The sequence below is a fragment of the Nicotiana tabacum genome, chromosome 18, assembly GCF_000715075.1.
Source record: "Nicotiana tabacum cultivar K326 chromosome 18, ASM71507v2, whole genome shotgun sequence".
In the NCBI taxonomy this organism is placed as follows: Eukaryota; Viridiplantae; Streptophyta; class Magnoliopsida; order Solanales; family Solanaceae; genus Nicotiana; species Nicotiana tabacum.
In genome coordinates, this window is record NC_134097.1 from 72,264,390 (window position 1) to 72,336,478 (window position 72,089).

At 37.2% G+C, this 72,089-nt stretch overlaps 2 protein-coding genes across 8 annotated transcripts; both read left to right on the top strand.

The window, feature by feature from the left end:
- Nucleotides 1-15,414: 15,414 nt before the first annotated feature.
- Nucleotides 15,415-25,314, top strand: LOC107777989 (uncharacterized). Of its 7 annotated transcripts, none has more exons than XR_012702122.1 (14): nucleotides 15,415-15,703; nucleotides 15,821-15,916; nucleotides 17,640-17,720; nucleotides 18,124-18,198; nucleotides 18,704-18,784; nucleotides 20,048-20,187; nucleotides 20,565-20,816; nucleotides 21,190-21,364; nucleotides 21,502-21,585; nucleotides 21,744-21,876; nucleotides 22,229-22,422; nucleotides 23,208-23,270; nucleotides 24,574-24,870; nucleotides 24,994-25,314. XR_012702122.1 is itself a non-coding variant. In XM_016598164.2 (13 exons), exons 1-13 carry the CDS (start codon nucleotides 15,578-15,580, stop codon nucleotides 24,760-24,762), a joined length of 1,689 nt encoding a protein of 562 aa, XP_016453650.1. In that variant the 5' UTR covers nucleotides 15,415-15,577; the 3' UTR covers nucleotides 24,763-24,940. The 7 variants fall into 7 exon arrangements, 2 of the variants coding, with proteins under 2 accessions (XP_016453650.1, XP_075093082.1); XR_012702123.1 differs by having other exon boundaries at nucleotides 24,574-24,837; nucleotides 24,994-25,193; XR_012702124.1 differs by having other exon boundaries at nucleotides 15,449-15,703; nucleotides 17,664-17,720.
- An 8,477-nt stretch (nucleotides 25,315-33,791) lies between these two features.
- LOC142172538 (uncharacterized) lies at nucleotides 33,792-34,606 on the top strand. Its single transcript, XM_075236182.1, has 2 exons — nucleotides 33,792-33,986; nucleotides 34,124-34,606. The coding sequence occupies exons 1-2, from the start codon at nucleotides 33,792-33,794 to the stop codon at nucleotides 34,604-34,606; spliced, it is 678 nt and encodes a 225-aa protein (XP_075092283.1).
- The last annotated feature ends 37,483 nt before the right edge of the window (nucleotides 34,607-72,089 follow it).

A 72,089-nucleotide genomic window follows, 5' to 3' on the forward strand; every position in this document is an offset into this window, starting at 1 on the left:
TAGGGAGAGGGTGAATGGTGCTACTTTCGAGGAGGTTGTGGACATTGCTCGTGAGATTGAGTCTGTTCGTCACTAGGAGCGAGAGGAGAGGGAGGCCAAGAGGTGTCTAGGATCTGGTAGCTATAGTGGTGCTCCTTCGAGAGGTCAGTTTCAGCATGCAGAGGCCGTCCATTCAGGCATACTCAGCCAGCTCTCCCAAGTTATCGTGGGGCATCATCGGGTCATGGATCTCACAGTTCTCATCAGGACCAGTCCTCACTTAGTGCCCTTCCAGCTCAGAGTTCATCTCGTGCTCCATCAGTTTAGGGCTCTTCTATGTCGAGTGCATCTGCTAGTTATTCCAGTGCTAAGGGTTCCCTTCAGTCCTCTCCTCTAGTACCTGAGGGTTGCTATAAGTGTGGAGAGATGGGTCATATGTGGAGGTAGTGCCTTCGTTGTCTTGTGAGTTCATCTCAGCAAAGGGGTGAGTCATCGGCTTCAGCGCCAGTTACTTCATCATCACCCACCCAGCCAGCTAGGGGTAGAGGTCACTCAGCTAGGGGTCGCCCTAGAGGGGGAGCTCGCTCAGGTGGCGGTCAGGTCCATTTCTATGCACTTCCAAATAAACCTGATGATATTGCTTCATATGTTGTTATCACAGGTACTGTATCAGTCTGCCACAAAGATGCCTCTATATTATTTGATCCTGGTTCCACCTTTTCTTATGTGTCATCATACTTTGCTCGCTATTTGGGTACATCCCGTGAGCTTCTTGCTTCACCTGTTCATGTATCTACCCCGGCCAATACTATTATTGTAGACCGTGTGTACCGGTCGTGTGTGGTGACTATTGGGGGTCTGGAGAATTGAGTGGATCTTTTATTATTGTGTATGGTGGATTTCGATGTCATTTTGGGCATGGACTGGCTATCTCTGTGTCATATTATTTTGGACCGTCATGCCAAGACAATCATATTGGCTATACCAGGTGTGCCAAGGATTGAGTGGCATGGTGTGAGGGATTTATGCCACCAGATAGGGATGTTGATTTTGGTATTGACCTGGTGACGGACACTCAACCCATTTCTATTCCGCCGTATCGTATGGCACCAACGGAGTTGAAGGAGTTCAATTAGTAGCTTCAGGAACTCTTGGATAAGGGGTTCATTCGGCCTAGTGTGTCACCTTGGGGTGCGTCAGTTCTATTTGTGAAGAAGAAGGATGACACTATAAGGATGTGCGTTGATTATAGGCAATTGAACAAGGTAACAATTAAGAACAAGTATCTTTTACCTCGTATTGATGATTTATTCGACCAGCTTCAGAGAGCGAGAGTGTTCTCCAAGATTGATCTCCATTCAGGTTATCACCAGTTGAAGATCAGGGACTCGGATATTCTTAAGACAACTTTCAGGACCTGATATGGTCATTATGAGTTCTTGGTGAGGTCTTTTGGGCTGACCAATGCCCCAACAGCGTTCATGCATTTGATGAACAACGTGTTCCGGACTTATCTTAACTCGTTTGTCATAGTCTTCGTTGATGATATTTTGGTATATTCGCGTAGTCAGGAGGAGCACGCGGAGCATTTGAGAGTTGCGTTGCAGAGATTGAGGGAGGAGAAACTTTATGCAAAATTCTCGAAGTGTGAGTTTTGGCTTAGTTCAGTGGCTTTCTTGGGGCATGTGGTGTCCAGTGAGGGTATTCAGGTTGATCCGAAGAAGATAGAGGTGGTTCAGAGTTGGCCCAGACCATCCTCAGCCATATAGATTCGCAGCTTTCTTGGCTTGGTAGGTTATTATTGCCGATTTGTTAAGGGATTTTCATCCATCGCATCGCCCTTGACCAAGTTGACTCAGAAGGGTACTTCATTTGTATGGTCAGACAAGTGTGAGGAGAGCTTTCAGAAGCTCTAGACAGCTTTGACCACAACTCCAATGTTAGTTTTGCCATCAGCTTTAGGTTCATATACCGTGTATTGTGATGCTTCGAGAGTTAGTATTGGTTGTGTATTGATGTAGGAGGGTAGAGTTATTGTTTATTCTTCTCGTCAGTTGAAGCCCCATGAGAATAACTACCCCGTTCATGATTTGGAATTGGCTGCCATAGTTTACGCATTGAAGATTTGGAGGCATTACTTGTATGGTGTGTCTTGTGAGGTGTTTACTGATCATCGTAGCCTCCAGCACTTGTTCAAACAGAATGATATCAATTTGAGGTAGCAGAGATGGTTGAAATTGCTAAAGGATTATGATATCACTATATTGTACCATCCGGGAAAGGCTAATGTGGTGGCCGTCTTTGAGCTGAAAGGCGGTGAGTATGGGGAGTTTGGCATATATTCCAGTTGGGGAGAGATCTTTTGCAGTTGATGTTCAGGCCTTGGCCAATCGGTTCGTGAGGTTAGATATTTCGAAGCCCAGTCGGGTATTGGCTTGTGTGGTTTCTCGATCTTCCTTATATGATTGCGTCAGAAAGTGCCAGTATGATGATCCACACTTGCTTGTCCTTAAGGACAGAGTTCAGCATGATGATGCCAAAGATGTGACCATTGGTGATGATGGGGTGTTGAGGATGCAGGGCCGGATATGTGTGCCTAATGTAGATGGGCTTCGGTAGTTGATTCTGGATGAGGCCCATAGCTCGCGATATTCCATTCATCTGGGTGTCGCAAAGATGTATTAGGATTTGAGGCAACATTATTGGTGGAGAAGAATGAAGAAACACATTGTGGGATTTGTAGCTCAGTGTCTTAATTGTCAACAGGTGAAATATAAGCATCAGAGATCGGGTGGCTTGCTTCAGCGGATGGATATTCCAGAGTGGAAGTGGGAGAGGATCACTATGGACATTGTAGTTAGACTTCCATGGACTTTAAAGAAGTTCGATGCTATTTGGGTGATTGTGGATCGACTGACCAAGTCCGCACACTTCATTCCTATGTGTACCAGTTATTCTTCAAAGCGACTGGCAGAGATCTATATCCGGGAGATTGTTCAGTTGCATGGTGTCCCAGTTTCCATCATCTCAGATAGGGCCACTCAGTTTACATCGCAGTTTTGGAGGTCTGTGCAGTGAGAGTTGGGTACTCAGGTTGAGTTGATCACAACTTTTCACCCTCAGACGGACGGGCAATCCGAACGCACTATTCAGATATTGGAGGACATGTTGCGTGCTTGTGTCATTGATTTCGGAGGGTCATGGGATCAGTTTCTACCGCTTGCAGAGTTTACTTATAACATAAGCTACCAGTCGAGTATTCAGATAGCCTTATATGAGGCTTTGTATGGGAGACGGTGTAGATCTCCAGTTGGTTGGTTTGAGCCGGGTGAGGTTAGGCTATTGGGGACAAACTTGGTACAGGATGCTTTAGAAAAGGTGAAGATGATTCAAGAGAGGCTTCGTACAGCGCAGTTGAGGCAAAAGAGTTATGCTGATAGGAAGGTTTGAGATGTGTCCTACATGGTTGGCGAGAAGGTTCTGTTGAAGGTTTCACCCATGAAGGGTGTTATGAGGTTTGGGAATAAGGGTAAATTGAGTCCTCGATTCATTGGGCCTTTCGAGGTGCTTCGGAGGATTGGGGAGGTGGCTTATGAGCTTTCTTTGCCACCTAGCTTGTCGAGTGTGCATCTGGTATTTCACGTTTCTTCTCCGAAAATATATTGGGGATCCGTCTCATGTCCTGAATTTTAGCACGGTTCAGTTGGATGGTGATTTGACCTATGATGTGGAGCCAGCAGCTATTTTGGAGTGTCAGGTTCGAAAGTTGAGATCAAAGGATATAGCTTCAGTGAAAGTGCAATGGAGAGGTTGGCCCGTGGAGAAGGCTACCTGGGAGACTGGGCGAGAGATGCGGAGCAGATATCCTCACCTGTTTGAGGCTTCAGGTATGTTTCTTAACTCGTTCGAGGATGAACGTTTGTTTAAGTTGGGGAGGATGTGACGACCCGGCCAGTCGTCTCATAAGTTACCGCTCCTTTTCCCCCATTTCTGCTTCTTACTACTTTGTCTATCGGTTCTATATGTGATTGGGTTGGTTGGCTCGGGTTCGAAATGGATTTGATAAGGTTTGAGACACTTAGTCTCTTTTAAGGAAGCTTAAGTTGGAAAACGTCAACCGGATGTTGACTTATGTGTTAGAGGGCTTGGATGTGAGTTCTGATGGTTCAGATAGTTTCGGAAGGTGATTTAGGACTTAGGAGCATGATCGGAATATATTTTGGAGGTTCGGAGTAGATTTAGGCTTGCATTGGCGAAGTTGAGATATTGGCGATTTCCGGTTGGTAGGCGAGATTTTGATATAGGGGTCGGAATGGAATTCCGAGAGTTGCAGTAGTTCTATTGTGTCATCTGGGATGTGTGTGCAAAATTTTAGGTCATTCGGACGTGGTTTGGTTGGGTTTTTGATCAAAAGCGGAATTCAGAAGATTTTTGGAAACTTAGGCTTGAATCCAATGTGTTTTGGTTGATTAGATATTGTTTGAGGGTTTTCAAGATTGGTACAAGTTTGAATAAGGTTTTAGAATATGTTTATGCTTTTGGTTGTTATCTTGGGGGCCTCGGGGTGATTTCGGATGGCTGACGGAGAAGTTTAGAATTGTGGTGAGCTGCAAATTTTTCTGCTTCTGGTATTTTCGCACCTACGGATTGAGGACCGCAGGTGCGATACCGCAGACACGATGAAAGGGACCGCAGAAGCGGGAAATGGCTGGAAAGGGAAGGAACCGCAGACGCGGTTGTGGGACAGCACTTGCGAAGGCGCAGGTGCGGAATTTCATCGCAGATGCGATTTTGGCCAGTTAAGTGAAGAACGGCAGAAGCGGTTCATTTACCGCAAATGCGGTACTGCAGAAGCGGGAATTGGGCCGCATGTACGAAATCCCTGGGCCAGAAAGTATAAATTATTTCCTTCGCGATTTTTGAGCTATTCCACCATTTTTAAGTCGGCTTTGGAGCTTTTTGGACGATTTTGAAGAAATATTTCAAGGGAACTTCATTGAGATAAGGATTTTGGACCTAAAACTCGTTTCTATGGAATTATTTCACGGATTAGGCTTGTAATTAATGGATTTTAAGGATCAAAGTTTGGGGAACCTAGGGCTTGGAAACTTAGACCTTTGATTGAGGATTTGAAGGACCATTTGAGGTCGGATTTCAGAACTTTTGATATGTATGAACTCGTAAGGAGATAAGGAATCTATTGATGTAAAAATTATCGAATTCCAAGATGTGGTCCCAGTGGTCGGGTTTTGGTAATTTCGGGATTTATGTTGTAAACTGATTATTTTCGCTTGGGCTTCATTCCCTTAGCATATTTTGACGTCGTGATCCTTATTTTGGTTAGATTCGATGTGAGTGGAGGCCGATTCGAGGGGCAAAGGCATCGCGGGAGATTTGGACCGGATTGAAGTGAGTAATGATTGTAAATGATGTTCTGAGGGTATGAAACCCTGGATTTGCACATCGTTATGCTATATTGAGGTGACACACACGCTAGATGACGAGCGTGGGGTCGTGCACCGTTGGGGATTGTGACTTAGTCCGTCCCGAATGACTATTTTACTGCGTATTTGACTGAAACTTATTTGTGAACATTATATTTTGGGTTGAATGCCATATTTGGGCCTAGTGCCAACTATTTGAACCCTTAGGGGATTTTTATGATTTTTCCTCATTGTTTTAACTTTATATTAAACTTAGTCCTGTTATATTCCATTATTTTCATAACTCAGCCATGTTTTCTCTGTTTTCAACACTTAAATGATCTTTAAATGATATTTTGGCCTGATGATCATTTTTTACTGTTGCCCGAGTGGCTTGTGATGATTTGGACTAAGTAAGGCTGAGGGCCTATGTTGTGAGGAAACATTGACTAGGATTATGAGGTCGAGAGCCTGAGATATGTACGCCACGAGGTGGCTTATTGATATGAGGTCGAGAGCCTAGTGATGATGCCATGAGATGACTTGATATTTTGCTTGGGCCGTAAGGGGCCCCTCCAGGAGTCTGCACACCTCCAGTGAGCGCGGGTACCCATTGTGATGTGAGATATAGCCCGAGGGGTTGGTATTGTTGACATTGTGCCCGATGGGCAATCCTTTATGTGCTTATCTGTCGTATTTGTCTGTCATTTACCTGTTTAATTGTTGAATAGAAATTTCTTGAAGTTTAAACTAAACTTATATGATTTTACATATCTTTACTAAATCATTGTTCTTACCTGTCTTACTGCTTCATTATAGCCTATAATGTGTCTTACGTGATTTCATGCTTTTAGTCTTTATTTATGATTATTACTCACTGAGTTAGAGTACTCACTTTACTCCCTGCACCCCGTGTGCAGATTCAGGCATTACCGATCTTGCTAGTGCGAGTTGAGAGCTCCCGGTAGATTTCGGAGACCACGAGGTAGTTGCTTGGCGTCCGCAGTCCCGTGTTTCTTCCCCTTTATCATTTCTATCTCTTTATCAGACATTTTGTAATAGCTTATAAACTTTTTAGACTTGTATTAGGATTGATAGATGCTCATGACTAGTGACACCCCGATATCGGGCTGTGTGAGGGTTGTATTCCACAAATTATGCTATTATTTGTTACTTTGAGATTCTATTTATTATACTTTAGATTTATTTCTTGTGGTTTAATTGCTAAAAATTGAAATGGGAAGTGTCGGCTGACCTTGTCTTCACGAGAGGCACCATCACGATCGGGTTCGGGTTTAGGGCCGTGACAGGCAGTGACTAAATAAATACATGTATGTGTTGAGTGTTGTATTTTATCTTAATGCTTTCCGTGTTATGTATTTTCATTAGTTGTATCGAATTTAAATTATGTTAAGTTGTTATGTTTGTTTTGCCCAATTTTACTATTAAAATAACAAAGAAACTGAGAAATAAAAATATAATGCACATATAATGCTAAACCATAGATAAAATTGCTATTCTTTACTGATTGTCATATGTACATAAAATCAAAAAAATCAATGTGTCTCGCAGCTTTTATGCTTTAAAGCCACTATCAGGATCATTCTCATCACGACGCCTCTTTATCGAAGGATGAGCTGCAGCATGATCGTTACTAAGGCCGACAAGCTCGGTAGAAGGGACTGTCAGTGCAGCAGTAACCTACAGAATAATGACGTATTTTAGTATATGAAATATATAATAGTAATGTAGGAGTTGACTGCATAAAAATAATTAAAATATCTTACCATGGTCTCAGCGGACTCCTGAATATAATCATCTGTCTCGGGCATGTCAGTGTCGCACCTAGTGGCCTCCGCGACGGGCAAGGATGATGGCTTCAAAAGAAAATATGCTTTAGATATTTATGACTAATCAAAGAGATAAATAAAAAATATAAGTAATAGTAATACAAACTAACCAAATTCTGTGGAAGATCCTCAGCATCCCTCGGTTGTGAGCCATAACTAAGTTGGCGCCCACTATCCACATCTCGTACCGGACGAGCATGAGCAATCGTCGATGCCTATGGAGGGTCAGAAAAATACGCATGCCATTCATATGAGGTAAAGGTCATGCCCGCGATCGACAATGGAGCTGACGGGGTCAATTGCAAAGTCCCTGGAGTAAGCCCCAGGCTAAATGACGAGATATCATTGGGATCAGGGTGGTCACCCGGCTGATCAACTCCAACATCCTCAATAGGTGCCTCGACGCCCCCTTTTTGGGGACCACCTCCTCGCCGACCCCACGACCTCGTGGGACACCCCCACCTCGTGGCACACCCCTGCCACGTCAACCACGTTTAGGCTGCACTGTTGGACCATGATGGTACTGCTTTGGTGCTATATAATCAGCCTTGTGTCCTAAGCGCTCATCATCCCGGGCTTGCTGTAATGTCTGGGCAGCCTAATTTGTAACCTGCCGACAATAGCCATGCAAAGCGGCTGCTCCCTCGTCGGCATGCTGCTGCATCTGCAGTCCCAACTGGTGGAACATATATAGTCCAATAACCTACATAACATGTAAAATATTAATTGTGAAACGGTAATATTAACGTTATAACTAAGTATACCAAATAACATACCAGCGTCTCATGCCTCCCGGCGTATGGAACGAATCGACCCCCAATGGGATGAACGGGATTCCCGACGATAAGTTGAGTAATGATGCAGTACCAGCCTATATACGCATGCTTACCATCCATAAGATAGGTGGAGGGGTGGCGGAATCACGCCACGCTGCTGGTCCTAAGTCTCGATTTGCAACTCTAGCCATGCCTCATATGCCTGGTCAACCCTCGAACGATCATCCCGCTGGTAATGTGTCCTAACCCAAGCGGGCGGTGGAGGTACAAGCTGCGGTTAACCAAACTGGCGAAGGACTCGCGGTGGCATGATGCTCGACAATATCAAGACACATCAACGGGATGAAAGAGCTCCAGATAAGTCGCCCGGTCGAGTAATAATCGGGCAAACCAACTATTAGCTCGTTGTTGTATGGCCTCTAAATGAACTATTACATAAAAACAGGAACCGTGAGTATACGCAACACATATAAATCCATGCCAAGTAAACTTAAGTATAGAATTACCTGTGCGTCCTTTTGCAAATCCAACAAATATTTGCAATAGGGGAGATTATGTCGAGCCTCGTACTCGCGTTCGTATCCCCGCCTATCAACCCACCTCCTAGCCAAAGGGAGAAACGGTGGAGGTGGTGCATCATGAGCTATGGGTGGTAGAGGTGGCTGAAACTGTAGGAACCACTCCCAGGCCCAAACCTAATATATAATTTGGACGTAAAATTTAAGGTATATTTTTATGATGTATGTCATAATGAAGGGAGTATTTGACTATATTTTTACTTGCAACAGCGACATAAATCCTGCAATGTCTCGCTGGGTGACCATGCATGCCCGACACATCTACCGGTACAAGTAACCAAGAACAGTAGCACCCCAGCTGTATTAATGTAAATTATCTAGCTGCTCAAGATGATGAAGAAATCTCAAGCTGACTGGGTTTCCCGAAGTGTTCGGGAACAATACACCTCCAAACATAAACAACAAAACGACATCGTGTACCGGTTAATATGAAGATCCGGTGTATCATGAGTAATATCATCATGCATGGCCTCCAAATGCAGCCGGACGGGCATCAACGCAAGACGACTAGCTCCAATCAATGCACCCTCTTCCTTTGGCCGAAAATCGGTGAGCCGCTGCAACGTCTTCAGGTAATTATCCCCGTATAATCTCTCATGGCTTGCGACAAAGCAACAAGAAGTCCATCAACCGGCAGCCCATACAGAAGCTCCACGTCCTTCAGCGTGATAGTGGGCTCGGCTCGCCAATGGGCAAATGGAATGTGTGCATCTCTGGTCGTCACCGCTCTATGAAAGTCGTGATCAACGACCATTCCAGCTGCAGCCGGCCGATCTCAATGATCCTATAAAAATCCGTATACTGCAGGCATCTGACTATACGGGGATGGAGCTGGTGGTCCTTAAGAAAGTCCCACATATCGTCTACTCTCATATAACGTAAAGTCTGGGCCAATAACTGCCCCTCCCATATGTAGGAAGACCTATGCTCCGCTTGTAGCTGTAGTAGCTCTAGGGAGGCAAGTCCGGGATGCAAAGGCGGAATCTCCATGACGACTACTATAAATTGAACAAAATTAATCACATTATTTTTCTTTTCCATTGCTTAAATATATTGCAATACCTTGGATACTAAATTTTATTCGATATTTTTACTATATTGTTAATTAGGTTGGTATAGTTTTAATAATTTAATTTTATATTTTATATCTTACTTTGATATGTTAGTTTTATTATTTTATATATTAGTTTTATTATTTTATATGTTTGTTTATTATTTTATATGTTTGTTAGTTATTCACCTATTTTTTACTATACAAGATTTAATTATTAAATATTTATATTTTGGTTCCGGGCATAATATTTGAGGCCCAGTAGCACCAATGTATCCTGAATTCTTATGTTCATGATGAGAATTTTTTTTCGATTTTTCACTCAACAGGTCTGTTATTTTATATGTTAGTTTATTATTGTGTATGTTAGTTTTATTATTTAATATGTTAGTTTTATTATTTTATATGTTTGTTTGTTTGTTACTGACTTATTTTTTACTATACTAAAATTAAATAATTAATTTTCATTACTATACAAGATTAAATTATTAAATATTCATATTTTGGTTCCGGACACAATATTTGAGGCCCAGTGGTACTGACGTATCCTGAATTCTTATGTTCTTACGTTTGTTGACTATAATTAGAGATAGTTTGTGTTTGAACTATCAAATTTTTGATGTATTTTTGGGGATTAGAGATACTTAAATGATTAATTTCTATAACTACAAGGATACTACGCTAAAGGGAACTATGTTTTACTACGTTAAAAGGTCAATACATATAAATACGAGCACTACATTAGGCCACAAGATACCACTACAGGGAACTAAAGTAATAATTTATCTAGTTTACTAGTCTTTTAGCAAATAAATAATCTAAGCCGAATAAAAATAATAAATCAATTTAATCACAAAACAATCACGAAATTACATATACCACAGTAAAAAATAACTAATTAACTTTTTTTTAACAACTAATAATAGTTTCTCTATTTTACGATTTTTTTTAGCACACTAATACTATAGTTCGGATAAAAAATAAAAAATTAATTAAATCGCAAAACAATCACAAAATAACATAGAGGACATAAAAAACAACTAAGATAGAAGATGGTCTATATTATATATATATAGCGTCTTTTGTTAAGATGCTATATATATAACATCTTAACAAAAGACGCTAAAGTTTTCCGCTTAAATTAATTCAAATATAGCGGTTTTTTGAAAGACGCTATACTTCTGGCCAAATGACCGTTAAGGTATAGCGCTTTTTAAAAAGACTATATTTTGGTCTCTATATTTTTTTCACATATTTTTATTCTTTAAGTTCAAAAGAACCACATTTTGGTTCCGGACTCCACAAAAGTCTATTCCAATATCATAGTAGCAGCTACACAATTCTTATTTCCCATTTACGTGATACCTTTCATTTCATGAGATTCAAATGGACCAACATTTTAAAATATTTTTTTATCATATTGACATGGAAAGAGCATAATTATTTTTGAATATCTAAATTTATTTATATTGAGTTGTCTGATCTAGTTTAGCTTCAAAGATTAATCAAAATTAACTCTTGTAAAGCGAGAAGTAACAGATAAATTAGAACAGAGAGAATATTAACTATCCTCGCACTAGTTGTGATAACATTTGGGCCATAAAAGTTACTAGTATTTTATTATTTTAACTTCAACTTGAAATACTTTTATTTGCAAATTAATAGGAGTAGTATTTGTTTCCTAGTTTGGTCCATTATTTTTAACTTCAACTTGAAATAGAAAATTTTAAATCAAAAAATTAGTTTGAAAAATAGTTCAAGTGAAATAATAATTTTCACTCAACTTCAACTTCATCTTTCTCGAGTGAAATCATGTCTAGACTCAAAAGCATTTGGTTCAGAAATTTGAAATAGACTTTTTGCAAAGAAAAAAAAAGTTCTTCACAATAAATTCTTTTCGCAAAATTTTCAAGATTTTATTTCTGGTGTTTACTTGAAATTTTTTTTGTAAAAAAGTTTTTAAAAATTACATATTTTGAAAAGTGTTTTGACGCAAAACATAATTTTTTAAAACTTTTTTACAAAATAAATTTCAAGCAAACACCAGAAATAAAATCTTGAAAAGTTTGCAAAAAGAAGTTATTGTGAAGACTAAAGTATATATACATATATATTAATGTATAGGTTATGTATACCGACTAAAAAATTAAATACTACATCTAATTTAACCACTATTTGGGTAAAGCTCCCAATGGCTATTTCTAGGGCAAAGTGCACAGTGCACAGATAGCCGCCCTACGGCCTCTATTTTAAAAGTTATCCAATATTTATAATAGACAATACACTTTTACTTGTCCCGTTTTCTCATTTCCACCCTGATACTCTACGAAGATTATTTTCCAAGAAAATATTTTTTTGAAAAATAAGTAGTAATCTTATTCATTTTTCGGTGTTTTGGTATGCAAATTAAGGAAAAAAACCTATCAAGAGTATTCATAAATAATTTAGATACAATAAACATGAAGTCATAAACTTTCGAGCCAACAATCTTCCGAACTCACAAATTTCATATACTTCTGAACTACTCAACTTTCGAAATCGCGAACTTTCAAACCCGTAAACTTTATAATTTCTAAATCCGTAAATTTTCAAACACATAAACCTCCGAACTCATAACTTTGGAACTTGTAAAATTTCGAACCTGTAAACCGAAAGATGAAAAAACTAAAATTGAAAAATATAAAAAATATATTTTTTCCTTGGAGGGGGGGGGGGGGGTATACGCACAAAAACGAAAAAACAAAAAATTGAAATTACAAAAAAAAAAGTAAAAAAAAAAATGTGTGGGATAGGGGGATGGATGGTGCAGGAAAAAAAATTATTTTTTTTTTTAAAAAAAAAGTAAAAAAAAAGGTGGAGGGAGGTGCAGAAAAACGAGAAAAAAAATTAAACTTTTTTTTTTTGCGGGGGAGGGGGGTTGGGTAGCAGGGTGTGAAGGAAAAATAAAGCCTTTTTGGAGGGACGGGTTGGGTGGGTAGGTGTGGGGGTGTGAGTGGGGTTGGTGAGGGTGAGGAAAGTTGAGAAGGAGTTTTGGAAAATGTTTTCCCTTCTCTTGATAAGGAAAACATTTTTCTCTAATTGGAGAAAATGAGTTGATAAGAAAAATATTTTCCAAAACATTTAAGCCAACCAAACATAAAAAAATTGAAAAACATTTTTCGAAAAATATTTTTCCTCGTATCAAACACACCCTAAAAGGAAAATTCAAAACTTACAGCAGTACAACTTAGAGTTGGAGAATATTGAAGAAGCCTTGATACAAGATCTTTTGCTTCAGAAGGCATTCTTTTATGAAATATCTCTGATGTGGAGTATGAAAAAGAATGATGTATCATAAAAAAAAGAATAATGTGTCATTAAAAATATGATGTGGACTATGATGTGTCGTTCACATCGTGTATTTGAAGAACACACGAGATTGACGGGGTTTAAAGTAATATATTTTAAAAATTACGAATGTCTGGATAAAACTTTGTACAGTATCGTGACCGCAATAATAAAGGGGTAAAATAAAAATGTTTATTAGGCTATTATGCCTATATTTAAAATTTAGTCAATTTCATCAGTAGTGGGCAATCTTTAGACCCGTGGTCTAAAGTTTTAATTGGCACAATCAAACTTCAGACCCGTGGTTTGAATTTCAAACTTCATCATTCCGAATATATTCGACAATTTTGCCATCAAATACTGTGTTTCATTCTTCAATATTTGTTACTACATTATTAATGTCAAATTTTGCTATTTACAATTCGTCATGTGATAACAAATTAAAAGGATAGTGATTGCAGCATCCGTTGATTTAAACTTCTTATATCCATCTTTATTTTCAACTTTAGCTATTTTCTTTAATTTTCTTAATAATTATTGTTTCAAATTTAACTCTTTTCTTCAATTTCATTGATTATTTTTGTTTCTACTTTAGCTCTTACCTTCAGTTTTCCTGAATATAAGGCTAAAATTTAAATATATTGTAAATTGTGATTATTTTAAATAACATCATTAAACTGGAGATCTTTGCGTAAAAATGGTTGGAGTCATTGTCTATTTTTCTAGCCAATATATATAGATTATACTCAAACTATATATGATTATATACATATTATATATGAATTATACATATATTATATATCTTGTGACTATTTTTTGTTTAAGCGATTGGGTGAATGATTATTTTGATTATTTTTTTTTTTAAAATTTGGGTAGCTGGTACCATTTCTACCTATTTTCATTGTCCTTGTTGAATTTCTTTGGAATTTTACCTCCTATAGCAAACTATTACCCCCCATTTATTATAAACCGAAATCAATTTCAAAATATTATTACTTATAGCTACCTTTTTTATTTTATAGTAAAATAGGTATTTATTTATACCTAAATTTGAGACATAAAATACGCCCTTTCTCTCTATATATCACCAAGATTCTCAATCCTCTCTCTTCTCTCTCAAATCTCTCTCCATTTTCCATCAAGGCAGTCGTCATAGCAGCCATTTTTGGTGGCGACGGCCAGATTTTCTAAAGCGAAGAGAATAGATATGTGTTTAGTTACGCACCTATTCGTTATAACAGCTAACTTCCGTGCAAACTTAAGGGAATAGTTCCCATCTAGTCGAAGATCCAAAATTTGTTCAAACTTCATTCAGGTCTGAAAGATGTGGTCTCACCCATACCAAAAGTTTTTGCTCATTTTTAGGTTTATTTATGTCCAATGGACGCCTGCCGGTAATGAGTTCATATAGAAACACCCGAAGAGTCGTCGGAGAAGATTTGAGGGACGATTTTTTGTTCGTCTCCATTTTTAGTTTTAACATAATGTATACGGTATTTGCTTGACCGGAAAAGACCATCTCCGGCGAACTTTCTTCTCTTCTTTCTATTGAGTCATATACAAGGACACAAAATATATTGTATTATGTACAAATGCGCTCAACTACATTATATTTTTATATAAGTACATTATTTTTTGCCTGTATTTATGTATTTTCGAAGGTCTGTATTTTTTTAATACAACCGAATGTCGTTGTTTTTGTGGTTTTTGTTGTTTGAATACAATCAAATTGATTATGGTGAATTGAATACAATGTATAATAGTAAATAATGAATATTTGTGAATTGAATACAATGTATACAATCGAATTGAATAGAACGGTATACACCCTATTTCTTAATTTTTTGTTGTTGTCTGAATTCAATATAGTGAAACTGAATACAATTCAATATTGCACTTTCCGTTATTAAAAACCCAACCACTATTTTTTAGGTAGATTACCTTACCGTATTTATATTTACACTCGCTCGAATACATAAAATACATAATTAAACAACTTTAATCCCTGTTTTTAGGCGGATTACCTCATTATATTCATAAATACAGTCGCGCAAATACATGGAGTATAGAATTAAACAGCTGTGATCCCTATTTTTAGACAGATTACCTCATTGTATTTATAAATACAGTCGCACGAATACATGAAATACAACACAGTAGCAACAAAATTTTGTAGAATTGATTTTGTTGAGTTAAATTAGGAGTGATATACGCTAATTGATCCTCTTTCCGTTATTAAACAGCTAGACTCCCTACTTATAAGGCGAATTTCGCGACTGTATACATGAATACAATAGTGCGAAATACGAATACAAGGAATACAATCACATAACTGTACTCTTCTATTTTTAAGCGAATTCGCTAAGTAATTATATATATATATATATGGTAGCTATAAATAGTTAATAGCCGCTAAATAACATTAGTGAAAATTACTCATTTTTTTTTGTGTGGAGAAGTCCAATTCCAAATACCTGGGCTGACAGTCTCTACGGCCCGGCCTTGTGTTGAATTTTCCACACTTTGGAACTTGATCAATTACCACCAACGTGGGCGTAAGGTACGGTGGCGGGAGATTGCAATTCTCCCTTCCATGGCTGAGAAGTGCAAGTATTCTTGCAAGACTGCTAGTGAAACCCTAGAATGGATTCATGCAATTATCCACTTCATATCGCCTTACCGTTATTTCTTAGATGCTCATGTCGTCAATTTCTTCAAGGTCTTCCCATTCATCTTCTTTTCAGCTTTTCTATAGATGAATTAATATTAAGCTATTTTTTCACTGGCTAGCATTCTCCTTACGCATGTTATAAACTTCTTTTGTGAGTATATGCAGGATAGACTGTGGGAAGCAGTTGATAAAGAGTGGATGCATTGTTTACGGAAGGAGCCTGTTGAAAATCTTCTCCGAATTCCGTCTGGTGTCGTTCAGGTAGTTATCAGAATCTTCCTTATTTCCTTACCTCCAAGCTTTATAAGTTTTCCTGTCAATTTCATGTGTATTTCAACAACAACAACAACAACGTACCCGGTATATTCCAATAAATTATTTAGTGTCTTGTTAATAAAGCATTTCTATTTCCATTTTTTTTGTTAATTGGAGTTGTAGAAAGTTTAGAGCTACTTGGCGGTTTATTAGCTGCTTTGCTTCCAGAAAGAGGAACTGCATATTGTTTGTGCGAAATTACTTGTAGAAGGTCAAACAGTAGCACATATTTTCACCCCAACACTACCTATACTTTCCTATAAGTATTCACTTATTGATGCAATATGAGAATTTAAGAAGAAACTAAAGTTAAGAACTAAGCTAAGCTAAGGAAAAGGAACTCATAGATTTCATTCATAGCCTCTGAAGATGGCAAGTTCGATACATATAGGGGAAATAAGCCCTAGGGGTCAAAGTGAAATAAAAGTAACTTAAATAAAGTAACTACTTATTGGACTGAAACGTAACGTAAAAACTAATAGCTACTAGGCAAATAGCCAACCCAACTCCCATGTACACTTCCGGGAACATAAATACTACTCCCCATAGTTGCTTCATTTCCATATCATATCACTTATCTTGAATGTAACAAGTGAAAACAAATGGTAAATATCCATTGGCTCGACTATTGTGGTCCAAATGGAGGAGCCATATGGTTAGTGGGGATTCATATAGCTGGCCCCAGCTAGTTTGGGATCGACGCATAGTCGTTGCTGTTGAGTATTGGCCGCTTAATACCAAATGTAATTTAGATAAACATATCCATAACAGTTTTGGTGTGGTAACCAACCCAACTCCCATGTACACTTCCAGGGACATAAAATACTACTCCCTACATCTGTTTCATTTCCATATAGTATCACTTATATTGAATGTAACAAGTGACAAAAAATGGTAAATTTCCATTGGCTCGACTACTGCGGTCCAAATGGAGGAGTCATATGGGTAGTGGGGATTCATATAACTGACGCCAGCTAGTTTGGGATTGACGCATAGTCGTCGTTGCTGTTGAGTATTGGCCGCTTAATACCAAATGTAATTTAGATAAACATATCCATAACAGTTTTGGTGTGGTATCTATTCTTTTTGTTGTCCGGATTTGTTAAAGTTTTTGTTTAAGATGTTCTGTAAGTTTGTAAGTCTGAGTTAAGATGCATCTGGCTGCTTCCAATTGTTAATGTTTTCATATATGGTAAGCTCCTGCAATTTTGTAGGCATAACTTTCTTTTTCTTCATTTTGGTCCTTAATGAGACTCTCATATTCACATATTGGTCGTTTAACAAATCCTCCCTTCGGGGGGAGTGAGGGAAGCAGGTATTTTTTCCCACTAAGATATACACCTATAGAATACATTTACTCATTGACTAAGAACGAGAACTTGGAAAAGTTGAACAAGTTGGAAAGACAGATGATGAAAAGGTATAAAAGTAGTGAGTGGGAGACATGGTTAATACCTTCAGTTCTGGAAGGAGAGTATGTAAATATTTCCATCTTTTATATACCAAGATTTTCAGTGCTTCAGTTTAGTGTCACCTATGACCTAGCGGAAAAAAAAAGGATAAAAGAAGAAGAAAAAGAACAACTTTATCATCTACCAACTAACTAGTATCCATAACTGTTACAAAACCTATATTTCTTTGTTAATTGACTTTCTTCTTATGTTTCTAGGGTCACTGGCCCGTTTCACTTAAGGAATTCATCCTTACTCTGAGGTCTCTTTCTCTTCCACGTGAACAGACAGATTTGCAGGTATATTTATTTTTCTTTTCATTCATAGTGGTTGTAGAATTAGCATTATGGCCTTGTCTCCTTATTTAATCCCATTGATATTTCTTATGCTTTTCCCATATTAGAAGTTTTTACGCTACTGGCATTTCTTTCGTTTGTTATGGGTTCTGGATTATGTTATCTACAGACTAAGTATGTTTTGCCCACTGCTGTGCCTAGTTCATTTTGCATAATTCCGTCTGAAGTTGAATGAGATCTTGAAAGGTGCTAGATGGCCTCTGCCATTGAGTAGTTTCAAGCCCTTTCTGGAGATTGTGATACCTTGCCTGCTCTTTTTCTTCGGTTACTTCCTTATTAAACATCCTAGACCATGTTATAAGGCAGTCAGGTATTGAGTTTTACTAATGCTTCTGTTTGCTTGCAGGAATTTTCAGGAATGCACATAGCTTCACTAAGTAATGTTTTAGCTCAAGGCATGAATCATAAGAAAAAACATGAAGTAAGGCATGGAATTATTTGCTTAGTCCTCTTTTACTGACCTCTCTTTGTGCTCAATTTGGCTGACTACAAATCTGTTGAGCATTGTTTATCCTTTTTGCTTTCAAGTTTGAAATTTGTAGAAGTTCAAGTTTGGTAAACCAATTTAGATGACTACTTACTGATATAAGGCCATGAAAGCCGAATCTTTTTTTTTTTACAGCAAGCTCTCTTGCTACCTATGATCTACTCTAAGTTGTGATTGCAAAAACTTTTTTTCTGATGTTGAATTTATGTGCTAAAGGAGCTTCTAAGCATATTCTTTTACGGTTTTGTTTTCTCAATGAAAGAACATAAATAATTTCCAGAAAGTATTACAAAATGGATTGAAAGTTAAAGTTGTTTTCTGATTGCGAACCATTTCCTAATATCGAGCCTATGTTCGAAAGAGCAACTATAGCAGATGCCTTCTATGGGTTTGATTTTCTCAACCGGAACGCTAGAATGATATAATATTGTTTAAGCAGGTAGAGGCCCTTGCTGCCCTGGTCGGTTTAGTTGCAAAGCAAGTTGGAGCACGGACAGTTGTTGATGTTGGTGCTGGACAGGTGTGTCCCCTTCTGCTTTGTTCGATGATGTGGCTTGTTCCTGTGCAATTCACACATATTCTGCTGTTGATACACGTGTGTGTGTGTGTGTGTGTATATATTTACATATTAGGATTATGACTTACAAGTTTACGTGTTATCTTAATTTGTTCTGTAGAATGAGTCAGTACATGGGTAGAACCTACAGGTTAGGACCTTTTTACGAGTTTGTAGCTGATGCTCGTTAAATATATTCTTGCTTCTTTTCTACATTGGGCTAATAGATTAACCACCAGACAACCTTGCGGTGCAATAATTTCAGATGCACTTGAAAAAAGTCTAAAACTTCTTCTAGTAATTCTAAATACATCAACAACTACACCTCAATCCCGAGCAAGTTGGCTCAGCCATACGAATGGTCCCGGGAAAATTTACACGAAAATAGTTTTGTCATTGTTTCTGTTAATCTAATAGTTCATACTGCATTTGAACTCAAGGGTATGGCCTAGCTATCAACGAAGTGAGTGAAAATCACAAAAGATTTAGCTTTAAATCTCAACATAGACAACAAATACTTAAATGATTTCCTCCCATTTGTTTCGTTTGTTATGGGTGCAATAATTTCAGATGCACTTGAAAAAAGTCTAAAACTTCTTCTAGTAATTCTAAATACATCAACAACTACACCTCAATCCCGAGCAAGTTGGCTCAGCCATACGAATGGTCCCGGGAAAATTTACACGAAAATAGTTTTGTCATTGTTTCTGTTAATCTAATAGTTCATACTGCATTTGAACTCAAGGGTATGGCCTAGCTATCAACGAAGTGAGTGAAAATCACAAAAGATTTAGCTTTAAATCTCAACATAGACAACAAATACTTAAATGATTTCCTCCCATTTGTTTCAGGATGGATAGAGTTATCCGAAATTTATACTAGCAAGACTTAATAAGTGTCTAATCGTATAATCGAGAAGCGTGCAAACTGTCCCGAAGAGTACCGTTATTCAGGAAAGAAAAGTTCATGTTGTGTTTTGCCAAAAGCTAATATCCGAACAAGCCAACAATGTTCTTTTGCCTTTAAAAAAGTCCCCCAATTCAGAGCTCTTTCCAGCTTTCAAGATATACAAAAAAGAAAAGCCTTGAATGTTCTTCACATGTTGCTCCATTTAAGCTCATCTCTATCAATTACTTATAAGATAAACTTAAAATTGTACAAATTCTAAACACGGAGAAATAATTATCTGGATTATCTGGTTTTCCTGTTGTCTGTTTCTACGTGTAGGGTTATCTTGCTCAAGTGCTTTCCTTTGAGTACCAGCTTTCTGTAATTGCCATTGATGCTTGTTCACATCATGGTAAGATTACTGATGCACGTGTGGAGCGAATCAGGAAGCACTATGCAGCTAAGATGCGTAAAAATGGGTAGGTAGAGTCTTCCTTATGCTAGCGACATCTTTTTATGAGCTCCTTTAAAATTAATCCTATATAATACAAAAATATGGACTGTGAATACATTGGACTTCCTTTTTGCTGTCTTAGCTTTTCCAAAGCAATTAATGAGCAGTAGCAGATGAAATATTTTATATTAGTTGCATTGCTTGGAGTGTTCAAGAATATCAGATTTATTGTAGAAATTTGGCAGTATTTGTTCTCCTGTTATCCAAAAATGTATGCATCTGCTTCAATGCTCTACATCAATCTGATTCATGGTTACATTTACTTAGCATCAATATTTTGTCATTATTGGATGATTTTCCTCTTTCAGAACGCTTGTATGTAATCCATTTCCATTTTATCAGCTCCGAACTTAGAGAGATTAGCATGCCAAAGACAGTTACATGCCGGGTGCTGTCTTCTGACACATTGAAGACCTTAAGTAACTTCCGAGAAGAGAATGATGATGCAGCGAATCAATATTTGAGCCGAAAAAGTTCGGGCTCTCAGCCCTCTCGGCTTACTGAGAATATACTGCCTTCTCTATCCTATAGTGATTCTTCATTAGTTATTGCTGGACTTCATGCCTGTGGAGACCTCTCGGTGACAATGCTGAGGTGGGTATCATATTGTATAATTGTGCCCCTTTCTAAGTCTCATGTTGTATTCCATTATCTGATTGGTTAGTGGAAATTGACTTGCACTTTTTGCTGCGTTAAATACTATGGACAATAGAGGGACATCACATATCTTTTCTCTTAGTCATTCGAAGGCGTTAAATGGGGTTTTATGTTTTTATTATATTAGGTATTATATTTTGAGAAGCTTTATGTGAACAATTCTTACTAATATCTTGTACTTATCATCCCAGCAAGTTTGTTGTATGCCTCTTAATTTGCTTTATGGTATCATTCTAGATTGTTATAGTAGTCCCTGCCCATTTTGATATTTATGTGATGTGTAATTGGCTCAAGATTTCTTTTCATCCAGGACATTCTTGGAATGTGACAACGCTAAGGCGGTGATTAGCGTTGGTTGCTGTTATAACTTGCTTTCCGAGGAAGCCAGTGACATGGTGGATTCTTGTTGTGGTTTTCCTGTAAGCCAAGGTGTTAAATCTGCTGGAGTAGTGCTAGATAAAAATGCTCGTGATCTAGCTTGTCAGGTAGATGGGTATTATACTATTCTTTGTTGCCTCATCTTGATAGACCTTGTTTCAATTCACAGTTCACTTTCGTTGCATCTTCTAAGCTGTCTACCTTTTCATTATAATTGTATTCTGACCTTGAGTCGCTTTATCAGAGTGCTGATAGATGGAGAGGCTTGGATGAGCACGCAGGACTTCACAACTTTGAGTTGCATGCATTCCGTGCTGCTTTCCAGATGGTACATGCTGTTTATTTGGTCTACTATACCAATTGGTTTCTTTGGGCTTATCTATAAGCCCTTACAGTGAAACATTTTGCCTGTAGTATCGGGTTCTGGTGGTTTTATATGTATACCTAATCAATGCAGTAGCCCACTAACCTGCAGTGATTCTGAAGGTTCTTTTCAGACATTACCCACACATATTGCAAGAAAGCCCTACAATAGGACGTCAAGGGAAAGCCTTACGACGCCAACAGCATCAGAGGATCCTGGAGTCTAATTTGCATTATAGGGGCCCTTCAGAATCTGGTGAGTACTTTTAAGGGATACCATTGATGAAGTTCATTGGGCTTCAAGGTAAAACCATAAAGGGTACATCTCGTATTAATTTCTGAATAACTCATTCATGAGAATTTAGGACTAAACTTATTATGGTACGTGTTTGGTTTCCAGTTGGTAAAAGTTGATTGAATAGGATTTTAAGGATTACTGTTACCCTTATATTTTTTTCCCAGTCTACTTGTTTAAAAGATGTGTTATATATTCTTGACCAGTCTAAGATGTTGTAGGTTTCATTATTTAGTGCAATTGTGCATATGTAATAGCCTAACTGTCAAGGCCACCTATTAAGAAAATAAGCTCTTACGCCCTTTCTATGCAGGGAAGCCATGGGAGAATGTGGCCTTTTTCCATGAGTACTCCTCTATTCAGAATTCGAAAAGTAGGGAGTCTAGCACTGTGGACAGATACTCACTATTTGTAAAATTTTGTGAATCTGGGCTAGGTCGCCTACATCTCCCTTGTTTGGAGGATATTGATTACAGTGCAGTCTGGAGGGAGTCTGAATCATATGCTGTAAGTAGATCTTTTGATGATATTATAATTTTTATTGTTAGTGTCATAGAAGTCCTCTTTGGTGCATTATTATTTGTCTTGTATACTTAAAGATTGTTAGTGGTAAATTAATTCACTTTTGGGAGACCCTGCCGGACTTTCTTCTCATTTTCATGTCTATCTGTCACTCGGTGCTGCTATGTCCTACTCTTGTCATTTGGATGTAATATCAATTCTATCTCTCAGTAAATGCACAAATACTCTAAAAGTTTATTTTGCTTCTATATATGATATTATTCTTGCTTACTCGAGTTGGAAGGGGATTGATCTCTCAGCTGTACTTGCATTTCTGTCTTCTCTTATTTCGGCCAGATCCTTTAAAGTTATGTCCTGCCAAAGGAAAATTTCTTCTATAGCTGACACCTTTCTGTTTTGATCTGTGGTTGATTCAATACTAAAGACATGCAAAAGTTGCAAGGATATTATATCAATGCTAAATAGGATATAAGATTAATGACACTATTCTCTTTTCACTTTGATCTTTCAGTAAGGATATGCCAAGTAGATTTTTAGTATCCTCAGGGATGTCTTTGTTTTTCAATCCACGCTCAACCATTTTTTGGGGGCTGGTAAGCAAAGTGATGTTTTGCCAACTGCATATAGTAAGACGCAATGGATATTAGTTTGTGGGATTGATGGCTTTTCTTGGCATCTATGCAATCTAAGTGATTGGCTTGGTTCAAGAAATTTCCTGATTTCCTAGAGAGTGGTTGCTGTAGCCTGTTGATTTAATCTTCCTCTTTCAGATTGGGGAACATGCATATCTTCTGTACCTTTATAGGACACATTATAAACACAATTCATTACTTGTAAGTTATGACTATTCTATTTTTTTCTTTTTTTTCTTTTTTTTGCTTTAAAATTTTGGTTGGCCAAAATTTCTCAGGTCATTGCATCTTTAAGGGATGAAGACTTGTTTAATTTGCTTAATTTGAAGGTCATTTGTTTGCTCAAACATAGGATATTGCTGCTTGAAGTTCTTAATTGGATAGTTTAAGTGGTCAAGATATTCTAGTCAGTGTCATTTAGATTGATGTGTATTACACCGTGTGATTCTAAAAGGTCTTGCTACTCTCTGTCATTTACCTTTTAAAGACAAACTGTAAAAACAGTACACTACTTGTCTCTGTCTATCCTTTGACTTTAGCTTGGCCAAACTTATTAGTTATTTTAATGAAGAGGTGTTCAAAAGGGCAGCCCGGTGCACAAAGCATCCCGCGTTCATGCAGGGTACGGGGAAGGGCCGCATCTCAAGGGGTGTGATGTAGACAACCTACCCTGATGCAAGCATCAGTGGCTGATTCCACGGCTTGAACCCGTGACCTATAGGTCACACGGAGACAACTTTACCGTTGCTCCAAGGCTCCTCTTCTTAATAAAAAGGTGTTCAACTTGCTTAATTTAAAAGTCATTAAGTTTGCACAAATACAGGATATCGCCTCTTGAAGATCATCATTGGATGATTTAAGTGGTCAAGATACTCCTGCTCAGCAGCCCCTAGGGTTTAGTCAATTGGCAAAATTTGAGGGACTTGTGTCTTAGGTCACATGTTCGAGCCCTGTGCCAAACGAACTAACTCTGGTATTTAAGTAGAGATGGGTAGAAGGGCGGGCCCATTATTCCCTAGTTTCGGAGGCTGCAGTTGTCCCAAAAGGTCGGCTGTAGATGGATTTCTCGGTCATTAAAAAATAAGAAGATATTTCTACTCAGCATCAATTAGATCAGTGCGGTTCTATAGGTCAAAAATATCTTAATTGAGTTTGAAGTTCCACAACTTTGTGGCCTTTGTTATTTACTAGTTGATGTAATTGCTTTATCTTTTGAGTGGAGGTCTAATTGGTTGTGTGTTGCATCATAGTTCATTCAAATTCCTGTGAGTTGCACGCGCCAGTCCTATCTGGCTGACAAAGTTGCATAAATTCAGGTGCCTATGATCTGCTCAATTATCCAGATTATTTGGTTAGCTGATATGTGCAGTCCTTGGCGGTTTTGTTTTCTAACTAGCTTAGAAATGTCTATTCTTAGATTGTTTTTGGGGCCTGGTAAATAACAAAAAGATTCCTTTTTAAAAAAATGTTTTCCTCTTCTGACAAAGTAATCAACTTTCTGCAGGAGTTAATAGGGCCTTATTGGTCTCTTCGTGCTGCCCTGGGTCCTGTCTTGGAAACTCTTGTACTGCTTGACCGATTGTTGCTTCTCCAGGAGTATGGCAATGATCTGGAAGCAAGCCTCTTACCTATTTTTAGTCCTGTATTATCTCCGAGGAATATGGCTATCATAGCTAAGAAAATTAGAAAGTAGAAAATCTTCCTCAATGTGATTCAAATACTGTGACCAAGAGAAAAGTTTTGGGGCCAGGAACAAGCTATTTACAGGGTACTGGTGGAAGGAAGTATTTGCGGTGAAAATGTATTATATTTCTCCACTTTGAGAATCAAAGCGTGGAATATTTGTATTGGCAAGCGTCAGTGGATGACAATATCTAATTGTGGCTTTCTTGGTTTTTGTATTAATATTTTAATTTGTTTGCAGGTATTTGTTTTGCAAGGTGTTGGCTGAGAGATCTCTGTACACACATTTGAGCTCAAGTTAGTCTACTGTTTGTTCTCTCTTCTTTGAGAAGGCAACTAGGCAAGCCTTATGACTGATTTGATGGTTATCAATTGAGCCATTTTGTTTTATACGTGGATCTGACGTTGCTGTGTTTTTCATAATAGGATTTGTTTAATTTCAACCAATTACCTCCTATAATCTTTTATTTTTCCAATAACCGTATCGCTGATGTAGATCTTTATTGGTTTCAAGTTGTGTCCACTCTATATTTTTGTGATTATCTTATGGACCTTGTATTCACTTGTATGTAGTGTAAGAAACTGTCTTCTTTTTACTAGTTGAGTATAATATAAGCCGACCAGACATCATTGTCCTATGAAGTATTCGAGGACAGTAGACTAATGATCCAGTGGTGACTTGAACATTAAGCGAACTTGCACGTTGATTACATTCTCTAATTGTATGCCATTCTTGTTTCCTAAATGGGATGTAAAGTTGTCGCAGATAACTCAATTCTTAGAAGAGTGAAAATACTGTCTACAGGAAGAAATAGAATTGTATCCCAGTTTTTTGTTTCCTATTATATGGCTTATCAAACCTCGTTGGTTTAGTGAAGCACGTTATCTGTAAGTGGAACTCTATTGGATTTTCTCACTTGCCTATGAGTTAGTCCCAACATGCATTGAGTGAGTATACCGGGGTCGATTAGACTGCAGAATATTGTGCCTTTTCGCCTCTTTTCTATTTCAGGTACTGTGACTGAGCGAGTGTATTTCACATGTCCGTGTGTGTCTAATGACGAAGTCATGAATTTTGTTAAGAATGTTTAAAATTTAATATATATGTACAAAAGGTCTCCATATATATAAATTTTCATCTATATGCACAATATATTTATTCGATGAAGGGTATTCACCTTTGGATCATTGTTGATCATGCAGTTCTAATAGTACTATATTAGATGTCATGTTCCCACTTGCTCCTCGTGAAGTGCATCATTAGACTTAAGTAAATGACCATTTTATTAGTTATTGTAGCATAAAAATCTCACCGATTATTTGGTTATAACAAGAATTTGGCAAAACTAGTCTTTTGGTTGGAAGGAGTTTTACTCTATTGTATAACAATAACAAAATGTGTATTTTTGAACTGAGTAGAGCTGAATATACCAATGCTTGTGTGAGATACTCGATGCACAAAGTCTTCTTGACTTGCGTATGTGTAATGATGCTGGAATGATGGAGACAGGCCTAATTGTATTTATCTTTAAACCTAACAATTCTGTCCCATTATCGAATCCTCCCTTACATTTTCTAATATTATTACGAAATTGAACCGCAATCCGGGGTTGGTTAGAATATTTTGCTACTTGTTTCTCACTCAAACAATTTTTTCCTTATTTTGCGTTAAACAAACATCTTTTAGTTTGAAATAAGAAATGGCAAATGAACGGGTTCGATTAAATTTGAATGGGCCAATATGTGTCAAATCATAGTAAAAATTGCACGGGCCGCCCTATTGGGTCGCCCCTATTTAACCTATACCCAATTTTTTAAAGTTTTAATTTGTACCAACTTTTTAAACAACTTCAGCCCTCTTTCTCCTCCTCCTTCTCCTCCTTCGTTTTCTTAAGATATTTTCAGTAGGATAACACAAGTTAGCATTTGGTCTACATTGTTACGACTTATCAATAACAATGAATCCACTAACATAAGCTGGACGATTTCTTTTTATTTTTTTCGCATTTTTGATGTAATCTTTTTTTTTTCTTTGAATCAAATGAATTGATCTGTGGGGTTAAAGTAATAGTTTCACTTTATATCACTTAAACTTTATGATTATTTGATTTATTTCCACTGAAGGCACCTTTTTCTAATGTAATTACTGATCTGCTCCATAAAAACGTTCAGAAAGAAGAAAAAAAACGAAGATCCAATATAGTGATTGTGTGGGTCAAAAAACTATATAAGCTTCTTCAAAAACTCCAGCTTATATAGTGCTTAAGTTTTTACAAATGAACTAAATAACTTCAGCATCTTCTGCTGAAGTATTTGAAAAAGCTTATCCAGGACAAAAAAACTTCAACTTATTTAGTGCTGAAGTTTTTACAAATGAACTGTGCTGAAAAAGCTTTATGACAAAACTAATGAATCCAGTTGCTGAAATTTTTACAAATGAACTAAATAACTTCAGCATAAGATGCTGAAATTTCTGAAAAAGCTTATCCAGGACAAAAAAGCTTCAGCATATTGCCTTTGCTACTTCAAGCCCGTCTACTAGAATGCTGAAGTTTTGCGTCATTGCCTTTGCTACTTCAGCTCCATATGCTGAAGTTATGCAAAAAGCGGGTACACTTGCAATATTTTTTGCAAAACAGACATAAATTAAAACGTGACACAAAAAGCGAGTATAGATACAAATGCCCCCAAATCACAATCTCACCAGCTTCAGAGTTTGCTTAAATCAATATGGGTCAAATAGCGGATCATAACATAATCCATCATTTTGAGTTGCGGAATCAAGTCGAAACGTCCTATCTATGACCTAATCCATTTAAACTTAAATGAAATAGGCACTTAACGAAATGGTTTAATTTTCAATAAGAGTTTGTGTAGAGAGGATAGAATTATAAAAGATCTGTCCATGCTCGCCGTCAAAGCGCGCAATTGTTCAGGAGACTTTTGATTTAGACATGAAGAAAATTGTGGAATATTTGATTGTAGTAGATGGGGCTAACAGGTGTCAACTTTAGGCGTGAACACACGTGAAGGTTTGAATAAATATTTGTCGTTTAGGACAGTTGTGAGCTTATTAGTAGGTGGGACAAAATCATATATATCAGTAAGAATGATATTAAAATTCCACTAGAGGAGAGATATAGTTACTGTTTAGAACAGGATTACTGGAGAGGTTGCTATCACACGAAAAGGAAACAATTCAAAGAACTAGGTATAAGATACAAAAACACTTGCATTTCCAACTCTTTAACGGTTATTGTCAAACATTTAACTCTTATGTGGATGGGTTTACAGCAATTAATTTTCGTTTTCAACATGTAGCTGTACATGAAAATGGCATGAATCTTATCAGGTGTTTGTCAACGAGGTCTATCTAGAATCCTTGTATCAAAATATTAAAATTTGTGGCTAGGGACGGTGGCGAAATTTAAATTAAAGCTGAACCTAAACATGTGATCTAGAATAGTTTTTAACCTGCTTTATCACTAAACTATAATCATACCTTATTTAGAGAATGTAACTTTTCGATAAGGAAAATTCAATTGAACTCGTTTAATTTGTAATAAGGTAGCTCCATCCCTGATTGCAGCTTTAGTGACGAAAAGGTATATGGAGACATTAATCCTAATGAACAGGTATATAGAATTTTATTATGTACGTTCTTATTAACCAAACGAAAAATCGAAATTTGCTTGCTATTAAATACTATAAATTATGAGGTTAGCTAATAAGACCACACGTAATTAATAAAGAGAAAATCTAGCAATTCCTTACATTTGGGAGTTGGGACTACATAGGTTTAGACAATCTCGATAGAGTCGTCTGATCGTATTGGTATATTGTTATTGTCTCAAATTCATCCTTCTTTTGGATATTTATGACTATCATTCTCTCCATGCATGATCCTACCCACATATACGTTTGAGGTTTTGCGTATTTCATAAGGAACTCTATTTCTTTTTTTAAGAAAAGAAACAATCTTTAGACTTTTCCAAGAAAAGTTAAGACGAGGACTTATTCAACACTATTCTAACAAAACATTTTACCAAATCAACCGACGGATCTTTGACCCCAAAAAAGAAGTTGGCAATTGAAGCTAATGAGCAGCAATCAGCTAAAGCCTGAATGGACTTGAAATTCTTGAGGAAAAGTTATGATGGCAAATTTTTCTTTTCCTTTCCTTTCCTTGTGAACATGGGAGCTATTATAGAGAAATTTTCGAAAATCACTATTGTTTAGTGGCTATTAACTTGTTATAGCTACCATTTAATTAATTACTTCCTATAGCTATTTTTTTTAGTTATTATGGAATGTATTCAAGCTACTGTATTCACGAATGCAACAACAAAATTCGGCGAAAAAATAGAGCATGCCAGCTATCATATGCTGTATTCATATGTATTCGCGAGATGTATTCATGAATACATCGTAAAAATAGGCCTCTCCAGCTGTTTAAAAACGGAAAGTGAATCAATTAACTTGATAGACTCCTAATATAATCCAACAAACTCAATTATAACATGCAAAATTATTAATCCAGTTAAGGAAAAGATTTCTCAGACGAAAAACACCCAAAAATAGAGCAATATTCAAAGATTTAATTCATCATTTTTTTCGTGGTATATACTTACAACATCTTCAGAAATTTTCTATATCCAACTGTATGGATATGTATTCTGGTTAGTTGTATAATATATTCATGGTAGAATTTTAAAAATTACAGCATGTATAATGTTATTCATAATATATGTTTCTCTAATAAAATCTAAATACATCTAAAAGTCACTGTCTACAATCTAAATACATTTTATTAGTTGTATTCATTGCTTTTCTATTTTATATTGAGAGTATTTTACTGTATTTTTTTGTATTGTTGTTTTAAATACATATATACAGTTAGGTTGAAAATACAGATGAATACAGTTAGAACTAATAATGTAATTAAAAATGTTATTGTATGAGCTCAAATACATATAAATACATCCAAATACAACAGTCAAAAATTACTGTACAAAAAAATAAAAATAATGTATGCCTTATCAAATACATATAAACACATCTGAATATAAGAATAACTCTTCCGTTGGAATTATCAACCGCCGGCAAGGGGGCAAAGAAAATCAAAAAGTACTGCCTCCCCTTCTCCCAGAACCAACTTTGCGATATCGTCTTGAATTAGACTTCAAGGGGGGAAAAAACGATAGAGAGAATTCACTTTTAACTTTAAAAAAGCTAGTAGGAAATTTATTTCTATATGTACAGATTTGGAATTCTTCTACGAGACAATAATGGTGACAAAAAGCTTTTAGGTCAATCTTCAGCTAATGCTAATACCAACACTTAGAACTCGTGAATAATGATAGGTCATGGCCAACACGTCTCCTACAAAAAAAGAAAACAAGAACATACGCTAGGGTTTAATAAGGAGGTAGTTTTATATAAAGAATGAGAGAGAAAAATATTAGAGAGAGTTTTTAGTGGCTTAATGATAGGAAGTGATCATAAATAGATATTTTTCTATAAAAATTAAAAGGTAGCTATATGAGATAATTTTTTAAAAGGGTATTTATTTATTTATAATAAATAAGGTATCAACCTTTGCTATAGGAGGTAAAATTTCCCTTATTGTAACCCTAATAATTTACTCAGGTTAAAATTAGTGTTTTAAAAGCCTATTTGGGACTCGTCCATGATTCGCTTCAGAACGGACACTTGCAAAACACTTTAAAGGGGGGATTTGCAGTCGTACACTATTTTTATGCCACCTTTTAACCTATACCCTATTTTTAAAAACTATTGATTTCCTAACCAACTAACAAAAAATCCGCAATAATATGACAATTATACCCCTTCCAAAACATATAAGAGTCCGTCTCTCCTCCGTATTCCCAGATTCAAATTCCAGATCTCCTCCGTATCTCCTCCATCAGTCCGCCTCTCCTGAGAACGCGTCTCGCATTCAAATTCAAATTCCGAATTCAAATTCAAATTCAAATACATTGTAAGTATTCAAATTCATCTCCAGAATTCAAAATAGTTTTTGAATTATATATTTTCTGATTGATTGATTGAAGTTGTTTGACAAACTTCATTGATATGCTGAATTTGCAATTCTAAATCTATTTGACGATGAATTCTAACATTCGAAGCTGAAGTTATTTAGTTAACGAGCTGGAAAATAACACAACGAAGAAGAGATTATATTAAATTTTATATGATTGTTTTGTTGTTGAAGTTTTTTTGTCAATAATTAAAAGCTGAAGTTTTCCTCGTACACTGGGTAAAAAACCATAAAACATAAGTTAAAATTTCATATTGCACCAAAAAAACTTTGGCCTAGGTGCTGAATATTTTTAGTTATTACTTAAAAACTTAAGCAGGAGGGCTGAAGTTTTCCTCCTACACTGGCTAAATTAAAAAATCATATTGCACCAAAAAAACTTCGGCCTAGGTGCTGAAGTATTTTAGTTATTACTTAAAAACTTAAGCAGGAGGGCTGAAGTTTTCCTCCCACACTGGCTAAATTTAAAAATCATATTGCACCAAAAAAACTTCGGCCTAGGTGCTGAAGTATTTTAGTTATTACTTAAAAACATAAGCAGGAGGGCTGAAGTTTTCCTCCTACACTGGCCAAATTAAAAAAATATATTGCACCAAAAAAACTTCGGCCTGGTGCTGAAGTTTTTTAGTTATTACTTAAAAACTTAAGCAGGAGGGCTAAAGTTTTTTAGTTATTACTTAAATACTTAAGCAGGAGGGCTGAAATTTTCCTCCTACACTGGCCAAATTAAAAAATCGTATTGCACCAAAAAAACTTCGGCCTAGGTGCTGAAGTTTTTTCCCCTGCATTGATGAATCACCATCATAAAAAAACTTCAGCTAATATGCTGAAGTTATTAAGCTTATCTCTAAAAACTTTAGCACTTATAAGTTGAAGTTTTCTTTGCAGGATTCATTAATTATGTCATACATCTTTTTCCCAAAAAAACTTCAACAGAAGATGCCTAAGTGACTTAGTTTATTTGTAAAAATTTCAGCACAAACAACCTAAAAAATTCTTCTGTTTACTTTCTTAATACTTGCCACTAAACATGAATCTGCAGGATGAGTTCGATTTGCATTGTTATAACTTTCAATGGGAGTTGGACTACTGATTTCAAATACTTAGATCATGATACAAAACTTGTTCTACTTAATAAGAACATATCATTCAATACTTTCCTGAAGAAAATTAGTGAAATTGCAAATATTGATTCAACCAGATATGCATTAAAAGTATGGTTTGATATCAAACTAAATACAAGCAAAAGAATGCTTGTAACTTCAGATGAAGAACTCAGTACGTGTATACATTTGCTTACAACTGATTCAGCCTACAAGAATTGCCATTTCGTCATCGAAAAAATACAACCTTCAGAATCAGCAACATTCAACCAATCTCTTGCATATGCGATAGATTCAGAACCTTTTGCTGACTATCAACATGAAGTACGAGTGCCAATAATGTAAGTAGACAACGGGCAACAACCTTCTAACATTACAGCTGCTTCAGAATACATAGTGCTGCAACAATTACCCCCTACTCCAATAAATTCATACCAGTTTGTCGATGACCAAGAAGAAGAAGGACAGCTAATAATGCAAATTGACAACCAACACACAATCCAACAAAGCTTTTTTTCACATTCTGCAATGATAAACAACAATGAAGATGAAGTAAACATGGAGCTTATACCGATAACATCACATAGAATTGAAGAAATTGCTGAAAGTTCTTGTGCTTCTCAGAAATCAAGAAAAAGAGTGAGGAGAAAGGTGAAAGAATCTCCACCATGTAAATACTTAGGCACGATGCGTTGCCTGAGGAAGTAAGAGTTGGAACAATCTTTGAGAACAAACAAAACATGACTAAATTTTTCTGCAGCTTGGAGATAAATCAAAAAGTTGAATTCACTGCCTTTAGATCATGTTCCAAGAGATACGAGCTGAAATGCATCGTGGACAAATGTGGTTGGAATGTACGTGCTACCAGAATAAAATATTCCACACTGTTTAGGGAGATAAAATATCATAACATCCATGAATGCTCGGTTGATGCAAGAAAATCAGATCAGAAGCATGCTACATCAAATTTTATAAGTGAACAAATTATAGAACATGTTCGAGACAAAAAGATAGAGGTTACACCAGCCTTTGTAGAAAATGAAATGAAAGAAATTTGGAATTGACATTGGTTATCACAAGGCATGACGTGCTATTCAAAAAGCTGTTGCTTGCATAAGGGGAACACCTGAAGAGAACTACCAGATTCTTCCTTTATACCTGCACATGATGGTGGCCAAAAACCCAGGAACATACACAAGCATAAAAAGAGATGCGCAGAATAGGTAAGCAAAACAATACTAGCTATCAGCCTGAAGTTTCAAATGTTACTATTTTAAAAACTTCACACCTTATGATTTGTTTTTTTTTTGTGTTTCAATGTACAGATTTGCTTACTTGTTCTTCGCTCCTACGACATCAGTAGCTGGTTGGTCCTACTGTAGACCTGTTATTGCAGTAGATGCAACATTTTTGAAGTCAAAATATCGTGGTGTTCTATTTGTTGCTGTATCAAAGGATGCAAACAATCAAATCTTTCCTCTATGTTTTGGTGTAGCAGATTCAGAAAACAATGAGGCATACATTTGGTTCTTCGGGGAAATGAGAAAAGCAATTCAAGTCCGTCGTGAACTGGTTTTCTTGTCAGATAGAAACCAATCGATCGCAAATGGTATTAGAAAAGTTTTTCCTGAAGCTCACAATGGTATCTGCCTCTATCACTTTGAGAAAAATTTAAAGCAAAGACATGCAAAGGCCACGGTAATAAATCTTTTTCAAAGTGCTGCAAGGTCATACAAACGTGAAGATTTTAATCAGTTAATGTCCCAACTCAAAAGCATTGACAAGAAAACATACAATTACATAATAGAAGAGCCTCCCGAGAGATGGGCTTGATCCTGGTTCCCACGGCGACGTTATGATATGCTAACAACAAACATGGTAGAATCAATGAATTTCGTTTTACTAAAAGAGAGAGAAATGCCTATTTTAAGAATGTTAGATTTCATCCAAGAAAAACTGGGAGAGTGGTTTTATGAACGGAGAAAAAAGGCAAATGAAACTTTTCACAGAGTATCAATATGGGCAGAAGAAGAGATGACCAAGAAGATGGACTTGGCTTGCAAAATGTTTGTGAGTATATTTATTAACTTTAGCTTTTTATATCTGTTGCAGTGATTTACTGCTTACATTTAAAAATTTTCATACTTTTTCTTTTTGAAGCAAAAATACACTAATATAATTTGTCTTAATTTTTTATTCCTTGTTAGGTGTTCAACCTTGACTCAATGTTGTTTAGAATAAATAGTGAAGGAATTGAATTCATTGTGGAATTAAAGAAGAGAACTTGTGACTGCCTGAAATTCCAACTTGATGAATTGCCCTGTCCACATGCAATTGCTGCTATTAATAACAGATATTTGCAGAAATCTAATTACTGCTCAAATTGGTATTCAAGGGAAACATGGTTGAAAACATGTGAAGGACAAGTGAATACCGTGGGAGATCAAAAATCATGGAAAATACCACAAAATGTACAATCTGAGATCACAAAACCTCCCGATGTAGAGATTTTACAAGGAAGAAGACAAAAGAAGAGGCATATACCTGCGACTGAATCATCAGTACCATTCAAGTCTACCAAATGCAGTCGATGTAAACAAGTTGGGCATAACAGAACAACTTGCTTGTCTTCTCCAGCACCTCATCCATATTCCAAGAAACACACTGAAAAATACTCCAAGCTTCAATAATCCTTGGTCTGAATTTAGACTTTCTTTATTGTATGGCATAATTCAAATGTGATTTTTTCGTAGGAATAAAAAAAATAAGCTCTTGGACAATTTTATATACTACTAAAGTACAAATCACTCATTTTTGTTGCGCAGGCTTACAGGTTTTATTGCATTTTAAAAAAGTACGCAATGACTTCTGCGAGAAAAAACTTCAGGTTACAGTATGTGAAATACATATCCTTAAACAAACACACACACACACATACATACAAACACTCACACACACATATGCGTACAACACACAAAAAGAAACGCATGTACAAACAAAAGTTGTAACATCTCTAAGCAACTAAGAAGTATAAAGCAAATACCAACAAATAACAAGGATAATGCAATAGAAATCTAAGAACAAAGAGGGTGACAATTACATTGATATAAAAAGAGGTCAGAACAACACACATTGACAAACAAAACTTCAGCTCTCTGGGCTGAAGCTATACAAAATTAACCTAAAAAATTTCAGCTCTATGGGCTGAAGTAAACAAAAAGCATAGCATTGAAAACATAAAAAAAGATTACAAACACTAACAATCATCACCATCATCATCGTCATCATCACAATACTCCTCAATTTCTCTAAATATCTCATCATCATCACTATCTGAGATAACTATAGGGTAGTCGGGCAAAAGACCACTGAATCGAAGAAGATCAATCTTTAACTTGTTGAATTGATCACGCAGCTGACTCAGCCTGAAAAATAACTTTTAGGATCATTTACTATCTAGTCAAACAAATTTAAATGAAAGATGAAGTAGTTGACAAAAGACAAAAAGTAGATAGTAAATGGACAAAGATAAGTATCAACTTAAAAAAAATACCAAAACATGCTAAAGTTTTTGTCCTAAAGCTATTTCGAAAAACTTCGGCCCAATGTGCTGAAGTTTTTTAGTATATTTCCAAAAACTTCAGCACTTGATCAGCCTAATTTTTTTGTTGGATTCATTAGTTTTTGTCCTAAATCTTTTTTCGAAAAACTTCGACCCAATGTGCTGAAGTTTTTTAGTATATTTCCAAAAATTTCAGCACTTGGTCAGCTGAAATTTTTTGTTGGATTCAATAGTTTTTGTCCTAAAGCTTTTTCAAAAAACTTCGACCCAATGTGCTAAAGTTTTTTAGTATATTTTCAAAAACTTCAGCACTTTATTAGCCTAAGTTTTTTGTTGGATTCATTAGTTTTTGTTCTAAAGCTTTTTCAAGAAACTTCGGCCCTATGGGCTGAAGTTTTTTAGTATATTTCCAAAAACTTCAGCACTTTATCAGCCTAAGTTTTTTGTTGGATTCATTAGTTTTTGTCTTAAAGCTTTTTCAAGAAACTTCGGCCCTATGGGCTGAAGTTTTTTAGTATATTTCCAAAAACATCGGCACATGTTAAGTTGACGTTTTTCTATTGGATTCAATTATTTTTGTCCTAAATCTTTTTCAAGAAACTTCGGCCCTATAAGCTGAAGTTTTTTAGTATATTTCCAAAAACTTCAGCACTTTATCAGCCTAAGTTTTTTGTTGGATTCATTAGTTTTTGTCCTAAAGTTTTTTCAAGAAACTTCGGCCCTATGGGCTGAAGTTTTTTAGTATATTTCCAAAAACTTTGGCACCTGTTAAGCTGACGTTTTTATAGTGGATTCAATTGTTCTTGCTTTAAGCTTTTTCAAGAAACTTCGGCCCTATAAGCTGAAGTTTTTTAGTATATTTCCAAAAATTTTGGCACTTGGTCAGCTGAAGTTTTTTGTTGGATTCAATAGTTTTTCTCCTAAAGCTTTTTTCGAAAAACTTCGGCCCAATATGTTGAAGTTTTTTAGTATATTTCCAAAAACTTCAGCACCTGATAAGTAGAAGTTTTTGTGTCAGATTCAATAGTTTTCTTATGACTTTTAAACAAAATTTCAGCTCAAAAAGCAGAAGTCATGCTTAAGTTTTTTCAAACAAAAAATGTACTTAAAATTCATGATAAAAGACACAAACATATTTGTATGACAAAAAAGTGAACTAAAAAAATAATTAATGTATATTCACAAAATCCAAATTATGTACAACCAATCCTCTAATCAAAAAATTCACACAGAGTCTTTTCAAAATCTCCATAATCATGTCCTTCTCGTTCTGCTGGAGTTTCATAGCTGCTATCTTTTTTCCACTTTCCATGAGCCCAAAGATTGCCAGCCAATTCTCTCCTAAATGCCAATGTTTGACTTTGATCGAAATTGAAGACATCTTCTCTATTCAACCGGATATCAATAAACTTAAGAGCAAATATACCACAATCAACACTGCAAAAGACACATGAAAAAGAAATTAAAGAATAGTTAACACAAGGGCAAAAAATAATAAACATAATATGCATGGTAAAACATATGTGAAACACGTACTTGGTAGTCTGTTTCGGTGTGTTTATCCACTTAATTTGAAATTTTTCCACAGGACTATCCCCATAAAATTTATTATGTTCCCCAAAATTCAAGCATTTGAGACAGTGTGGAATCAACCGAGCATAAATTTTGACATGTTCAAATGCACGCTCGTATGTTGCATCGCCCATGGAATCATACACATATATAAATTTGTCTTCAAAGTCCAGAATTCCAAAAAAGTAGTGCGTAGATATCTGGCCCTCCCTTGGCTTAAGTCGAAATGGAAAGAATACTTTTTTGGCAGATGCCCATGAGATACCACAGGAAAGGTCGAGGCCTTTTACGTAGTTGACAACCTTTTCATTCGTTGATTCTTCCTCATACCAACAAAAGTCCGTAAGTGGCTTAATAAGCGCTTCTTCTTCTTCTTCTTCTTCTTCTTCTTCTTCTTCTTCTTCTTCTTCTTCTTCTTCTTCTTCTTCTTCTTTTTCAATCTGTTTTTCGGATATCTTCTTTCTCTTTGATTTGCTCTTAAGAACCGCCATTCTCTTTTGCTTCCTTTTCTCAATTATCTTCAACTTTTCTTCTGAAAGATGAATACTATCCAGTATAGTCATATACTGATCGAAAAGTAAATCTGTTACTGCACATCTTGATTTTGTATAACGTGGAAGGTGATAGCAACATTTTTGTGCAAGTAATATACGCCCACATCAATATGCTGCAAATGAACAACGACAAATAAGCTAAAAAACTTCACCAGTTTACTATGAATAAAGCTACACTACAAAAAATAAGCTGAACTTTTGGGAAATACAGTTGAAAACCAATTCAAAAAAAAACTTAATAACTTACTTCATCCGCAAGATCAGAGTTAGGATCCATAAGCTCGGTAAAGAATGATTTTTGAATATCAAGTTCAGCTAATCTGAATGGATTGGAATCATATTCACTGGCATCCATCTCCAACCACTCTTTAAATCTTTGCATCAATCCACTGTCTTGATTAACATAATGGAAGGGACATCTTCTTCTATTCTTTCCTACTATCCAATCTTGCCCCCTTTGCTTTTTCTTATAAACTACATAAGGAGATCTCAACCAAATACTCTCCATACGCATCCTTTTCCCTTTTTTATATTGTTTTCCTTTTGCTTGATCTTCCTGCTGTTCCGTCACAACTAAATGCTGCTGTTCAGCAGTAGGGGGAAACTACAACCATCGTGGCAGATGCTTGACCAATTCCCTATTGTTCACGACGTTCTTCAGTCTCTTCACGAACAAGAACAGTAGCGGAATTACCTTCTGAATCAGCCCCTTGTGTACTACCAAGTGAAAATGAACATAAATTGAAGTTGGGATATCACTGGAGTCATATATAGGAGAACTAGAAATCTTCCTTCTTTTAGGTTTTGGAAGCAGTTCCGATGCATCAGATGAGATCTGCAAAAGCAAGGAAAATATAAACATAAATAAAACTAATAGAGAACACACATTAGGCAATAAAATAGTCAGTAATCGAATTGCAGAAAATAATTACCTGGTCTAAGTGTTGCGACACAGATGGTGTTTGAATTCCAACAGATCCTGTATCTTCATGCAAAAAAAATAAATAATATTGACTAAATTTTATAAAATAATACCAACACACTTCATACCTGTCTGTGAGTCAACAGGTGGGAATATATGTATTTCTTCTCTTTCATATTGCTGCAGAATCTCACTCAATTCTTTTCGAGCTGCCTCCAGTCTTTCTGAAAAATCATTCAAAAACATAAAAAAGAAAATAAAATATATAAAATTTCAAAATGTAAAAAATATACTTCGATCAAATATAATAAATTCATGATCTATAGAATACTTTTACGTTTGTCTTCCGCTGTGGTTTCCCTAGGCTACATGCCTTTCTCAATATCAGCATTTCCATCATCATTCAATTGTGAACCAACGTCGATGACCATTGCAGTATTCTCTGGAAGGTTTTTCTCAACTCTACCTTCATTCAATTGAGCATCATCAGAGAGTTTTTGAGTTGTGGCAATTGAACCACGACTAGTTTCAACTTCCACTGTATATTCATAAAAGAGGGAGAATAGATCAACTAGTTTTTATATATATAAAACATAGAAAAAATTTATACCTATAGTGAAAATTTTACTACAGGATATTATAAAAAAACTTCAGCTCTAGAGCTGAAGTTCGACAGTTACAAAAAAAACTTCATCTCTAGAGCTGAAGTTCGACAGTTATAAAAAAAGAACTCAGCTCTATAGCTAAAAGTTCACCAGTTTCAAACCAAAACATTCACCAAAAAACATGCTGTAGTTTTTACAAAAAACACAAACACATGAAAACAAAACTTGAGCTCCTATCTAAGGTATAATTGAAATATTATAAACTTCATACTTTGTACCTGTAATAACAACTTCCTGTGTATTACCACCTAGAAGTTCATTGCAAATCGCTATTACTCCTGCATAACGATCGTCTTTCAAATTTAAAGTACCAACAGGTGCTTGATTTCCAATATCACTTTCCAAAGCACAACTCGGTGTATGTTTTTCAATGCCAACAACTTGATCATCTGCACCTTTCTCTCCACCTTTACTCTGTCTACAGACATTGTATTGTACATCTCCACCTTGTTGTTGAACATGTTCAATGCCTTCAACAGCCGCTTCATTATGTGTAGCATTATTATCTGCGACTTTACGCAATGCATCATGAGCAGTATGTTCTTCAGTCTCAACAACTTGATTATGTGCACCTTGCTTGCTTCCAATATTCTCAGTTGATAAATGTGCTTCATCATTTACATCTCTGCTCAATCTATCTGCACTGGAACTGTGCTCTTCAACTTGTTCTTAAACATATTGATCACCTTCAAAAGCCAATGGATCTTTATAACAGTCGTTCCTCTTGTCATATTCTCGATGCTTACTCAAATCAAAATTGCCATCGTCCATTCCATTTGATTTGTTGACAATCATAAACAACTGTTCAAACTTCTCATCGAAATATTCCTAGAAAAAAAATTACTAACAATGATTAATCTGAAATAAAATTAGCACAAATAAAAAGACTTCTCTATAAATTAGCTTACCTTCACTTTTACAAAAACCGCATCCACAATAGCAGTTCGCTCCTCCTTTTTAAACTTATCAAAAACTTCATTCACGATCGTGCTTCTTTTTTTTTCTGCATGCCTTTGAACCTCCGTCGTTATTCTCTACAATGAATACACAACAAAAATTCAGATATAGAAGAAAACTTCAGCTCAAAAAACATGTTGTACTTTTACAAAAGCGAACCCAAAAAACTTTAGATCAAAACTTACAGAGCATATTGTATCAAGTAATTCATCGTCATCAAAGTCAGATGTAGACGAGGTAGAACGACTCTTGGTACGAGATGCTTCGCCAATAAAAGGAGTTCTATTCGGTTCTTTTGGTTGATTCCGACTACGTGGTGATTCACCAATGTCATGAGTTTGATTTGCTTCTTTTGGTCGACTCTTTGTAGGTGGTGATTTACCAATGACAAGAGTTCGATTCAATTCTTTTGATCGACTCAAAGTACGTGGTGATTTACCAGTTGAAGGAACTGCATTAACTACATTTGAACGAATCCGGCTGCACGGTAATTTCCCAATTAAAGGCATTGAATTCAATTCCTCTTCTGTAGGAATTATATCCAATACCCTAAAGTCGCGATATCTCTGTTTAATACAAAAAAGTATATTATGAGGAGAAAAAAACTAATACATCAGCATATTAACACAAATACAAAAATAAAAAAAAGTAACTTACTTCATGAGTTTTGAACATATAATAAAGTTCGGAATATTTAGGCTCTCCCACACATACATAACGTAACATCTTGGGGACCTGAGGCATATCAAGGTACTCATCCTCTGCTACATACTTCTTCCGAACATCTGGGAAGCGCTCATAGAACCAAACACATAACGGATATGGAAATCCAGTAAGTTTATACTCAGTTGCATGATGTTTGTTCTGCTTGTCCAATGCATGTTTCAGTGAATAAATGAGCTTCTCATAAGCCACATTACCCCAAGGATATTCAGCACAAAGCTTCTCGTCTTCAACGATAGATGCATAATCCTCAATCACACATGACTCAGTATTTTTCCCAAACAGAATAGATTCTACAATAAGAATTTCCATAAGCTTAACTGCATCATCATCACTCTCGCATAAGTGTGCATGATTCACAACATTCTTTGGAATTACATTGCGAGTCATAAAACTTCGAATATCCTTCAAACTCACACCCTTGGACTTACCAAAATAGCGCTTCAGAATAGTGCTCTCTCGATTAAATGGTTTTTCAATATTATGTGCTATGATCCGCAAACCACACATGAAAGTCTTCAAGGGTGAAGGAAACATCATGCCCAAAAATCTTGAAACTAATGGAGTCTCGATCATTCGTGAATATTCGAGAAAGACACAGACAATGAACCAACTTCATGCTGCATTTGAAATTCTCCATAGCAATAATGTATCTAAATGCACCATTATTAAGCTTATCCCTTTGTGCAGGAGTCAAGAAATTTGCAATTAAACTCTTCAAATCATGGTTCCCCTTCCAGTAACCCATAGAGTTAAACCATTTTGTAAACTCAAAATATTTTTGTCCTGGTACTGTAGGTGGAGGCTTAGGGACATAAGGACCTGGTGCTACTACAGGTAGTCTAGGTTTTTTAGGTGCTTTGCCTTCTTTAGCTACTTTAGGATCTTTAGGTGCTTTAGGATCTTTAGGTGATTTAGGAGCCATTTGTCCAAAAAAGTAAAAGATACAAATAATAACATCAGGACATTATCAAAAAGATCATTTAAAACTTCAACACCTAAGAAGGCTTAAGTTCGACAAGTATAAAACAAAAACTTCAGCTCTAGATCTGAAATTCGACAGGTATAAAACAAAAACATCAGTTCTAGAGCTGAAGTTCGACAGTTACAAAAAAAACTTCAGCTCTAGAGCTGAAGTTCGAAAGGCATAAAACAAAAACTTTAGCTCTATAGCTGAAGTTCACCAGTAACAAACACAAAATCTTCATCTCCTAAAGCTGGACTTCACCAGTTACAAACACAAAAAACTTCAGCTCCTAAAGATGGAATTCACCAGTTACAAACACAAAAACTTAATTCTGGTTCTCCATACAAGCACAAAACATTCAGCAAAAAAACAAAACATAAATTCAAAATAAAAAATAATGCCAAAACATGAAAAAAACTTCAGCTCCTATCTAAGGTATCATTATCATCTATTTAACTCTGAAAATTTTTAAAAATTTGAACGTCTAATCACAGAAGAATTTATAGAATTTTCATTAACAACATAAACACTCGTTCAAAAAACCTAAAAATACAAACGTAAAAGTAAAACTAATGAACTTATCAAACTAAACCCTATCATAAATATATGACTATCAAACCCAAAACCAGAAATTAAATCGTAAAATAAAACCCAGAAAGTTAATGCAATGTACCTGTGATTAAATCGTAATGTGGGAACAACGACGAGTAGCAGTTGAAAATTCGAAACAACGATGAAAACCCTTTGATTTCAGAGAAGAGCAAATCAAAAAACGCGAAATAGCGGGAGACAGAGACAGAGACAGTAGAGAACTAGCGTATACTTGGAGAGAAAGTAGTCTTTTAATAAAGAAGGGCAAAATAGTCTTTTCAAATGGATTTTAACAAAAAAATAGGTACAGGTACAAACAGAAAGACAAAGCGGCTACAGGTTAAAAATCACTTTGAAGTTCATATGCAGGCTTAGATTCTTTAAGCTTACTCCCCAAGCACGTTTGGTTGTGTACCCTAAACATGCCTAAGGTCAATATTTGGGCTCACACAATAATTCCTACGCCATTATGTGCCAAATTTCCTAATTAACAAATGAAGTAAAAGTTCTATTCATCTATAAAAATACGAATAATGATTGTAATTCAAATAAGGAGTCAAAATATTGCATATTCTTTCTAATGTACTTACCAACATACGAAGAGAATTAGGCTCGAAGAGGAAGGAAAAGCGTATTTCTTCCATTGATACTGAAGAGTATAAGTTCAAGTTAACAATTAACCCTAGAATCCCTAAAAAAATATAAAAAAGATAACAACAAATCCTTGTTTTCTAGTTTAATACAAATAGTACTAAATATTTACAATGCTTCCTATTCTGCAACTCGCATATCGTACGTGCTAGCTGCATATATATTAGTTTTGCAGTCTATAGAATTGCTCACAATTAATTGCTCTAAAACATTGGTAGGTTCTAGACAACTCTACGGTAAATTTGCGTCTCACACATCCATTCTACGGTTCACAGAATGTGCCGCATAATACCTCCCTCAAGTTGATGCATGGAGATTTTGAATGTCCAACTTGCACAAGAGATGACCATGTTGCGATTTTTCGAATGCCTTTATAATGATATTTGCCAGTTGTTCATTTAAAGGAACAAAACTGGTGCTAATGTTTCCACTGACTATCTCGTCACGAACAAAATAACAATCCACTTTAATATGTTTGTTTCATTCATGAAAGACCGAATTCTTGGCTATGTGTAACGCCGCTTGATTGTTACAATAAAGATAAATAGGAGCACCGTAGTTTATTCCTAGACTAGATAAAATTCCCTTTAATCACTTTAGCTCACCAATCGTCATCACCATAGAGTGTTATTTTTCTTTCGCAAACAAGCGAGACAGAATATGTTGGTTCTTAATCTTTTAGATATGGGCGAGCCACCCAAAGAGATAAACCAACCTGTGAGAGATTGAGTCAAAGGGCAGCCAACCAAATCAGAGTCACACCATCCATATAGACATAACTGACACGCACTGCTCCGTATAACACCTTGTCCTCGGCTCCCTTTCAAATAGCTAACAACTCGCAAGGACACTTCCTAATGTTCCTCCTTTGGCTATTGCATTAATTGAGAAATAATATAAACACAATACGATAGTTCAAGCCTTGTGAAACAAAGGTAGATGAGGTGGCCAACCTAACATTCTGAGTCATCCAGAGGTTCCCAATCCGACAATGGTAGTCGATGATTCTTCTCCAAAGGAATTCCAATACGCCTAATGTCACGATCCAAAATTTAACATATCGTGATGACGCCTATCACAATACTATGCAAGCCAACAACCACAAATAACTTCACATTTTTAAATTAAAAACAAGATGAAACAGGTTTAACAGTATTAACTCTCATAAATAGTCAATTCCAAAAAATCCGAGTGTCACCGAGTACATGAGCTACAAAATATCAACATAGCCAAAACTTCTAATACAACTGTCTGGAAAGATAGAACAATGCTAAATAAAGGAAAAAGAAGGAGAGTCGAGGTCTGTAGACGCCAAGACAGCTACCTCAAAAGTCTCCAAGCCGGAAGTACTCCCAAATCTAGCAACCACCGTACCCAGAAGTACCTGAATCTGCACACAAAGTGCAGAGTGTAATATGATTACAACCGACCCAATGTACTTAATAAGCAACAGGACTAACCTTGGATTGAAAGAAATGACGAGCTCAAATAGGTACAGTCCAAATATAGATTTTAACAGTACATATATGACAGGAAAAATGACAATAATAACTTAGAGAAATCTCATAATCAATTTGTACATAGTACATGAATGTAGACATGCTTTCAAGTTTAATAGTTTAAATTCAACACAGATAAAATATGCCAAGTATGACTGATATGTGGAATGTTACATCTCTATCTACATGTCAATATGCATGTCACCATGTAATGCATCACAATGATAACCTCACGTATTCACACTCTTAGCGTACTCAATCTGACTGTCTCAACTCTGACTCATCACACTCAATCACTCAACATTGTACGGTACTTGCGCTCACTGCTCGTATGTCAGACTCCGGAGAAACAGATCTTTCCCAAGCGCTAATATAAAGCTAATATAGCCTGCTGTGACGTGCAACCTGATAATAATAATAATAATAATATATAAAGCCTATAAGGCCTTCCGCGATATGCAATCTGATCCATAATAATAATAATATATATATAAAGCCAATAAAGCCTGTTGCGGCGTACAATCCGCTCCACAACCTTACTCACAACACAGCTCTCAGGCTCCAACTTAGTCATCAACCTCTCCAATCTCTCGGGCTCACCAATCTCATATCAAACAGCCCAAATAATGATACACGATGCAACAATAAATAGCAACTGAGATTGAGATATGATATGTAAATGATAGATGTGATTGAGTACATAATTACCATTTAAGCAAATAAATCAATAGTAGAAATGACCCCAATGGGTCCCAATAGAAGAATCATATAGCCTAAATATAATTCCTAAAATAGATTGCAGCTCCATTACTCTAGCACATAGTGATCACATGAATAGCAACAAGGTTCGATAACTATACAGTAACACGGAATTGACCGGGTCACAATTACTACGGTATACGCCCATATGCCCGTCACCTAGCATATGCGTCACCTCAACACCAACCACTTAACACGTATTTCAGGGATTCATACCATCTGAACCAAATTTAGAAGTGTTACTTACCTCAAACCATGCAAATTTCTACTCGAACAAGCCATTGCCTCGCGAATCGACCCCTGGACCACTCGAATCTAGCCACAAATAACTTAATACAATCAACACAAGCTATATGAAGAAATTCTATATGATAAATCTAGGCTCTTTATCAAAAGTGAAAAAGTCAATCTCGGGCCCACATCTCGAATTATGACAAAATTAATAAAATTCAAACACCCATACCAAAATTTCTCAATTTCGATCTCAACTCGACGTTCAAATCCTCAAATTATAGTCTATGAAGTTTCACAATTTTTCCCAATTTTTCCAAACAAAAATACTAATTAAATGGTATAAACATTGATAGATTCATTTATAATAACCAAATCCGAGTTAGAATCACTTACCCCAATTAACTCCTTGAAAATCCCTTCAAGAATTCTCTAACTCAAAATATGAGAAATGGGTTCAAACCCTCGATTTTGATATTTTTAGTAGTCTGCCTAGTGATTACACTACGTGATCGTGGAATTTCCCTCGCATCATGAAGAACATCTTCAGTAGCCAAAAACCTTCTACACAAACTCACACTCCATGTCATAAAAGCGGTGACTAATATCCCTGACCTACGCGATCACGGATAGCGTTATGCGATCGCAATGAATAACATGTGGAAATCCTAGGCCTCCTCTTCCTTCTTTGTGAACGCGTCTCCTCCCATAAGATCGCGTAACACAACTCCCTCAAGGCTTCGTGATCGCAACCTTAACCACGTGATCTTATAGAACAAATTACCACCTGCCAGACCTAACCCTCCGTGATCGCGGTCCTCCTTTCGCGATCGCGAAAGAGGAAACCAGAATCACTGACTTTAGCAATAACACAAGTCCAAAAATGAGCCGAATCACACCCTAGGCCCCCGGGACCCCATACAAACATAACAATATATCCTAAAACATTGTACGAACTCGCTCGAAGCCTCAAATCACATCAAACAACACTAGAACCACGAATCACACATCAATTCAAGCCTAATGAACTTACGAACTTCTAACTTCCAAAACTAATGCCAAAACATACCAAACCAACTTCGATTAACCTAAACAATTGCACACAAGTCATAAATTACACGACAGACCTAGTCCAACTTTCGAAACAAAAATCCAAGCCCGGTAACCACAAAGTCAACTCTCGGTCAACCTTCTAAAGTCTCCAAACTTCAACTTTTTTAATTTTTGCCAATTCACCTACGGACCTCCAAATCAATATCCGGACACACTCCTAAGTCCAAAATCACCATACGGAGCTATCATAACCATCAAAACTCCATTCTGGGGTCATTTACACATAAGTCAACATCCGATCAAATCTTTCAACTTACAAAAGTAGATAGGTATGAAGCATGGCAAGTAGAATAATGAAAACATATATATGTACATAACATGATCTTCAACACAAGAGTAAATACGAAGTCCTTAAATACCAGATACTACCTCGAATGGAATACATAATCATCAACACTAGATAAAATATCACATCTTAAGACAAAAGGACTCATAAGTATGCTAACTCCTCATCGAATATTACACATGATTCTGCCGAGGCGAACAACTCGATCCAATAAGAGATTGTATAATATCCTACAATGGCGTACAATCTGATCCCATAAAAATACTTTCGAGCCGAATGTCTCGATCCCGTAAGAGTATATTGCATAGTATCGCCGAGGCGAATGACCCGATTCTATAAGAGTGTGTTACACAGTACTGTCTAGGCGAACGACCCGATCCATAAGAGTGCAGTTGAGACGTTCAGCCCGATCCCATAAAAATATTAAATGTCACTGGCCACACCCATGAATATACGTGTGAGTTATGAAATTCAAGAAAACTTTTGAACAGATATGCACAACTCGGAGTAAATCTATAGAAAAGAAGTACTCCCTCCGTTTTATATTAGATGAGGTAGTTTGACTCGGCACAGATTTTAAGAAAAAAGAAGAAGACTTTTAAAACTTGTGGTCTTAAAAGCTTAAGGGGTATAAGGTTTGTGGGGCCATGACATTTGTGTGGCTATAAAAGCATCTCATTAAGGGTAAATGAGTAAAATGAAAGAGTTTAAAGTTGAATTATTTCCAAATTTAGAAATGTGTCATTTGTTTTGGAATAGACTAAAAAGGAAAATACCTCATCTAATATGAAACAGAGGGAGTATAATTTTTGCTACAAATAAAGTAGCTCGTCAAGTATCTAAAATAGCAAGTTTGATGCTTGACTAAGTCTAGTCAAGCTAAAATGTAAATTAAGGCAAGAACAACTCAAATCGTACAATTAAAGAATGATGTGAGTCTAAGTCTACTCGGACATAATCAAGAATTCTAGCATACACATGGACACTTGTCACCTCATACGTGTGTAGCTCCCATAACATGTAACACTTAATAAATATAGCACCTACGGGTAAATTCCCTCTCATAAGGTTAGACATGAGACTTACCTCGCTACAAAATTCGATAACCGGCTCCAATGTCTCTTTAGCACCTTCAACCAGTGCCAAATGATCCGAAACTAGTAAAAGAACTAGCAAACCAATCAAATTATACTCAATGACTCATAATTTAACAATTAAAAATAAATTCCCAACTCCATACGAAAAGTCAACAAAGTCAACCCCGGGCCCATGCGCTCAGATTCCTAATTTTTTTAAAGATAAATATTACCCATAGCACAAGGAACTCTAGTATATAATTTATTCCCAATTCCATGTCCAATTATGGGGTCAAAATTCAAAAATACCATTTCTCGGGTTTCATCCAAAATCTCACAATTTCTACCAATTTTTATGTTAAAATCGATATATAATCCATATATTTAACTCACTATAAGTGGGAATGACTTATCGCATGATATATGATGAAAATGGCTCCTCCAAATCGCCCACAATCGCCTTAGCAAGAGAGAAATGAGTTGAAATGAGCAAATTTCTGAGTTGGTAACTTATATTCTACCCACGTACTTCCTCTTCATGATCGTGATTTCCAATAATACCATTGCTGGAATTTCCTCCTTCCTAATCACGAGAGACCTCACGCGATCGCGAACAACAACAACATAAACCTACGTGAATGTGGTCCCAACTCTACGAACGCGAAGGCCAAGCCTTCCATCCCTCAGAAATTTCCTTCCGCGATCGTGGACACGCCCACACGATCGCGATCAATAGCTGTCCAAACTAGGCTAGTCCCCCAACACACTACATTCGCGATCCTCACCACGTGAACGCGAAGTACACCCAGATCAAGTATTGTGATCCCCTAGCTGCAGTCACGAAGAATAATTTTTCCCAGCTCGCAAACAACACTCAGTGTTGCGATGCACACCCTTGAACCATATATCATCAATCACAAAACAAAGGGAAATAGTCCAAAACTATCCCGAAACACACCCACGGCCCCAGGGACCCTGTCCAATCATACCAACAAGTCCCCATACCTTGTCCAAACTTATCCAAAGGCTCAAAACACCATGTATAACAATAAAACCACGAATCAACTATCAAAATCCTTCTTTTAACTTTCAAACCTTCAAACTTCGCCGAACGCGTCCGAATCACATTTAGACATCACAGGTCATGACCAAACTTCACACACAACTTCCAATCAACTAAATTAACTTAAACAAGGCTCCAAAAAACCGCCCGTAGTCCAATAATATCGAAGTACAATCTAAGTCAAACTTAGCAAATTCAACAACCTTCAAATGCAAACTTTGTATAATAAGCTCCGAAAGGCTCCCTGACCACCCGATACTCAATCCGAACATACGCCCAAGTCTGAAATCACCTTACGAACCTATAGGAACCTTCAGATCCTGATTTCGAGGTCATTTACTCAAAAGTCAAACTCTGGTCAACTCTTTCAACTTAAAGCTTTCCAATTGAGAATTATTCTACCAAATCAACTTCGAACTTATCAAAAATACGAACCAACAACGCATGCAAGTCATAATACATAAAGTGAAGCCACTCAAGGTCTCAAACCGACGAGTGACATGGTAGAGCTCAAAACGACCGGCTGGGTCATTACATTCTCCCCTGATTAAATATATGTTCGTCCTCGAACATGCCAAGAGTCATCCCCAAGATGCTGAATCACTGTATAACCCCTCGTGTACATACCCGTGCCACTTTAATCCATATGAACACATTATCTTAACCTCGACTGAAGATCTTTCTTACGACCATAGATCACAAGCCTTAGAACTAAATTCCAACTTCCAAAATTTCCTATAAGGTCCGATTCTTGCATACATACAATGTATCAATCTCCACTAGTTGTACCAAAACATACATATACACCTAAGTTGTAACCAAACGATATACCACATCACTTATATGCCTATAGTAATATCATCCAACTACAACAACTACAAGTTTTCCCAACTCGGTACCGATAATATACCTCATGACATAGAAAAGCCTTGTTCCATCCCTTGCTACACTGCAACGATGAAAGAGATGTACATAATCTCATAACCACCCGTCAAATAAATAACTCATAGAGTTCTTCCATTCGACAAGAACCATTGCCATGTTCTGAACTGATTAGCAACATTCTCCCTCCAAATATACATTTTAGAAATCCGTTTGCATTGATTCCAGGTCCAATGACCTCATCTCACCTAGTACAAGCTGCTCGGCCGGCCAACCACATCAAACACTATCTAAAATCTCATACGATGCAATTCATTCACCAAACAAGCCACAACTCGAATATGGCCAATAAAGAAAGGAACCCCAAGTACTAGGACTATTAGGCACGCGTAATAGTTATAACAATCACACAAAATGCTATAAATCTACCCCACAAAGGAGAAGTAAAACACACAAGATAAATATAAGGAATCATAACCAACATACCATTGTAACGTGCAACCTGATCCAAATATGATGCCCCGTAGCGGCATGCCACCCGATCGAAACATCACAATCTGTATAGGAATGCCCATCGATCCAAAATGCTCATACTCACTAGACACACATATATCAACCATAAGCACGCCAAGTGCATAAATATAACTCTGGGGAGACGGATCATATCATGCTCTACAAAGGGCCAAGCACGACTAAGGTGCAACTAAAAACTACCATCTCGTAGCCTACACAATACCACAACACACACGGGAATAATAAAGTCACCTCACACCATATAGCATAAAAGAGTAACACATAAAATATGACGACAAGAGCAATATCCACCATTCCCGAAGACTCATCCATAGCCAAATGATGTGCTGAATAAACACATTTGATCTAGTGTAGAATATACTCTCACATTAGGCCCGACAATGGACCTCTAAACCGATTTCAAACATCCTAAAATAGGTAAATATCCTTTCAAGATCCACAATGACTTTATCTATGCCACTTACAATCGACCTTCAAAACTTGAACAACTTCCACAACCTGCAACCAAAGGAATAGTGTGTCTCTCAGACATAAACTCTCTAATCTGCGACAGTACTAGAATCTCCATACTTGATCTTAATCTCTCTCACTCAAATGACTGACACATAACACCTAAACAATTATCCCGTGGGAGATACTTCTACAACCTTCCACACCAAGTGACAAAATCTGTACATCCATGGCTACCAACCATGATATTCTTTTGCAAATCGACACACAATTCCTCTTCCATAGAACACCATTCTCGAGCGACAGTAAATAGTGCCAGTATACTCTAAACATTTGAAATCTCCCTCACTCCTCCGAGCTTGTGACATTTATGTTAAAACTAAATTACAACCTCCTTCAATCCTAATTCCATACTACTCACTGCACCTAGCATGTTGTTACATAAGAGTACAAGAACTTCATCATAACCCTGAGCCACTAGTAGAATAAACACTTCATTGTCTAGAAACCCTTGGTAAGAAGAAAAATAGCAATACACACCCAACTTCCCATAACCGCAGAAGACACAAACCTCAAGTCATGGCCTAAGCTGCCATATCTTTTTCGGGACCCATTTTCACATAACTAAACCATTAGAACTGGATCCCTCCAAACCAACCAAATTACGGAGACTGCCAAGCTTGTAAGTATAGCCATGAAACACATGTAGATCCTTATTGTACCGAAGGAACCGATCATTTCCTTTACCATGCCGATCCAAACTACAACTAATCTAACTCCACTCCTCGTATTTCTCTTGACTTACCTTCAAAATTAATACTTCTCTTTTCCAGCACACAATGGACCTCAATTGATACTCATAGGAACTTCATAAGAAATCATACACCCATAACATTTTCATAGGAGATAGCACCTGTGTAACCTCATATCTATATCTTTCAACGACATTGCCATTGTTAATGAAATCCGTTAATCCTCCTGGGTCCATGCTCATATGCCAGCCGTAAGAATCCATTCATTTTTTAATCATCTACCGAAGGTCCAATAATACATTTAAAACTCGAAGCTATATTGCATCCTAAAACAACTATCAAGCATTCCTATTACTCTAAATTCCAAGCAAACTCTTTTCATCATATTCAAACTTCCTAAGTACAGAAGCCACCATCTCAAATTAAATATACAGACTGTTATTTATCCACATGGATCAAATCATACTAAGCATTCTCAACGCATGCGGTTACCTTACAACAAAATCCATACGATATGCTATCGCTTCCACTCTGGTCTAACCATCTCCTGAAGCAAACTACTCAATATTTGTAGCTCATACTTGGTCTGCTAACAATTCAACTACCACGAGACATGTCCTACCATGTCATTTCTCATCCTCCACCACCAATAAGGCCGCCCCAAATCACGATCTATTTCTATGGCATTAGAACAAATAGAATGCCATCAATTCTAAGCCTTGTCAAGGATCACCTCCATCAAATCATCAACACTAAAAACACTAATTCGACCCCGAAGTCTTAACACAACTGTCAAGACCCAAACTGGAGGGCCATGACTAGCACCCGACCATACTTGCCAAGTAATAATGTACATTTTATCTAACCTTCTTTATTACCTTTTAGGGCCGATAAATTCAATATAAATGGTAGACATGGATCATAGACAACCAACAATAAAAGATGATGCAATGAACATACATAACATGGGATGACCAGACAATCAAGAAACTATATATAAGGTACTAGCTACCATGCTACCATGAAATACTATACAACAAAAATCAGCTGACAAGGCATACCAAACTATACATGAGTCGATACCTGTTTATTAGCCTCTAAAGGAACATAAATTCTCAAGGCCCCAACATACCCATAATGTCTATAACAAAAATGCATACTAAGACCATGGCAAGTCCGAAGAAAGGATCTCGCCAATCACCACTAAACTGGACAGCCCACTGTGGTAGGGGAGCTGCGCCTGCCTGTCTATCAGGACCTGCAGCACGGCATGAAGCGTCCACAAATAAAAGGACATCATTACGAATAAAGTACTGAGTATGTAAGACAAGGAACCATAAGTACGAATAGTATTGTAAGCAGGGATATAGAATATACAACCTGTAACATCTGGGTACCTTTGAGGGCTACTAACATGAAATGCATGATACATATGTATATATACACAAACTTTTAAAACATACGCCTCTGTGGGCATCATATCATACCCGACCGTAATAGGCTTGGTAAAAATGTACCCGACCATCATAAGGCTCGGTAAAATCGTACCCGGCCACATGGAGCTCGATAAAATCCAACTGATTAGTGGTTGCATAATAGGTTCCATACCTGGCCGACTATAGTGCAGCTCGATAGAGTAAAATAGATACATATATATATAATGCATGCTGGACTCATTAGAATAATATTCTAAACCTTTTGGAGTGACGTAAGGTCGGTATCCTCTGTACACGTTATTAGGACTAACTCTTCATCATGAATCTTATAAGAATAAGGAAGTACCAACAACATTGATAACATAAGAATAAGAGAAGCAACATCAACATCAATCGCTCCATAAGAAGGGAAACAATGTAAGTACTGCTAGATTCTAAGAGTAGAGTATTTTTGGAAGCTCGTTCATTATATTATGTACAATCGGAGTCATGCAAAAGAAGGAAAGGGATAGCCTCACATACCTTGTATATACTGCCCAACCTCAAGCTATGCAAATGTCACGACTCCTTATTCTACAATAGGAGAAATGACACTATCGTTAACGTTTAAGCGTCGTAACTAATATGTACTGACCACAACCTATTTTATGATGAAACAGACAGCACATCCCCTATTTATATGAATTCCCACAAGTGAAAACAATCACCAAATAGCCCAAACAACATCAATGTTAATCATATTGAGCCTCCTAAAATAGTCCACCAACCAATAACGTTACTACCAAGCCTTTCGATATATATTTCACAAGTTCTAGCTTCAATGACTTAGCCGCAACTTGAATAATCTTAAATACATGTAGAGTAAGAGGTTCCTTAACTTTATATATAAAGAAAAATTCCAATTGACCTTAATTATCCACGAAATATCCCTCCAATTCTGCCACAATAACAAGGAAGCGAAACTAGCAATCAATTAGGGTTTTTCGGTACTAGAATCACTTTAGAAGGCTTGAAATCACCTAGGGTTGATATTAAGAACTTGAGGGATATTTACAGAACATAAACCCCTTAAACAAACCTCCCACGCGAGCTGGAACAACACAAATATGAGCAACAACAAGAAGAAAAAGAAACTAAATAGCTCCACGGGATTCCCGACACTTGATTTGTGTTGTTTGCCCTTTGTTTGGGTCTTGAATATTGAGAGAATCTTGAGAGGGTGTTCCTAGGGTTCTAAGGTCTGAATAGTGAAACAAAATGACTTAAAACGGGTTGGAGGCATCATATATATACCCAAATGTCTTAAACCGCCTAAGTAGGCCCCATAGAGAGATATCCAAATGTCTTAAACCGCCTAAGTGGGCCCTATAGAGAGGTGCTCGGCGCAGTCTCACGAAAATGCAAATATCTCTCTACTCCGAGATTGTATCGACAAACGGTTTAATGCGTTGGAAACTAGACTCATAGATATTCAATATGGTAGGTGGATCACCCTGTAATTCCAAGTAAATTGGTAGAAAAGCTTAGTAACATTTGACCTAATGTTTAAGTAAAATTATGAACCTAAGTTGCGACAACTTTTGTCGACTTTTGTTTCATAACTCGTTTGACTTCAAGACTTATGATATGGATATTATATAATTCAAATACCTTAAAACACGACCTCTTGAGTATATTAAGCATCTCTAGGTTTACTCAAACATACGGTTTACAACATCCTTGATTCGTTTAACTTCTAATACTTGTTAACCACCCTTATACACCCTTGTATCATACACGACCAATAGGATTAACTTCTTATCATCTTAAAGATTATCTCTACATGGATTTACGTCAACTACCTTATGGCATGAACTAACGTATGTGAATATGGGTTGTAATACCCTCCCCCTTAGGAACATTCATCCTCGAATGTAAGGGTTTATAGGGAGTCTAAATCATCGTGGCTTCGAAAGGAAATCTCCGGCTGAGTTTCCCCTATAATATGGAAATTAGCCAAACTCGCAAGCAGTCAAACCCAACTTATTGCCTCACAAGTCTACACAAAGTATTATGGATATGTACATTATCTGCATATCACCATTTTTATTAAGGAAGAGTATTCTCAAGTTATTGCTTACCTCATAGAGCCGTTTCGCCTTCTCATGCATCCTGCGTTCCCCTAGCATCCTCGTTATCTTTATTCTAGAACATGTAAGGGTATTTAGACTTCATATCCTCTTCTACTTCCCATGTCATTCTTCCATATTCTTGTTCCTCCACAATACTTTGACGGAAGCTACATCTTTTGTTCTCAGCTTGCGGACTTGTCGATCTAATATAGACACTAGCACTTCTTTATATGATAGATCCTCTGTAACTTGTACATCTTTGATAGGGACGACTCGAGAAGGTTCTCTAATACATTTCCTTAACATAGATACAGGGAATACCGGATGGACAAATTCCAATTCGGATGGCAATTCTAACTCATAAGCAACCTGTCCAATTCGTCAAAGAATTTTATATGGACTGATATATCGTGGACTCAACTTACCCTTCTTCCCAAAACTCATAACACCCTTCATCGGCGAGATCCTCAAGAAAACCCAATCACCAACCTCAAACTCCAGATCACGATGTCGTACATCGGAATAAGACTTTTGCCTGCTTTGTGCCGTCCTCAGTCGTTCTTGTATCACTTTCCCCTTCCCAATGGCTTGGTGAATTAAATATGGCCCATATAATTCTGTTTCACCGACTTCAAACCATCCAACTGGTGATCTACATCTTCTCTCATACAGTGCTTTTTACAGAGCCATTTTAATACTAGAATGGTAGCTATTATTGTAGGAAAATTCTATGAGTAGTAGATGGGTATCCCAATTCCCCTTGAAATCCAGAACACATGCTCATAGCATATATTCAAGTGTCTGAATGGTACGTTCGGCCTGTCCGTCAGTTTTGTGGATGGAATGCAGTGCTGAGATTCACTTGTGTGCCTAAACCCTTCTGAAAAGACCTCCAAAAGTTAACCGTAAATTGAGCTCCTCGATCTGATATAATAGATATCGGCACACCATGAAGCCTAACAATCTCCTTGATATACAAATTCACGTAATCTTTAGCAGTGTGAGTTGTCTTAACTGGCAGAAAATGGGCAAATTTTGTAAGTCTATCAACTATCACCCAGATGGAGTCAAACTTATGATAAGAGCGAGGTAACCCAATAATGAAGTCTATATTAATCACCTCCCATTTCCAGGTTGGAATCTCTATATTCTGAAGCAATCCACTGGGTTTCTGACGTTCTATCTTTACTTGTTGGCAATTGGGACACTGGGCTACAAATTCTCCGATAGAGTTCTTCATGTTATTCCACCAATACTGCTCCTTGACATCATGATACATATTTGTCGAGCCAGGATTGATGGAATATTGGGACTGATGAATCTTATTCATAATCTTCTCTCACAACCCTACCACATTAGGCACACATAATCAGCCTGGTATCTCAGTGCCCCATCTCCTCCAATCTCAAAAGCCGTAATTTTACACTGCTGAATGCTCCCTTTCAATCGTACTAAGATAGGATATTCATATTGTCGTGCTTTTACCTCGGCTACCAAAGATGATTCTGATGTATTCTGTATAGTAACACCTCCGTCATCAGAGTTTAACAATCTGATTCTCATATTGGCTAGCTTATGAAGCTATTTAGTCAACCCCCATCTACCTACCTCAATATGTACTAAGCTTCCCATTGACTTATGATTGAGAGCATCTGCCACAACATTGGCTTTACAGGGATAATACAATACCTCGACGTCGTAGTCTTTCAGTAATTCAAGCCACCTACGCTGCCTCAAATTCAACTCCTTCTGCTTGAAGATGTGTTGTAAACTCTTGTGATCTATGTAGATGTCAACATGGACGCCGTATAAGTAGTGCCGCCATATCTTTAAAGCATATATTACTGCAGCCAATTCCAAATCATGGGTCAGGTAATTCTTTTCATGCTTCTTCAATTGTCTTGATGCCTAAGCAATCACTTTCCCACGTTGCATCAATACGCACCCCAAACCTATACCTGAGGCATCACAATATACCATATAGCCTTCTGTTTCTTCAGGGAGAGTGAGCATTGGTGCAGATGTCAATCGATTCTTTAGCTCCTGAAAACTACTTTAACAAGCGTCAGACCACTAGAACTTGGTAGCTTTCTGTATTACTTAGTCAATGGTACTGATATAGAGGAAAACCCTTCTACAAACTGCCTATAATATCCTGCTATCCCCAGGAAGCTACGGACTTCTGATGGTGTTGTAGGTCTCGGCCAGTTCTTTACTGCATCGATCTTCTGAGTGTTGACACTAATACCCTCTTCAGATATCACATGGCCAAGCAATGCTACTAAGTTCAGCCAGAATTCACATTTGTAGAGCTTATCATATAACTTACGATCCTGAAGCGTCTGCAATATCATCCGCAAGTGGCCCGCATGTTCCGCCTCCAAACGAGAATACACCAGAATGTCATCAATGAATACAATCATGAACATATCAAGATAGGTCCTAAGTACAATATTCATAAGATTCATAAAGCTGCTAGGGCATTTGTTAGCCCAAATAACATCACCAAGAACTCAAAAGTGACCATATCTTGTTCGGAAGGCCATCTTTGGAATATCCTTCTACTTAACCCTCACCTGATGATACCCTAAACGTAACTCAATCTTGGAGAAATACTTGGCACCCTGGAGTTGGTCAAACAGGTCTTCAATAATTGGAAGTGGATACTTGTTTTTTTTAGTAAACTTATTCAACTATCGATAATCAATGCACATCCTTAATGACCCGTCTTTCTTCTGTAAGAACACAATTGGCATACCCCAAGGTGAAGTGTTAGGCCTAATAAAGCCCTTATCTAGTAAGTCCTTCAACTGCGCCTTTAACTCTCGCAACTCTGCCGGGGCCATTCTGTATGGAGGGATAGAGATCGGTTGAGTGTCATGCAACACATCAATACTAAACTCAATCTTCCTTTTAGGAGGAAGGCCTAGGAGTTCATTTGGGAAAACATATGGAAATTCATTGACCACGGGGATTGATTGTAGAGTAGGCGGCTTCGCCTCCGCATCCCTAACGCGAACGAGATGATAAATGTAACCTTTTGAGATTATTTTCCTCTCCTTAAGATAGGAAATAAACCTACCTTTCGGTATAACAATGTTCCCCTTCTATTCAATGACGGGTTCACTAGGAAACTAAAACCTAACCATCTTCGTACGACAGTCAATATTTGCATAGCATGAGGCCAACCAGTCCATTCCCATTATCACATCAAAATCAACCATTTCTAACTCAAATAAATTTGCCGAGGTTTGACGAATACAAATCATCATAGTGCAACCTCTATATACCCTTTTAGAAATCATCGAATCTCCTATCGAAGTATATACCGCAAGGGTTTTACTTATTAATTCTGGTTCAGCGCCAAACTTATTAGCCACAAAGGGTGTAACATATGATAATGTAGATCCCGGATCAATCAACGTATATACATCATAAGAAAACATAGACAATATACCTGTAACAACATCTGGAGATGACTCAAGATCCTGTCAACCTACTAGAGCATAGGTTCGATTTTGAGCACCACTCTAACTCGGCACTGCACCTCTACCTCTACCACGACCTATCGACTGCTGAAAACCCTGTGCTGGAGGTCGAACTGATGAGGAAGAACCAGACACAGATCTAGTCGACTGAGCCATACCACCACCTCCTCTGTTAGGACAATCCCGCATCATATGGATAGGCTGTCCGCAAGAATAACACGCATTAAAACCTCGACAGCACAGTCCAAAGTGGGCCTTGCTGCACTAATCACAACGTGGTGTTGGGGGTCTCATTTGACTAATATCCCTGTGATGTTGCGAGCCTAATGCCCGCGACCTCTGACCTGGACCAGAATAGGTAAATCGATCATATCGAGGCCTCTAAAATTGTGTAGGAGTACTAGCTATAGGTGGCGCCGAACTCCTCGAAGACTGGGGCCTAACGCTGCCTCTGAAGTCATCAGAATACACTGCAAATCTCTCCCTCTTATGCTGACCCCTATCCTACTCCCTATCTGCCCTCTGCTGGCACTTACGATCCTCTAGGGTTTGGGCATAAGCCTAAATATGGGAAATATCCATGCCTTCCACCAAGGAGGCTGTCATGCACTCATTTATCAGATGTGGTCCCAACACGTTCGCGAACAGATGCATCCTATTGCTCATTTCGTCCACCATATGGGGAGCATACCTTGCAAAAGAATTAAACTACATACTATACTCTCGCACACTCATATTACCTTGTCAAAGGTTCAGGAACTTACCAACTGTAGCTTGTCGTATCTCAACTGGCAAGTAGTGATAAAGAAAGGCTTCAGAAAATTCCTTCCACACAGCTGGAGGAGCATTCGGACCCCTGGATTTCTCTCAACTATCATACCAGAAAATCGCTAAATCCCGTAACCGATAAGAAGCCAACTCTACTGCCTCTGTATCACTAGTATGCATACCGGAGTGTACGATGAACCTGATCAATAAAAGTCTACGGGTCCTCCTTAGGGTCTGATCCGGTAAACATTGGAGGGTCTAGATTAATAAAATTACGAACTCTCATACTAGCCGATTTATCACCAACACTGGTATTCTGCCTCTAAGCTTGAGTAGCTACCAAGCTAGTCAAAAATCGCACTGCACTCTGTATATCCTCGTCTATAGTGCCAGACGGTGGAACTGGTGGTGCTATATGCCTCCTAATATCCTCTAGAGGAGACAGAGTAGATGAGGTATGAGACAACATCTCACTCTAAGCCTCATTTTGGCCTGCTCTGGCTTGAGGCACCTGACCGGTACCTTCTCCCGCAGCTGTATCAAGCCATCTACTAATCACTTGCTTCCTAGTCGAAGGCATCACCGAAAGAAATCAAGGTGAATATTAGAGACAAACACTTACGACTCAACTCTACGCACGATCTAGATTCAGGAAGAAGGTAACAACCCTAGATGTCATGTAAGCCTCCTGATTATAAATGTGGCATGCTACACATCCATAATCAAGACTCTACTAGACACGGCTCATAGACAATCCCTAGGATAGACTTGCTCTGATACCAAGTTTGTCACGACCCAAACTGGAGGGCCATGACTAGCACCCGACCATACTTGCCGAGCACCAACGTACATTTTATCTAACCTTCTTTATTATCTTTTAGGGCTGATGAGATCAATATAAATGGTAGACATGGATCATGGACAACCAACCATAAAATATGATGGCATGAACATACATAACATGGGATGACCAGACAATCAAGAAACTATATATATATGGTACGAGCTACCACGCTACCATGAAAGACTATACAACAAAAATCAGCCGACAAGGCATACCAAACTATACATGAGTCGACACCTGTCTATGAGCCTCTAAAGGAATATAAGTGTTGCAATATTGTCGGAACAGGGCCCCGACATACCCATAATATCTATAACAGAAATGCATACCAAGACCACGGCAAGTCCAGATAAGGGATCTCGCCAATCACCGCTGAACTAGACAGCCTACTGTGGTGGGGGAGCTGCACCTGCCTGTCTATCAGGACCTGTAACACAACATGCAGCGTATAGAAATAAAAGGACGTCATTACAAATAAAGTACTGAGTATGTAAGGCAGGGAACCATAAGTACAAACAGTAATGTAAGCAGGGATAGAAAATATACAACCTGTAACATCTGGGTACCTCTGAGGGCTACTGACATGAAATACATGATACATATGTATATATACATAAACTTTTAAAACATACGCCTCTGTGGGCATCATTATCATCATATCGTACCCCGCCATAATAGGCTCGGTAAAAACGTACCCGGCCATCATAAGGCTCAGTAAAATCGTACCCAGCCATTTGGAGCTCGGTAAAGCCCAATTGATCAGTGGTTGCACAATAGGTGCCATACCTGGCCGGCTATAGCGTGGCTCGGTAGAGTAAAATAGATACATATATATATAATGCATGATGGACTTATTAGAATAATATTCTGAACCTTTTGGAATGACGTAAGGTCGGTATCCACTGTACACGTTATTAGGACTAACTCTTCATCATGAATCTTATAAGAATAAGGAAGTACCAACAACATTGATAACATAAGAATAAGAGAAGCAACATCAACATCAATTGCTCCATAAGAAGGGAAACAATGTAAGTACTACTAGCTTCTAAGAGTAGAGTATCTGTGGAAGCTTGTTCATTACATTATGTACAATCAGAGTCGTGCAAAAGAAGGAAAGGGATAGCCTCACATACCTTGTATATACTGCCCAACCTCAAGCTATGCAAATGTCACGGCTCCTTAGTCTACAATAGGAGAAATGATACTATCGTTAACGTTTAAGCGGCGTAACTATTATGTACTAACCACAACCTATTTTATGATAAAATGGACAGCAACTCCCCTATTTATATGACTTCTCACAAGTGAAAATAATCACCAAACAGCCAAAACAACATCAATGTTAATCATATTGAGCCTCCCAAAATAGTCCACCAACCGATAACATTACTACCAAGCCTTTCGATATATATTTCACAAGTTCTAACTTCAATGACTTAGCCGCAACTTGGATAATCTTAAATACATGTAGTGTAAGAGGTTCTTTACCTTTAGATAGAAATAACAACTCAAATTTGACCTTAATTGTCCACAAATATCCCTCAATTGCTGCCACCACAACAAGGAAGCAAAAGTAGCAATCAATTAGGGGTTTTTGGTACTAGAATCACTTTAAAAGGCTTAAAATCACCTAGGGTTGATATTAAGAACTTGAGGGAGTATTTACAGAACATAAACCCCTTAAAACAACCTTCCACATGAGCTAGAACAATACAAAAATGAGCAACAACAATTAGAACAAGAAACTTACTAGCGCCACGGGATTCCCGACACTTGATTTGTGTTGTTTGCCCTTTGTTTGGGTCTTGAATCTTGTGAGAACCTTGAGAGGGTGTTACTAGGGTTCTAAGGTCTTAATATCGTGAAAATAATGACTTAAAATGGGTTGGAGGCATCATATATATACCCAAATGTCTTAAACTGCCTAAGAGGCATCATATATATACCCAAATGTCTTAAACCGCCTAAGTGGGCCCCATAGAGAGGTGCTTGGCGCAGTCTCACGAAAACGCGAATATCTCTCTACTCCGAGATTGTATCGATGAACGGTTTAATGCATTAGAAACTAGACTCAAAGATATTTAATTTTGTGGGTATAATACCCCATAAGTTTAAGTAAATTGGGAGACAAGCTTAGTAAAATTTGACCTAATGTTTAAGTAAAATTATGTACCTATGTTGCGACAAGTTTTGTCGACTTTTGTTTCATAACTCGTTTGACTTCAACACTTATGATATGGATATTATATGATTCAAATACCTTAAAACACGACCTCTTGAGTATATTAAGCATCTCTAGGTTTACTCGAAAATACGGTTTGCAACATCCTTGATCCGTTTAACTTCTAATACTTGTTAACCACCCTTATACACCCTTGTATCATACATGACCAATAGGATTAACTTCTTATCATTTTAAAGATAATATCTTCTTGGATTTATGTCGACTACCTTATGGAATGAACTAACGTACGTGAATATGGGTTGTAACAACACCATCGTTTGCGATAACCACTTTTTAGGTACCACTCCACAACACTCTGCCCCCAAAGGCAAACAAATGAAAGACCACTATACTGACGAGTCTTAGTGCACTCAACTAAGGATGATGACACCACAACACAAACAAGAATTCCACCAAGTTCGGAAATATCAAGTTTCGTTACTCTATCAACCAAAACCTGAACTTCTATAGTCCACTTACCTCTCCTTTGATGGAATTATATACCGAATCTCCCAATCATGATCCAAATAGTCCTTCTCCCGAATCATTCACTGCTGAAACACAACAGTAAGCACCCTACCATTTACACCTGCACTGCTCAATAACAACGAATGAACATCACAATGCACTGTGTGTAGCTTCGAAACTATGGGGAGCACTAACATTGGGCTGAAACGATAGAACACCCCTCCACAATGAAATGGCAATAGTTCGCCTGTATACTCAAGGAAAAATATCATGTACCACATCTGTAGTATCTCCACAACTCATCGGTGCCCAATTTATATTAAATGCTCGACATCACGTACAAATGAGTAGGAAGGAACTGAAGACATAAGCTTCAATGGAATCAAATTGCACAATGAAGAATCAAGAAAGGGAAGTTCTCCTAACAACTATGTTGCCTCTCGAAGATAAGTACAGACATCTTCATACTGATCCTCAAGACTCTACTAAAATTTTTCATGACTCGTGAGACCTAAGTGAAACTAGTGCTCTAATACCAAGCTGTCATGCCCCAAAACCCACCGTAAGCTTTGATGGTGCCCAACATTATCGTAAGGCAAGCCAACGATGAAATCAACACGCTAATAGATAATATAAAATACATCTCAAAATAAATAATGAAATAAATAACTAAAATCATTGTTTTCATAAGAAAGTATTGATGTTATTAATTTAATTTTTCGAACGTGGTCAAAATATAAACCGGGATATCATAAGAAAATACAACCAAGAACAGAATCTAAATCCCCGAGTGCCTGAGCAACTATTAGAAAGTGAAATACTACTACATCATCAATCTGGAATATAAATAGACATGATAAAGTAAATAAATAATATGGGGACTCCATGTGCTACAGATCATGACATGGAATGCAACGTACCACAAAGTCTCCTCAGCAGTTGAGCCGATGCGCGAAGATGACCACCAAAGTTATCTGTCTCAGTACCTGCACGATTAGTGCAGAAATGTAGCATGAGTACATAAATCAATGCGTACCTAGTAAGTATCTAGTCTAATTTGGAAGGAGTAGTGACGAGGGGTCGACATCGGCACTTACTAGTGGTCCAATAATCAAAGTACAATAAAAGTAGACAGATATGAAGCATGGCAAGTAGAATAGTGAATATATATATATATATAGCAACGATCCTCAATAGAAGAGTAACTACGAAGTCCTCAAATACCTGATTCTACCTCAAATTGAATATATAATAGTCAACACCAAATAAAAATCACATCTTAAGAAATAAGGACTCAAAAATACGCTGACTCCTCATCGAATATTATGCAAGATTCTATCGAGGTGAACGGCCCGATCATATAAGAGTGGTGGTACAATATCCTATCGTGGCGTATGACTCGATGCCATAAGAATACTACTGAGGTGAATGACCCGATCCCATAAGAGTGTGTTACATATTACTGTCGAGGCGAGCGACCCAATCCCATAAGAGTGCTGCTGCGGTGTTCAGCCTGATCCCATAAGAATATAAATTTTTGATGGGTCACTGATAACTAGGGATTATGATGCATTTTACACTCCTTCTTGCTTAAGTTTTGATTAGAAATATGTACAAAATAGTCTCAAAGGCTACAAGTTGTGCTTGATTGAGGTTTGATCAACAAGGTGACAAGGTGTCAAAAACTAGCTCAAAAAGGAGTGAAACTTGCACAAGTACCAAGACAAGACCAAGCTCAGTGAAACAGGGTCAGCGTGGCCGCACACCATTCTGTGCGGTCCGCAAAGATGAAGTTCAGAGAGTATGTTTTTCAGGCTACCAGGCAATGTGGCCGCACACCATTCTGTGCGGTCTGCATTGGGTTCATTGCGGCCACACTCGATTTCGTGCAGACTGCATTGCCCGAGATCAGAGAGTTGCTAGATTAGAGGATGAAGCCCAATGCAGTCCGCAGTCCATTTTGTGCAGACCGCAATAGAAGCCACCACAGCCGCACTCGACTTTATGCGGTCCGCAAAGCACAAGTTCAGAGAGCAGATTAATCAAGCCAAGAGCCTTACTGTGGCCGCACTCGATTTTGTGCGGTCCGCATTAGCCCCGCAGGGGTATTTTTGTTCAGAATTTTTTAGCCTAGTATAAATAGTTTCTTTTCCCATTTTTAGGTCATCAGATAGATTTTGGGACAGAGCTGCGCTCGTGACTTCTTCTCTTTTACTATTTTGAGTAATTTTAACTTAGTTTCAACATTGAATCTTCAAGTTTTATTTAGTAATTAATTATTATGGGCTTATCTTCATCTATTTCTTTGTTTTCTTCTCCAATTATGAGTAGCTAAACCCATTAGTTAGGGTTGTGGCTCAACCCTAGTGTGGGTAATTGATGGGTCTTGTGTTTTGATGCTTGATTGTCTATGAGTGTTTTATATTTGGACTAATTTAGGGTTTTAATATTGAATTAGTGGTTACAAACACTAGTTTATGCCTAGTAGACTTTGGCTCTTCTTAAGAAAGAGATCCTAAGTCCATGAAATTAGTCCAACAAGGAATTGGGGCGTATTCAAGAAATTGATAGCCCCAATTAAAGGGTTATACCTAGATATATTAATATCGACTTGAACTTTGATTGCTTGCACAAATTTTCATACCCAATTGGTCTTGAGAAAGTCAATTCGGGCAAAATCACTCGAACTACCGAGAGGTATAGAGCGAGTAGAATCGTGCAATGGTTATATAATACTCCACAAATATGACAATCTAGCTTTAGACTCAAAAATTCGTCAATTGACCACCTAGGAGAAAGTCACTACCCTAGTGCCTTTTATCTATTTGATCAACTCTCAATAGTTTAATCTTAGCTTTACTTAGCCTAATTTAGCATTGTAGTATTATAAAATTAGAATTAATATCAAAACCAAAAATGTTCAGAAGTGCAATTAGGAACAAATACACAACTCCACTTTATATAGAAACTCAACTCTAATATCTAGCTCCTTGTGGAAATCGATCCCGACCTTCTCGGGTAAAAGCTGCTTCGACCTCTCTTGCTACTCAATAGTAGTACAGGGTTGGCCTCGATTAGTCACTGACCCTACTCACGAATATAGACGTGAGTTGTGAAATTCATGAACACTTTTAAATGGATACGCACAACACGGAGGACATCCTTAAAAAGAAAGTTTAATTTCTGGTACAAATCAAGTAGCTCGTCAACTATCTAAAATAGCAAGTTCGATGCTTCATGCAAGTCTAGTCTCAGGATAAAATGTAAATTATGGCAAGAATAACTCAAATAGTATAATTAAAGCATGACGTGAGTCTAAGTCTATCCAGACATACTCAGGAATCTAGCATACGCACGGATACTCATCACCTCATATGTGTGTAGCTCCTATAACATGTCACACATAACAAATATAGCAACTACGGGGTAAATTCCTCGTCACAATGTTAGACATGAGACTTACCTCTCTTCGAAATTTGATAACCTACTCCAACGCCTCTCCATCACATCCAACAAATGCCAAACGATCTGAAACTAGGCAAAGAATGTGAAAATCAATCAAAATATAGTCAAAGACTCATAATTTAATAATTAGAAATAAATTCCCAACTCCACATGAAAAACCAATAATGTCAACCCTCGGGCCGACATGCTCGGTTTTCATAAATTTTCAAAGATAAATATTACCCATAGTACCACGAACTCAAATATAGTTTATTCTTAATTCCATGTCTAATTTAGTGGTCAAAACTCAAAAATACCATTTCTAGGTTTTCTTCCAAAATCCCAATTTAGTGGAAATCACTTATCTCATGATAGATGATGAAAATAACTCCTCCAAATCGCCCAAAATCGCCTTATAAAGAGAGAAATGAGTTAAAATGAGCTAATTCCCTATTTTCTAACTTATATTCTACCAGGTACTTTCTTGTCGCGATCGCGGAAATACCCTTGCAAGACCAATACTACCACAACTGGAATTTCCTCATTCGTGATAGCGAACAACAACAACCCAAACCTACACGACGCGAAGGCCATGCCTTCCATCATCTAGAAATTTCCTTCCATGATAATGGACATGCCCATGCAATCTCGATGAATAGCCATCCAATTTAGGCTAGTCCTACAACACACTGTGCTCGCGATCCTCACCACGCGAATATGAAGCACACCGAGATCAAGCACCACAATTGCAAGCTCCCAACCAATATTGCAAAGAACAATTCTTCCCAGCTCCCAAAAAACTCTCAGCGATTGCGAGTCTTTCTCCGCAATCGCGATGCACACCCCTAAACCAGAAACCAGCAATCACAAAAATAAAGGAAAATAGTCTGAAACCATCCCGAAACACACCTGAGGCCCCTAGGACCCCGTACAAGCATAACAAGAAGTCCCCATACCTTATCCAAATTTATCCAAAGGCTCAAAATTCCACAAATAACTTCAAAATCACAAATCGACGATCAAAATCCTTCTTTTAACATTCAAACTTCGTAGAAAGCATCAGAATCACACATAGACAATACATATCACGACAAAACTTCACATACACATTCCAATCAACTAAATAAACTTAAATAAGGCCCCAGAACACCGCTCGGAGTTCGATAAAACCAAATTTCACTCCAAGAAAATCTTAGCAAATTCAAATACCTTCAAAAATCAAACTTTCGATAATAAGCACCGAAACGCTCCCGAACCATCCGATACTCAACCCGAACGTACGCCCAAGTCTGAATTCACCTTACGAACCTATAGGAACCTTTAAATGCTAATTCTAAGCTCATTTACTCAAAAGTCTAACCCTGGTAAACTCTTTCAACTTATGCTTTCGGATTGAGAATCGTTCTACCAAATCAACTCCGAACCTCTCGAAAATCAAAACCAACTGCACATGCAAATCATAATACATATAAGTGAAGTTGGTAAAGGTGTTAAACCACCGAACGACATGCTAGAGCTCTAAATAACCGGTCGACTTATTATTGTATTCACTATATCCAAATGTATCATACCTGTTTCACAACTTACATTACAACCAAATTTTGTCATACTTGATCCTTGAATGAATGAGCTCAATTTTGTAAAGTATTATACTCCGAGCAAGCTTGTGGTATGTCTTCTGTGGTACATGAATTTTATTTTTTAGAGTGAGCAAATCCTTTCTATCTTGAGTTCCTAATTGTTCATGAACTTATTGTGTGTAGAACTACTCTCTACTGTTTGTGTGAGGGCATATGACTTGCAAAAGAAAGGTGTTACAGTAAGTAAGTAGGTTTTGAAAAATACTTAGTACTTTTTAGTTGAGTCTTGAGGCTAGGATATTGTGATAGGTTGCTTAGTCTGCCTTAAATATTTTTGGTATGATGAGTTAGGAAAGTTGTTTAATTAAAATGTAGTCTCTATTTGAAGTGTAGTTTGTATTCTTAGAGGATGAGCATTGTTCTAAGTGGGGGTGTTGATAGTATGATATGAACTCACGTTTTAGTTATATTTCTCATTCTAATTTCTGCACTTTTGTCAATTTAAGCCTAATTGTTAGTACTTTGCACTTATTATATGTGTTATGCTGTGTAGGATGTGATTTTAAGTTGAGAAGAATGTTTAGAGCTAAAATGGATGAATTGGAGCTTTGAGGTCTAAGTAAAAGCCTAAGGAATTAAGCGGGGATCGTGTTCGAGGTTCGAGGAGCACGTCTGGGTGTTAAAAATTGAGAAAAATTCTTACTATGAGAAAAATATACTACCACTCCGAGCTAGTGTAAATTTCATGTAGAGTGAAAAAATTAGGCCTCTGAACTATCCCAATATACGGCGCATGGTGCGCCGCCCGGGACGCAGCGGTAATGTAATTTTTTGTCCAACTTTTCTCACTTCGGTTCAGAGAGGGTAGTTTCATCCGGGCCCGTTACTACATAGTATAAATACAAAAAAATACAAATCTTAGAGGAGTTTGACCTACATAAGATTGAAAGAGCATTGGAGATTCTAAGACACAAGAATTCATCATTCTTTCCTCAACTCAACACCCGATTTTGGATTTAATTCATGTTATATTTACTCAACTTTATTTGTGATGACTTTCTCCATGATTATGTAGTAGTTCACTTTAAGATTTGATGGATATGGTGCTTTGATTGATATGTGTAGATTTTAACTTTAGTTATTATCATGAATTCATTTATAAGCTTTGGATTGATTGCAATTTTATTCACCGAATTATTTGATCGAAAGAGTAATATTTTGGGTGATTATCTTTGCATTATTTTGTGTGGTTTAATTTAGCAATTCTTCTAAGTAATCGTAAGAGATTTTTGAATTATTGACTAAACCAAGTTAGGAGAATATACAAGAGATATTTTCCTAAAAACTAGTCCATTAACGTGTTCTTGCATACCTTCACAATGCTTTATATTAGTTTACCTCGTAGAGTTCAAATTTAATCGAGAGAGGAGACTTGACTTTATGATTGAACTAACCATCGAGTGAATTCATTAGAATCATTAAAATAATAAGTGAATTTAACTAGAGTTTTATCCCGAATATCTATCTTGCACCTATCTTGTCGTGGCCCTTATTTCTCCCATTGATTATTTCTCTGTTGCTCAACTATTGTCTTTCCGTGATTAATTATTTTTTGATTTATTTTAACAGTTAAATTTAGTTCATAATCAATTTAATCAAAGTGTTAATCATTCGAATATTGTTTAACCTAGAAATTATTAGAACACTGTTTAAATCCAATCCATGTGGAGATGATAATTTTATTATTCTATCTTTGTCTATCGAGCATCAATTTCATATTGTGTTTTGTGCTCTTCACAAACTCTGCTACTTATTTTCAACAGTCGACAATAATAGTAACATCATAATTATACAAATAAAAAGAAAGTAGCTCAAGAATAACAAGTTCAACTTATTCACATTATCAGGAAATAGGCATGCTTTCCAATCAACTCAGTTAAGTCATTAATTTCAAGATATAAAGCATCAATTAACATGAGTAAGATATGTCTTTATACTAGCATGACAAGTATCAATACCCAAATCAATGAATTTATAGATAAATCATCAAGTAAGAACTTTCTCAATACTATACTAGTGTTTGGCATAAAGCCCCTCATTTACCACATACCAAGTGACTACACTCACAAGGCCCAAAGTAGTATAGGTTATCACCTGACTCCGGAGGGGAGGATCCTAGCCAAGTGTTGATCGGATCAAAAGTCAACAATCATAACTCAACCTAGTGGCCAGGCGCACTCGTCACCTCAATATCAATCCCACTTAACCCAATAAGGGGAGATTGGCATACGCGTCATGTCGATATCAATATTAACATGACTCTATGTCCCCAGTTCAGTCATCAATTCGCTCAAAATCACAATATGCCAACTTCTCATACTATAAAAAATCAATACAGTTCACAATTATACCAACATGCCACAATTTCACTCAAAACCCATATCACGCCAGTAAGGAAACCAACAACATATGAGATAGCATGTAAGAAGTATACAAAGATGGTAAAATAACACGTGGATATAGTATAATGACTAAAATGTATGACTACAATCAAGACAAATTGCTCAACCTAGGAAAATAGCCCTATCATATTTGTAACATATAAACACATAGCCTTGACATGATTTCTAACTTGGATAATTGCTCATGTAGTCATACAAGTAGAGAAAATACGGTAACACGAAAGCATGATAGTAAAACAAGACAAAGAATAGCCTAAAGTCTGCTTGAATCATGAATAACTACAGTGTACACATATACGCTCATCACCACATACGTGCATCACTCCCAACGTATAGCAAGTATCCTAGACTACAAGGAAACTACCCTCAAGCCAAGCCTAGTCAAGATACTTACCTTAAAGTGTGTGAATAAATGCTCCAAAAAGCCCTTCCCATGCAAGTTGACTTTCAAATGACTAGAATCTAGTAAAACATACAGCTCAATAACATCAAGCACGACTATATAAATCGATTTCAAGTAATAAAGTTCCAATTTTTATCAAAGAACAAAAGGTCAACAAAAAATTTACCCGGGCCAGTACGCTGAAACCCAACAAAAGTCATAAATCCCGATCATTCATTCCAACATGAGTCCAAATAAATAAGTTTCATCCAAATCCCGCTCTAAATCGGGGTTCAAATATCAAATATTTATTCTTTTAAATTTCTTACAAAAATCCCAATTTTCTCCCTTAGATTTCACCAATCAAAAGTCAAAAATCAATGAGAGGGTCATGAATAACAATCAAATCCAAGTTAAAAACACTTATCCAATCCAAGTGCGTGAGAATCACCTAAAATATCACCCAATCCAAGCTCCCTATCTCAAAACATGATAAGTGAAGCCAAGCCCTCAATCAAAATATATTCTGCCCCAGTGATCTCACATTTATGGTCCATTTTTGCTTCTGTGAAGTCGCATCCATGACCTAAGATTCGCTTTTGCGAGCATCAGTTAAGTCTTCAACCTCTTGCACCTATATATTATTACTCCACTTCTACAATATCACAGGTACACCAAAGAGCCTGTTTCCATGCAACTCTCCTAAGCCTGCTTGCTCCGCTTCTGGGCCCAGCACTCTGCATCTGCAATTCGCAGATGCACAAACATCTTTGCATACCTCTCCTTCCCCATCCATCCTTCACACATGCGCTCACCAATCCGTACCTGCAGACTCGCACCTGCACATAAAATCCCGCAGGTGCATAAACACCAAACAAGAACTGCCACCTAGCTCCAACATGATCCGGAATCCATCTGAAATATACCTTAGGCACTCGAGACCTCGTCCAGTCACACCAAATAGTCCCAAAATAACACGGACCTACTCGATGTCTTAAATCACAAAAAATAATATCAAAACAACAAATCTCACCTCAATTAAAGCTTAATGAACTAATCAAACTTTCAAACTTCCAAACTTCATAACTCATGAAAAACCATGGCTAACCAATTTAGAATAACCTGAAATTTTGTACACAAGTTCCAAGTGATAT

Bases quoted from the DNA above. Each gene is read 5' to 3' on its own strand.
- LOC107777989 (XM_016598164.2), top strand. From the start codon at position 15,578: ATGGCTGAGAAGTGCAAGTATTCTTGCAAGACTGCTAGTGAAACCCTA. The intron at 18,785-20,047 runs GTGTGTCCCCTT...TTCTACGTGTAG, and splicing joins TTGATGTTGGTGCTGGACAG to GGTTATCTTGCTCAAGTGCT. The intron at 21,365-21,501 runs GTAGATGGGTAT...TCGCTTTATCAG, and splicing joins CTCGTGATCTAGCTTGTCAG to AGTGCTGATAGATGGAGAGG.
- LOC142172538 (XM_075236182.1), top strand. From the start codon at position 33,792: ATGGTAGAATCAATGAATTTCGTTTTACTAAAAGAGAGAGAAATGCCT. The intron at 33,987-34,123 runs GTGAGTATATTT...ATTCCTTGTTAG, and splicing joins ACTTGGCTTGCAAAATGTTT to GTGTTCAACCTTGACTCAAT.